Genomic DNA, 72,089 nt, shown 5'->3' with positions numbered 1-72,089 from the left:
CCACCAATGGATGAGGAAGCATCAGAGAGAATAACATAATTGTCTGTAGAATTGCATGCCATATTAGGAATAACAGCATTGCCAGAAGGCAAGCTAGCATTGGTTGAAACCCGAGAAAAAGGTGACATCCATATTAAGAACATGAGCGTTATCCAAAGGCGGCAAAACACCTTCATCCGTTACCATCATCTTTCTACCCGAACCTCATCAGAAAAACTGAGCCGATCTCAAAGGAAAGTTCAGCAGAAGAGATCTGCTTACCTTTCCTATTGTAAGCTTGCATCTTGAAATCCATAGGAACACTATTTTTCAACTTTTCTGCCTTAGGATCCCATTCTAGAACTTTCCTGGACTGAACACCAAGACCAAATTTAAAAGACGCAGCTCTAATCCTATTTGAATAAGGAAGAACAGAGGCAGTCGGGGGCTTATGAATACCCTCTTTAACAAACAACGGATGATGAATAAAAGCCTTGCACTCCTTATAATCATGCCCTATTAACCCACAGTAATAACAAAACACAGGAAGCTTCTCATATTTGAAATAGATCTGAATAGAATTTTTTTCATGAAGATTAACCACAACATTACTAACCATCCTTCTCCTAATAGGATACATGACTTGAACACGAGAAAAGGAATTCCCAGCATTAGAACCTCTTACTGAATCAATAGCCACAACTAACCCAAAAGCAGAGCCAATTTTATGGATATTTTCCCAAGTTAACCTTTCGAGAGGGAGACCAAAAACCTGAATCCACAATCTAAACTCTTGAAATATATAATCATTAGTAGGATTATTAGGTATCCATTACTTAAGAGACATAATATACCCATGAACTGACCATGGACCATTTTCAAGAACAAACCTCAGTACATGTTCATCTTCAAAACTGAATTTGAATAAACCCTTAGATAAGAAAGTAATATTAATTTTTGAGTTAGTATTCCAAGATTTAACTAAAGCATTTAGGATATTAATTTCATCAAATTTCCTTGAAGTGAAAAGCTTACCAATCAGAGATTTCTCCCAAAGCTTTTCTCTCTTTATCATTAATGGTATCGGATGAATCTAGATGCGGAAATCTATTTATTTTCCATATAGACTCCATCTGGAGATGGAGACGGTGAAGCCCATCCTCTTCACTCTCATCAAGAATGAATTCGAGATCCGGATTACTCATATTTGAAAAAACATGGATGAGGAAAAATAGATCTGAAAAAACTAGAAAGGAGTAAAAAGGAGAGAGATATAAGAACTCAAAAGGAAAAAAAAAGGAGATAGATGGAGGAGAAAAGAGAAATAATGTGGTGCTCTCATGAGAACTTCAAGGCGATGGTTAAGGAGAACTGGCAGGTTCCTATTGAAGGGAATCCTTTCTTTATTCTCATACAAAAGCTCAAGCGACTGAAGAAAGCTCTTAAGACATGGAACAAAGAAACCTTTGGTCACCTTCCGACCAACATCAAGGTGGAAACGTAATTGCTAGAAAATATCCAGAGACAGCTGGACACTGATTGTGAAAATGAGGGGTTGGCACAACAAGTCGAACAACAAGAGACTAAGCTGGACAACTTGCTCGATCAAGAGGCTACAATGTGGAAAGAAAAGTCAGGGAACAAATGGTACAAACATGGGGACAGATGTACTAGCTTCTTTTTCACTATGGCCTGAATAAAGAGAAGCAAAGCTTTGATCAGAGAATTGCAAGATGAGAATGGAAACTTGATGATGAGACCGGAAAAGGAAATATCGAGAATACCTTGTGAAGCACTACAGGGAAAATTCAAGAGGGATGAGCTTTACATGGGCGAGGAGTTAATCCGAATGTACGAGATGATGATCGAGGAAGAGAATGAATAAATCACGGTATGCCAACCAAGGAGGAAATAAGAAATGTGATTTTCAATCTAGACCCCACTAGTTCTCTGGCCCGATAGATTCAATGGATTCTTTTACCACTTTTTTTGGGATATCATCGAAAGGGAGGTAACAAATGCAACAGACGTTTCTTGGATAAGTCGAATGCCAAATTGCATTTTTTAATTCTAACTTCTTGGTCCTTATCCCCAAAGACAAGAATGCAAATAAAGTGAATATATTTAGGCCCATTTGTATGTCTAACTTCTGCTATAAGATTGTTACTAAAGTCCTTGGAGAGAGGTTGAGTAGCATAGCTATGAGGGTCATCTCAGACGAGCAAAGTGGTTCATCCAGCACAGAAATTCTCACCAAAATATAGGACTGTCCTCTGAAATGATAAATGAGCTTAAGACCAAACGACATGGAGGAAGCATCGGCATAAAGCTTGACATCTCTCAGGCTTTTGACACACTCCACTGGGAATTCTTGTGGAGAGTTCTGCAGCAGTTTGGGTTCAATGACAAGTGGATTGGCTGGATCAAAGGGGCAATCACTCATAACTCTCTCTTAATTATGTTCAATGGAGGCCCAGTCGGTCTATTTCAAGCTCAGAGGGGTCTTAGGCAAGGTGATCCTCTATCACCCTTGCTGTTTGCCTTTGCGGAGGAGTGCCTAAGCAGGAGCATCCACAAGCTGGAAAGGGAAAATAAAATGAAGAGGATGGTACATAATGCAACACACAAGAGCTCTACACATTTAATGTATAACGGATGACATCTTCTTTGTTCGTAAAAGGTCGATAGGAGGACTTTTAACAATCTGGTTGGACTTCCTAGGCGGATACCCAAGAGACATCGAGGGCAGAAAATCAAGAAGGAAAAGTGCACAATATTCCTAAGCAAGATGCACCGATAGAGAAAGACATAGATAGAGGAACCATGGAAATCAAGGAAGGTGAACTGCGGGAAAAGTATCCGGCGCACCTCTATTCCAAGGAAGAGTCAAGAAAGCTATGCTTACTCTAATCGTTGGATAAGATAAGAACTAGAATCTCTAGTTGGATTGGCAAGAGTTTATCTTTTCAAGGAAGAGTTATCTTTGGTGAAGCATGTGTTGAAACAAGATCGGTAGCATAACATGGCCATTTATAGATGGCCATTGGCGTAAGAAAAATAGAGTGAAACAGGATGATCGTAAACTTCCTCCGAATTTGGAAAAGCTATCGATTTAAAGATGATTATGGTGGCATGGGACAATGTATGCAAACCTAAGTGTGAGCTAGGGCTAGGGCTTAAGAGATTCAAAGACATCAACAGGTCCATGTTGATGAAATTGGCTTGGGGCATCCTCATCGAAGATGGCATCTGGGCAAAATACATGAGAGGGAAATACTTTAACAGGGTTGGAGAAATCATGAAGAAATCCTCTACGCTCTGGAGGGGTCTGAAAGAAGCTCTAAAACTCATTGAGGATCACTCCCATGGGTCGTGGGCCAATAGAAAGGGCATACATCTATGGAAGGATAGGTGGGCTGGTGAGAAGAGTGTGCGTGAGCTGCTAATGTCAAACATTAACCCCTTTTGGAAGCCATTTACAAACACTTTGAGTGCGTACATCAAACCAACTAGGTGAAACTTCTCGCCCACTATGACTTACATTCTCAGTCAAGTCGGTATTGAGGTTTCACAGCTGCAAGACCCATTGGCACAGCAGGAGGATAAGAGAGTATGGAAACACACTCCCAATTGCCAATTCACGGTTAGATCTGCATGCGAAGCCATCGAGACAAACGGCCCTCACCACCATGGCACAAATTCCTCTCGATGCCCAAATACACCCAAGAACAGCCCGATCTTGGGGTGGAAGATTCTACATAAAGGCATCTACTATGATGGAAGCCTAATAGATCGAGGGTTCAAACCGCATCCGGTGTTGTATGTGTAAAACAGTGCTAAAATTTCAATCATCTATTCTTCACTTGCCCACTCTCTAGCAGGTTGTGGGAAATGATTACCACCGGTTTTGCGAAAGGAAAAGCATTGAGCAAGTGTCCGATATGATGAGAACATTTCAGAGAGAAGCCCATTAATCAAAGATATATGGAAAGCATGCGTGAGTCACCGCGATGGTCAGCATCCGGAAGTTCCACAACATAATGGTGTATGATGAAGTCAAAAGTGGGAGGTCTCATAGCATGGTGCCTTGTATCTCAAAGGCAAATGAAAATATGCATAGGAACAAAGTCAAAGGGAATATGGATAACACAACCAAGGACCTCACTATCGTGCACAACTTCCAGCTACAAACAAGAGCAAGGAGTGCCCCTCGAATGTTGGAGTGCTACTGGTATCTTCCTCCCTCAAGGGTACATAAAAGTGAACACTAAAGGTGCGTCAAAGGGGAATCCGTGAAACACCGGATGGGCAGCGATTGTATCGAGATCATAATGGTACCGTCATTGGTACATGTGTTGGAGGATTAGGAGTGGCAATGAATTATGAGGTTGAATCTATTGCTATAGTGGAGGGTATAATGAAAGCTATCGAGCAAGGTTGGCTACACATTTAGGTGGACACGGATTCTGCGGCAGCAGCTAAGGCCTTCCAAACTGACAATGTTTTGTGGAAAGTACATGCAATATGGGATAAAATTAAACTCGCGAACATTGAGTTGAGGATAACAAGCTCTTGGCGTGGAGTTAACTTTGCCACTGATCACTGCGCAAACAAAGGCCTAGGCCTTAACAGAGGATGTAAACAGTGGTGGAATGGCAAACCACCATTTCTGACCCAGCTCGAGAACCCTGAGTTAACCTACTACAGGTTTCTCAATTAGTTAGGAATTGAGGGCTGTCCTAAACAACCCAAGAGACAATGTAAATCTTTTTCTTTTTGCTACTTTTGTATCTTTTTTTCATATTAATACAAAATCACCCTTTAGCAAAAAAAAGAAAAGAAAAGAGAAACAATGGTGGGATATGAAATCAGGAAGGGATCGGAAATGAGAAGAAGGGGGAAAGGAAGTTGATATGCTTATTTTTCCTCTCTCAGCGTAAAGAGTTTAAAAAGAAAAAAAAAACCATTTGTTATATTATTGGGCCTCCTTAAAATTCTTTGTATGTTTTATTATTACGGGCCTAAACTATTATATTATTTGGTCTTGCTTTTTTATTAAATTGGGTCTATAATGGAAATGGCCCATTTATCATGGATACAAAAGTTGGGCATTTGTCTTGCATGCATAAGTAATGTTTGTGAGAACGAGACACCACTTGCTTAGACCAGCTGTAGGTGGCTAAATGGGGATTTTGATTGACTTTTATTTCTTTCTGTAAAGAAAAAGAGGGGGTACGCTTTATCATAGGAGCTGGGTTTTGACACTTATAGGAGAAATCTAGCATATTGCCACCACCTCCCTCATCATTTTGATTCGATATGGAAAAATAGAAGGGGAGGCTAGAAGAAAAGAAGGGGAATCTCACCTGATATCTATCATCCCTTGTTTCGAATTTTTACTGTACTTATCTTATGGGTAATTTCTCAATTAGACCATGATAATGTCAATTCCTTCTCAATTAGACCACAAATTGCTACTCGGCACATTTTGGACAAAGAAGTGGGGTAATGTCGGCTTTTTTGAGTGAAGTTTCGACAATGTTCGAATTGGGAACACATATATTGACATTATCATGGTCGAATCAGGAATTTACCCTTATCTTATTGAGCTATTGAATAGTTTGAATAGTATAGTTGCTTAAATCTATACATGTGGGTTGATAATTAGTAATAGATAAAATAAGAAAGATATGAACATAGTAAAGAAGTTTCATGTTGGACTTGCTTAAGAGGACCATTAGGAGCTAGGTAATTAAATTTGGCTAACTAATGGTGCAAGCGTTATCATTTGATTGATATGCATTATTAATTTATGCGTAACAGTCATGTACTTGTGCTTGGGGGTTTTGGGTAACTGTTTTTTTTTCCGGATGTTCATATGAATTGGTAAAGTGCCAAGTATTCCCAGGACATTCAATAACACTGAAATTACTTGTTAGTTTGTTAAGCAAATTTTATTGCATTAATGTTTGGTTTTTAAAAAGCTAAGCTTGATATAAGATGGACTGTTCAAACATAATTTTGCTTGTTTTACTTATTTGAATTATGATCTATATCACGTAAAAGTAAATGTGGTGTTCATTCTAGTCCGTGCATTTATCTTCTTGTTATATCTCGTTGTTAACATTTCTAGGCGTTTAAGAATATTCCATTTTCGAAATCTTATGTGAGTAGACTAAGAGAGAGATAAACAGTTAAGGTGAGGTCGGTTTGAGAATAATTATTGTAGTACTGTAAATAGTTGAAGTAGATTTTTTTTTTTTTTTTTTTTTTTTTTTTTTTTTTTTTTTTGAAATGACTAGGGGTTTAGGACTCCCCAACCTTTTATTTATGAAACTATGATATTCTCAGATACATCTTTCCTTCTTTATCCGCCAAGATCAAATCATTAAGTTTTTTATCCAACGGTGGAATAAAGTACACAATTTCATTACAAGTTTGCCTACTTAGCTTGGATAGATAATCTGCTACTTGGTTACCCTCCCGAAATACATGCTTGAAAGTTACTAGCTCAAACTTCAAAATATCGACTTGAATATGAGCAACTATGTTCCTATAGTGCCATGGCGTCTCTTCCTGCTTTGTCAAAATCTGCATCGCTTGTAGAGAATCCGATTGCACTTGAATTCTTCTAATCTTCATATTTTACGTGAATAGTTAAGGTGGAACAGTGAATAGTTGTTAACAGAGAAATATAGATAGACCAAGGGTAGAGAAAACCATTGCCGCCTTCCTTATCGGAGTGGCTTAATTCATTCCTATAAAAACACCCTACTAAACAGGAGAACTACAATTGGCTTGATCCCTTAAAAAGGGTACGTAGGCAGCCACCCGGCTCAGCCGCTTCCATAAGAAAACCCCTACCCCTTTAAGAAAGGGAACCAAATGTTTTAATATTATTTTGTTACTGTTTAATTTTGGTTAATTATATTTTCGTACGTGTTAAACATGATCTAAATCTTTTGATAATATTGATTAATATTGCATGCTAACATGTTTCATGAAATTCCGTTAATTGATACAATCATAAGTATTTAACAAGAAAATGGTAAGATTCGTGGTGCAGCTAAATGGTAAGTAAATCTTGTCTTTTGTATTCCATTTGATTCCAAGTTGATTATTATATATATATATATATATATATATATATATATATATTGACTATGTATCTAATGTTGAGTGCTGGAGTATCTTAATAGGGATGAACAGGTGTTTCGATCGCAAGACAAGAAAAAGGTGTGCATGCTTGTTAAGAAAAATTTAACGTGTAGCGCACTCTAATTGATACAATGGTTCTTTTAGCTATTTATTTTAAGGGGTATTTAGGTTTTGGTCCTATTTATAGTAACGATATTAGGCTTTGATATATTTATAGTTGGAAATTAGATTTAAGTCCAACTTTTGGTAGTTAGACTCGTTGACTGTCTTGTATTTTGGTTAATACCTAGAATACACTTACACGTGTGTCTCACACATTTAATTAATTTTAGGACCAAAGCCTAATATTGCTACTATAAATAGGACCAAATCCTAAATACTCCTAATTTTAGACAGACAAAAGGGATTAATTCGATAAGTACAACAAAGTTGAAACTCATATAAATACTTTAGCTCCTCATCTATCTGACTCAAAAATCCAGAGTGACCAAAGAGGAATAGATCTCCTCATCTATACGGGGTAGCGATATTAGGCTTTGATATATTTATAGTTGGAAATTAGATTTTAGTCCAACTTTTGGTAGTCAAACTCATTGTTGTCTTGTATTTTGGTTAATACCTAGAATACACTTACATGTGTGTCTCACACATTTGATTAATTTTAGGACCAAAGCCTAATATCGCTACTATAAATAGGACCAAATCCTAAATACTCCTAATTTTAGACAGGACAAAAGGGATTAATTCTGATAAGTACAACAAAGTTGAAACTCATATAAATACTTTTAGCTCATCTATCGACTCAAAATCCAGAGTGACCAAAGAGGAATAGATCTATAACACCCTATTTTTATGCTTTTTTAATTAAATATATATTAAGTTAAATAATAATAATAATAGACAAAAATAAAAAATAAAATGATAAAGATTATAAAGAGATAGGGTAAAGTGGATAAACTCCACTCCCTATTTTTTGGGGTGGTTTTAAAACAAAAAGAAGTTCACACGTAGAGTTGATTGGACACACAGAGAAGAAAATAAAAAGGGAGTTTTTCACATAAAGGAGAAGAGAGAATTCTTCTTTGGAAATCTCTCGATAGATAGTGCTAGCTAGAGGAGCATATCACGGGTGAGTAGATATTTTATTATCATTCGTTGAACTATTAGATTTTTATTGGCTTATAACCTATTTAAACTTCATTGAAAATATAGGTTTTCCGTTTTGTTCTACTTATCCTCGAACTATTATGCGTATTGTTGAAACCAAGCTATATTGATAAACAAATTTGACTACTAATCGTTGTTTTTAATTAGCTATACACTGTTGATATAAATTGTTATTATTAGAGTTGTTGATTTGGGAGTTTAAATGTTTGAATGAGTTGATTTTTATTTGATTGATTGTATTGGATTGTGTTGTTTGAACTGTCGAGTGAATATATGGGTTGTTTATTTATGTCAGTTGGTTATTGGTTGTTGATTGAGTTAGGTGTTTTGAATTTTGGTATGATTGAACCGTTGAAGCTCTGTAAAGGTGTTTAATGGAGTCCAACTAGATTTTGGGTAAGTGATGGGAATCAAGTTTTGATTATATTATAGTATGGGGTTTTATTAGTAACCCAAATAGGTTTAGACCAATCAAGTGGTTGAATTATAGGAGATGTAGTCAGGGCGGATTTTAAAGTCTCAAAGGCTTGTTTGCAATTGAAAGTGAGTCAAATACAACATCTTTAAGCATGAGATTTGTTAAAGGTCGAGCAACCTTTGAGAAATCTTGAATAAATCTCCTATAGAATCCTGTGTGTCCTAAAAATGCACGTATGTCACAAATTGATTTTGGTATAGGAAGGGAAGTAATTTTTTCAATCTTAGCTTTATCGACTTCCATTCCATCCTTTGAAACGATATGACCTAGAACTATTCCTTTTGTAACCATAAAATTACATTTTTCCTAATTAAGAATGAGATTTTTTTCTTCACAACGTACTAAAACCTTTTTAAGATTTAATAGACAGCTATCGAAAGAATTGCCATATATTGAGAAATTGTCCATGAACACTTCCATAAAGCATTCAACCATATCACTGAAAATATGAAGCATACAGCATTGGAATGTACCACGTGCATTGCAAAGGCCAAAAGGCATTCATTTATATGCAAATTGATAAGAGCCCAAAACTGTAGTTTTAACCCTGTAACAGTCATACTTTTAGACCAATTATGTGAGTAATAATTAAGAGTTAATATCGACACGTGTTTTATGCATTCAGGGCTTCAAAGTCCATTATGTGCAGAAATGTGCCAGTTTAGTGAGATAAAAGAGCAAAGGTCGGTTGCTAAGGAGTTATGTGATTAAAGGCCAAGATTCAAGAAGACAAAGCCTTTCTAAAGCCCGGTCAAAAGCTGAAAAGTCAACGTTGGCAGAAACAGCACACAAAGTCAGCAGAACTTCCGAAGGCCGTATCTTTGGACTCAGACCTCGAAATTGGGCCTACCTTATGTCAAAACGACCAACTCAGAAAGAGCTTTCCAATGGTCTAAGCATTAACCCAATCAGAGGAGCAAAAGTGGACGAAAAGTCTATTGAAGCCAACTGCAACTGAAGAGGCCTTTTTGGACTGAAAGAATTGGGCCAAAACATGGCTCCAAGCCCATGCACGATTTTTGGATCTGAAAGTATAAAAACAAGAGCTTGACTCTTTGTTAATGGTAGCTAATTAGACCTAAAAAATATAGATAATTCTAGATCTAGATTTAATTGTTTTTAATTTAGTTTAGTTTCAATTCAATTCTTGTTTTAGATTAAACTCTTAGAATCATTGTTCTTAATTAGTTTGATAAATAAAATAGCTATTGTCAATTTCGATTCTTGTCATTTACAATTGTTTAGATCTAAATTCCCCTATTACGTAAATAGTTAGACCTAGATTAGTTAGATTATTAATTTAGTATTTGAATCATTGTTTTATTATTCATTAGATTAATAAAATAGTGTTCTCCATAATCTAGTTTCATTTCCATTTATTTATTAGCGTAAATTCTTAGATTCAATTATTTATCATTATTAGTTTAATTCAATTATTGCATGAGTAGTTTGGAATTGAGTTTAAACAAGTAAAGTTCAAATCTTTATATCATGTCTTGTTTGAATTCCATTGGGAATGATTGCGTAATGATTCTCGGCTAAACCTCCATTAGAGGGGGTTGAGAAGCCTTGATGAAAGCTTGATTCCGATTATCGTAGAGTCGTCGTAATTTCCTTTCCACTCTAGAAATGATTAGTTCACCATGAGAATGGGTATAATCATTCACATGTTAGTTATGAATTGGTAGAAATGCCATGTGTAATTAGGGATTAGGAGTAACCAGATTGTTCTGCGAAGCAGTTCAATTCGGATTACGATGATTCGTCGTTAGTAGGATTAAGTCGAGTTAAGGTGGAATCAATCCCCCTCTAACTCTTTATCATAGAATCGACGTAGCATTCCCATAGTTGTTCTAATAGTCGACTAGTTGCATCTTGTGGGTAGTTGCATCTTGTGGGTAGTTGCATCGTAGTCTAGTTGCCATTTCGTAAATCTCTCATTAGACTTAGAGTAAAGTAATTAGACTAGAAAACACAGCATACGGAAGGACTAGGAGTGGAACGAATCATCTACTCCACTATATCTCATAGACTTGAGAGTAGAATTTTTGATAAATCTTAGGCACATAAAATAGTTTTAGTTTACTTAGGTTTTGAGTTTTATCGTTCATTTCGTAGGTAAACTATCATTTTTATGTTTTATCAAATGGCGCCGATGCCATCTTAGTTTCACTTTCGCATTGTTTTCATAGTATAACTCCTTTTCTTAAAGTCCCATTTCACCCACCCACCCTTGTTCGATTCTAACTGTGGTTGTCTTTTTCAGCATTAAACTTCCTCGGAAAAATTTTTTTTTGCCGCGACTCGCGACTTCACCAAAAGGAGCACTTGCACTCAAGTTCTTGGAAGCGACCGACCTTCACTTCCAAAGTGAGCGCCTACCGAGCTGAATTTTGCGGATTTCCACAGGTTTGATTCGAACTTTGATTTTTCAAGTTTTCAGTGTTCTAACTAGTTATATACACTAAACATCGTAAACAAGACGCCTTTGTTCATAAGCGAAGTAAGGGACTAATCGTATTCCTTTCTTCCACACCTCGCAACTCCTGTTAGAGGTTTATACTAGTATATCAGGATTGTTTGGAGTGTTGACGTGTTTAGCTAAGTTTGGTCTTAACCTTGTATGAGATTAAGGTCTGGTCGAACAAAAACACCAAACGTAATTACACAACAACGTCAACAAACAATTCTATCTAGTATACCACCCACTACACCTTTAGCTACTATTCAACACACACCACCTGACACAATGCCCGACGAAGGAGAGACTCCTCTCGACTTCTACAAAGCCTTGGCGATAGCCCCAAATCTTGCATCGTTCTTAGCGGACCCGGTGGGGATTTCGAATCCCCAAATATTTTAATTTGTTACCCGTTTTTCACGATTTAGACCATGAAAAACCTTATCCGCACATGCGTAGGATTGAACAAGTCATAACAACATTCCACCATCCTACGGTTGGTGCGGAACAAATTAAATTGAGGGTATTCCCTTTCACCTTAGCCGATAAAGGCGTCTTGGTTAACTGCCCAAGCGCCCTAATTACGTGGACTCGTGGGCTAAACTTGTTCAATTTGTTTATGGAACATTTTTACCCACCCCTAAAAGACGGATGAGATGCTTTCCAAGATTCATTTCTTTTCGACAAAATCCTCATGAATCATTTTCGAGGAGGCTTGGAATCGTTCACCGATCTCCTTATAGAGTGTCCACATCATAACTTAGCGAAAGACACGTTAGTTCGTGCCTTTTTCAAAGGACTTCTACACCACCATAAAGAAGTCCTTGACATAATGAATGGGGGTAGTTTCTTAAGTAAAGGAGCCTCGGAGGCTTATAAATTTATAGAGGATCAAACTAAGTGAAATAACAACTGGGGGGGTAGTGACGATATCCACCGCTCCGCTAGTTCTTCTAATACCGTTAAGGCCGCCGGTATGTTTGAAATTAAACACGATCCCGAGCTTAAAACTCCAATCGAATCACTCACTAAAAGGTAGAGGCCATTTCGCGTTTTCAACAAAAGTCTATCCCCATCATGAATGTAAATTCAAATCCATGTAGTTTCATTTGGAGCCCCGAGCATCGACTTCCATCGTCCCTATAGCCTATGAACGGGCTTGTTCCATTAATAGTGAACCTAAGCCCTTGGAGACAAAATCCCAAACCGGTTGGAGAAATACCCAACACGCCACACCTCCAGTACAATACAATAATCAATATGTTAGGCCAACGCACGGTTTATCCAAGCTCCACCACGACAAGGGGCGAGTCGGGGTAATTATAATAATTATAACAACCAAGTGCAACCTCGACAAGGTCAAGCACAAGGTCAAGGTAGTTATAATAATTATAATGCTAATAGAGGTATCGTCGTTAGGTAAATAATAACTATCAAAATCCGCCCATAAATAATTCACGCGAGATAGTTCAGTCACACCACCCGTGACTACTACACCCACAATAACCTGGATCGTCTTGACACCTTCATACAAGTGAGCCAAAACTTTTCCAAACCATGGCTCAATCTAACCAACGGCTTCTACAATCCCTTAATAATTTAAGCCAACCGGTTGGCCTAAGATAAAGCCCAACCCAAAGGTGTGTTTCCAGGTCACGCAATACCTAATCCTAAAACAACAAACACGACCTTTGAGGTAACCGATAATACTAGTAATGAATATGAAAATGTAGGTGAGCTAAATGTCATCACCACTCTCCGGATTCGTTGGCAGAGTTGGTTGATAACAAAGTAACTATGCCTATAGTTACCCCACCAATAGCCCTACACACGCTATTTTACTAGATACCGAAATAGAAACCGAAGAGCCTACCACCTGTAGAGGTACCGGTTACAACACAACCTAAGAAACGAAAGCCACGGTTAAACATCCGGGTGATACCATTGCTAAATATAGAGCGAAACCACCGTTCCACAAAAATTAGCCATGTTAACTAGGGATACAAATTATGAGGAGATTAGGGATGTTTTCAAGAATCTAACTATAAACCTTCCCTTCCTCGAAGTTATTAAAAAGCTACCACACCATGCTAAGTTTCTTAAGGAGTTGTGTACTACTAGGCGTAAGACCAATACACCAAAAGGCGCTTTTTAGCGAACAATTCCCAACTCTATCGAACATAATGGAATTGTTAAGTACAAGGACCCGGCGTCCCCATTGCACAATGCACCTTAGGAGATTCCTATCACGACGACCGGCGTTATTAGACACACGGGGCTAGTGTTAACTTACTCCCCGTTTTATTTGTATAGACAAATAGGTCTAGGCGAGATGCAACCTACTAAAATGGCGTTGCAATTAGCTGATCGATCTATTAAGTATCCTAAGGGTGTGGTCGAAAAATGTCTTTGGTAAAATTCAGATTTCCACTATCCGGCTGATTTTGTCATCCTCGATACAGAAGTCGCTAACGACTCTGTCCCGATCATCTTAGGGTGTCCTTTCCTGGCAACTGCCAATGCGCTCATTAATTACCGCGATGGTTCATTGTCCATGTCTTTTGGCCATCTTGCAGTTGAAGTAAATGTTTTTAAAACAAAAACACTTGTACCCGATTCGTCTATGGATGGAGAGGTTAGCATGATCGAGAGCTTCGCTCGAGATTATTTCAACAACACGTTCCCTGATAATCATATGCCCAAATTTCTTTCTTTTGGAAGTTCAGACTCCAATATTTTCATCCCTACACTAGTCGATACACATATTATGGATGAGGATGAGATAGATGACTTTCTCAAAGATATAGAGGACTACCATAGTAATGTGGATATGACCAATCTAGATGAGGAATTCGATGAGTTTCTTAGAGCAAGTGATGATTCACCCTATCAAGAACTACTTTGCACAACATCCACCTCGACTCCCCTCCTTCCACCCTTTCAAAGGAATCTTGAGTTTGCACTCGATCTTTTTGTTTCTCCTGTGCTTCATAATTTTTTAAATCCACCTAGTAAACAAATATTTCAGAAGGACAAACCATTTGACACATTCATTTTCAGACTTGAGACAGTCCCTACCTACACCATGAATGAGTTTTGTGCTAAACCCACATCCTCATTGTTTACATGCTTTCCTTCTACAACTTATCCATATCCACCATATCTTCCACAACCATTCACTTTTCCACACTTATTCACTATGACACCCTCTCGTTCAAAGATGAAAAAGAAGGTGCATGTTAGGTTACGTTATAGGTCTATCCGACTTGGCGTTCAGTTCACTAGGTTGCGTCATAGGAAATCTTGATGATTGATTGTGTTTGGATATGTTTTCTGTGATATTTATTTATGGAATGATCCTCAACTATTTCGGTTGTTGATATATGATAAAATGCATGTTCATACATATGTTTAGATAAAGTCTTGAGTATCTGACTATAAACGACTCAACTTTTGTGTTTGGTGCATTTTCTTTCATTTCCATATATTGGTGAGTGCACCATTAAGATAACCGGGCCCTCCCTATGGAGTGTGTGGCTGTAAGTACCGGAACCTAAGTCCACGTTTAACATAATTCACTTTTTAAACTCATGTATGTTTTCTCGATTTTTGAGTCATGTTTCACTACTGGGGTGAATTATGTCCTTATTGCTTATTGTTTTTAAATATATTAATCAATATTTATAAAAATAAAAAATAAAAAAATATATATACATATTAAATAATAAACATAGTAATCTAGGAAGTCTCGGGAATCTTACTTTAAAAGACCCACTTAAAAAACAAATTTTCTAAACTCTGTTGTAAAAATTTGTTTGGGGGTGGGGTGTTCGTGTTTCCGTCCTAGAATGTTTATGTCCCATTAGAGTTGCTTAGGTCATTTAATTGTATTCCGATTCGGGTTGACATATTCTATGAATTTAGAGTTCATTCGTTAAGATAACATTATGTCATGCACGCATTCAGGCATTTTCCACTATCTTATATGTCATCCACGGTCGGAATAGAGTGTTTTATGGATCATTGGATTGGAAATTCTCTCTTGATCATTTCCATTCCTCATTCAAAAATCGGACCCGTAACGAAGCGGCAATAGTAGTTTGAAGTGGTATGAAAAAATCGAAAAATTAGAAAATTTCGAATTGGGCTTGGGCCCCAACTCACAAGACTGCGAACGCACAGCCAGCCTTTGCTCCACACCAATGATCGTCCTTCATCTTCTCAAATCGCCATTATCAAACAATAACCATAAATTCAAAACCTAAAACCAAAAATTAAAAAAGAAACCTAATTAAACCCACGCCCACATTCAAATCAAGTTCAAATCTTCTCTAAAACCAAACCACCACCAAATCCACCAACTTACATCACCAAAAACCACCAAAAATTACAAAAATTCAAGCTGTCGCCCCACCACCGCGCCACCACCACTGTTTGTTTCATTCGGTTGACTTAAATTCCAACCCCACATCCCATTTAAACCCCCACTACATTCCAAACACTCCAATGGCTAAACAACGTCGAATTTTGCGAGCAAGCATTTACTGGTGACCACTTCGCGCTGTTTTACGGTGACGAAATGATTAGTAGAGACTGGAATAGCTTGTGGTACTCGACCGAAGCCTTTTACCACGAAGACTTAGTCCGACGGTTTTACAACACGAGGGAGTTGGAGGGTAGTAAAATTTTTGTTATGGTGGCGAAGAAGAGGAAGGAAGTAACTGCTGGGTTGTTGCCTGAGATTCCAGGCATTCCGCCTAGAATCCATCTAGATGTCACGTTACAGGAGTCCCAATATAATGGGGTAGAGCCGTTGATGAACGTGAAAGTTACCGAAGGGAACTACAATGCGAGCTTCGATTGTGTCGCCAGCATCCTCGAATCCAACCACCGGTGGCTGCGGCTTCGATGGATTGGTCGGAACGTCCTAGGGAAGGAGAAGGTCAGCGACATCGGTCTGAACTGCCTCCACATTTTATGGATACTCCAGGAGCAGAAGTACGAGTTTTGTATCTTGGAGTTTTTACTTAACATGATTAGGGGAGTAGGGAAGTCTATTGCACCTCTCCCTGTTTTGATAACCAAGATCATGCTGAAATTGAGAGCAGCTCTGGCGTCTGATAGGATTTACCTCACCCTACATCAAAATCCTCGTATCTATAAGGATTGTGTCCAACGAGTTTGGAGGTTGGCTGAGGATAGGGTAGAGGAGGAGGAGGATGGTGGAAATGAGAATGACTCGGAGGATGAGGAGGATTTGACTTGTTTCGATGCTGATGCCTTGGAGAGGTGTTGGTCAGATGCAGAACGCATGGCTGTGATTCATCGTGGCATGCGTTCACTCAACACTATTTACGAAGACCTAAGGACTCGATAGGCTACTATCCACCATAACTTTGAGATCCGTACCCAGTGGGAGGATGGCGGTGGAACAGATGAGGGGCCGAGCTAGAAGCTCGGCCGCCCGATTCGGGCGATATGCTTGCACGATTTCCACCTCTCCGCGGGGATTCTCCTTCCGAGGACACACCATCGAGGCACGAGCGTCATTGCCGAAAGACGAATGGTGTTGGCCCCATCGAGAGAGAGCCATCTCGGCGTGTGCCCTCCGCTACCAGCACCGATGTGGTTAGGGATAGTATAGCTTGATGTTTTTGTAGTTTTATTATTGTTAGTTGTTTTAATGTAAGTTTTAATTCCGTAATTTGGATTTTGTAGTAAAAGGGCATTTAATGCCAATATTAATATAATGTCGTTATTTTCATTGTGCGTGGTTGTTTAATGTTGATCCCACCTTCCCAAATTGTTTGGGGGTGGTGTTATCTATTCTAGCATGATTTTTATATGACCCTTGTTTTATAAGTTATTGCGGAGTCAGGGTGAGAATATGGCCGATTAGGCATATCTATGAATAATTATCATGGTAGGATGAAATCTCGATAAAATAGGTAGATTATATCCTAAATTCAACCTAAAAGATACTAGGTTTGTTTTAGAATCAAGAAAATGAGTTGTTTTCGTTTTCGGGTTTGGAAATTTTAGTATTTCGAAACCTGCCCGAAAAACTTTTGGCAATTTCGATCCGTTTTAGCAACTTAAAACCTATATAAACTTCATTCATTCTACACTCACAACCCACACTACACCTAACTTCCATCACTCACCTTTCACTCCCACGTTTCGTCTCATTTTTCGATCTTCAAGACACCTCGAGCACACCTGCGGCTCTGAGGAGCCTTTTCGCCCTACACATTTGTCGAATTTTGTGCACGAGCGCTTTTCCAAGCTTCAAGGTGAGCGACTTCGGCGCTCCAAACACTGGAATTTCAAAATCATCGAGGCTTTTCAGCTTCAAGTGGGAGCGCACTGCTTACGACTTTCGTGGACAAGAAAAATTCCAGTTTTCTGCGGGTTGTTGCCGGGTTATTCGCAGCTATTCCAGAGCATAATTTTGAGATGACATCTCCCACATTGATACCGGAAATGTCTTTTGAAGATTTGTTCCAAAGCACTACTTATGGTGCTTGGTTTCGCGAGGCGATCACATACGTAGGCTGGGAACCGCTTATGGTAAGACCTGATGCACTTTATTCTCCAACACTAGCATCTTATTTTTACGATAACTGCATTTTCTTTGAGAAACCAGATGGAGAACAAGTGTTCTCCATCAACATTGATGATGAACCAATGGAAATTACCAGGTTCTTGCTAGCATTTGTTCTTGGACTTGCTATGCCAGCTGAAATACAAGACCCATGGTGCTATTGGGTAGATAATATGTATGTCTACACTTATGAGTTTTGCATGAGTCGTATGGGGGGCGGACATTTTCGATATCGAGGACCAAGGGGACTATAACGTCGCCTTTGGTAGCCTGGTCCATGAACATAGGAACTGTTATGTTTTGGATCATGCTAAACATTTTAGGGAATGGCATTTTTCTTACGTGAATGATGCCACTTGCAGCGTCTTCCTTGCTTTAGCCATGGGGACGTATGTGCCATGACCTTCCCGAGAACCTTGATGTCTAGTTTAGCGAGCCATAGCATGAGGCATAAGTACCTTCTTATGCCTGTTTCTAATTTCCGTATTATGTTATGTTTCTTTCCTGTTTTTTGTACACGTTTCCGGATTGGATTACGATTCGATTAATCGTGCGACCCACCAATAGTATTATTCGATATTTCCGTGCAATGACTTGGCAAGGGTGGAGGATACAACCTCATCAGGTTGCACCCTACACCTCGTCAGACCAAGTGGCGCTTAATAGGTTAGCAATAATAGATGATAAATGGCGGGAAGCCTGGCAAATTATCATGGCATGGCAGGACGCGAAGGGACCTCACTTCTTTATAGAAGAAGAGGATGAGGAGGATGATGAATAAAGCGGGAGATAAGGTAAGTTTTAATTCTAGTTAGTGTCTGCTTATGTCCCAAGCAATTTGATTCTTGTTAACCCCATAATGGGTGGAACTCTTATAGAGTTGCGTCAATTTTTTATTTCCTATATTAGTACGTTCTAACCTTGTTTTGCAGATGTTCTTGAATTTCACGCGCTTCAATGGTATTTTTCCTACCCTATTTATTTAAATGCTTTGAGGATAAAGCATGATTCTTGTTTGGGGGGGGGGCATAGAAACACGTGTAATTAAGGCATCTGTTAGGATATAGATAGGTATAATATGCATTTGTTTTCTAGTTAAAATTTCAAAAATTCAAAAATATAAATAAATAAGTTCATGCTATACACTTAGGAATATTGGTATTGTTTTCCTTCTCTATGCTCTTAATAATCTAGAAGTCTCACGTAGCTTTTGCATTAGAATAATTTTTAGAAACTTAGGTTAATATGTAGGTAATAATCTTTGCATCTATCTATAAATATATTACATGAGTATCTATGATTGTTAGCAGTAAGTTCTTGAAATCTAGGCTAGAGTACTTATTCTACAAATCCTGTGAGAATATAGCCTAAAGCCTTATATGAGCGAAACATTTGAGAAATGACACAAGGGAGAAGTAAAATCCGGATAGAGAAATCACACGTCCACTTACTTGATCACTATGCCATATCCTAAGCGAGAATTTAGGCCCTCTTTGGATCGATATAGCCAGAAATTCAAACCTATGAATTATTTTCCGCTAGTCGGCCCTCTGAGCCTTTCTTTAGCCTTCCATAAACCACAAATCCTTTACCCTATTACAAAACAAAACAAAATAAAAAATTCAACCTACCCAATTTAGATAAGTTTGAGAATAGAATGAGGAAGAAAGAAGAAAAGAAAAACCTGTGTAAACAAAAGTTAGTTAATTGTTTCAGAAAATAAAGAAAATAAGTTTCCATCCAAAGAAAAGAAAAATAGAAATAGAAATAAAATAAAAACTCCAAAAAAAATAGCATAAAAGGAATCAAAAGCCAAAGAAAAGAAAAATATATATATATATATATATATATATATATATATATATATATATATATATATATATATATGGCTAAGGATGGAAACAAAGTGTAGAAGCAAAAGTAAATAACAAGGTTTTCTCTAGTTACATAATATGAAGACTCTATTATCTCAGACTTGTCCTTTTTGATTATCCATTTCCTTCCTTCTTAAACCATCTCCTAATCCCCGCAACACCTAATAAAGACCTCTAGCTCAATTAGGAATAGGTTAGTGTGATAGTAAGTGGCAGATGTGTTTGATCGACTCCGGCTTCCTTGTTGTCATTGAGATTGTAAGGTAAAGTGTGCCCACTGCACACTGGAGTAGCAAAACTTGAGTGGAAAAATCAGAGTGTTGTATCTTGTCTATTATTGTGAGAACCTACTTAAGGACGCTATCCTAAGTTTTAGAAACGAACCTGCTAGGCATTTCATAGTATTACTCATTGTATATATGTTTATTGTAGATGATTGATTATTATGCATATATTAGCTTAGGTTTCGACTTGATTACTCTATATGCATCGCTAGTGAGAGGTATAGTTAATTTAGAGCATGAATAAGGAAACAATAGTTTTATTTCTTAGTCGTTGTAGTATAGATGAAGTTTGTGAGTACCTTCACTGGAAAACTCTCACGCGAGGCTATAACTTCGTCCACTAGGGAATTCCTAATGGTTTAAGGCCTTGTTGCATATATGGTCAATACAATCGCGACTCAGAAGCGAGTAGATAGAACTTCATTTTTGGTCACTTATTCTAATTTCTCATCTTTGCTTGAGGACAAGCAAAATGCTGTTTGGGGTGGTTTGATAAAAGCCCAAAATTGTAGTTTTAACCCAGAATACCATCATACTTTTAGACCAATTATGTGAGTAATAATTAAGAGTTAATACCGACACGTGTTTTTATGCATTTCAGGCTTCAAAGTCCATTATGTGCAGAAATGTGCCAGTTTAGTGAGATAAAGGAGCAAAGGTTGGTTGCTAAGGAGTTCTGTGATTAAAGGCCAAGATTCAAGAAGACAAAGCCTTTCTAAAGCCCAGTCAAAAGCTGAAAAGTCGACGTGGGCAGAAACATCACACAAAGTCAGCAGAACTTCCGAAGGCCGTATCTTTGGACTTAAACCTCGGAATTGGGCCTACCTTATGTCAAAACGACCGGCTCGGAAAGAGCTTTCTAATGGTCTAAGCCTTAACCCAATCAGAGGAGGAAAAGTGGACGAAAAGTCTATTGAAGCCAACTGCAGCTGAAGAGGCCTTTTTGGACTGAAAGAATTTGGTTTTGGGCCTGATTCTCTGGCCCAAAATATGGCTCCAAGCCCATGCACGATTTTTGGATCTGAAAGTATAAAAACAAGAGCTTGACTCTTTGTTAATGGTAGCTAATTAGACCTAAAAAATATAGATAATTCTAGATCTAGATTTAATTGTTTTTAATTTAGTTTAGTTTCAATTCAATTCTTGTTTTAGATTAAACTCTTAGAATCATTGTTCTTAATTAGTTTGATAAATAAAATAGCTATTGTCAATTTCGATTCTTGTCATTTACAATTGTTTAGATCTAAATTCCCCTATTACGTAGATAGTTAGACCTAGATTAGTTAGATTATTAATTTAGTATTTGAATCATTGTTTTATTATTCATTAGATTAATAAAATAGTGTTCTCCATAATCTAGTTTCATTTCCATTTATTTATTAGCGTAAATTCTTAGATTCAATTATTTGTCATTATTAGTTTAATTCAATTATTGCATGAGTAGTATGGAATTGAGTTTAAACAAGTAAGTTCAAATCTTTATATCATGTCTTGTTTGAATTCCATTGGGAATGATTGCGTAATGATTCTTGGCTAAACCTCCATTAGAGGGGGTTGAGAAGCCTTAATGAAAGCTTGATTCCGATTATCGTAGAGTAAAATTAAGTAATTTCCTTTCCACTCTAGAAATGATTAGTTCACCATGAGAATGGGTGTAATCGTTCACATGCTAGTTATGAATTGGTAGAAATGCCATGTGTAATTAGGGATTAGGAGTAACCAGATTGTTAGGCGATTCAATTCGGATTCTGACGATTAAATGGATAGTAGGATTAAGTCGAGTTAAGGTGGAATCAATCCCCCTTTAACTCCTTATTATAGAATCGACGTAGCATTCCCATAGTTGTTCTAATAGTCGACTAGTTGCATCTTGTGGGTAGTTGCATCGTAGTCTAGTTGCCATTTCGTAAATCTCTCATTAGACTTAGAGTAGAGTAATTAGACTAGAAAACACAGCATGCGGAAGGACTAGGAGTGGAACGAATCATCTACTCCACTATATCTCATAGGCTTGAGAGTAGAATCTTTGATAAATCTTAGGCACATAAAATAGTTTTAGTTTACTTACGTTTTGAGTTTTATCGTTCATTTCGTAGGTAAACTATCATTTTTATGTTTTATCACAAATGTACCAAAAGGACAGGTGAACGTCATTTTTTCTTGATCAGCAAGATCTATGATTATTTAAAAATATCCTAAATAACCATCAAGAAAATAGTAAACGGCATGACTCGCTAACCGTTCAAGCATTTGATCAATGAAGGGAAGGGGGAAATGATCTTTACGAGTGACCGCATTAAGTTTGCGATAGTCAATACATATTCACCACCTCACTGGAATATGAGCAGAGATGCATTCATCTTTATCATTTCGCACAACTGTAATGCCAGAATTCTTGGGAACAACGTGCACTAGACTCACCCAAACACTATCCGAGATAGGGTAAATAATACCGGTATTGAGTAACCTTAAAATTTCTTCCCGTACCACCTCCTTCATGGTGGGGTTAAGACGACGTTGCGGCTCACGTGACGTCTTGGCATTTTCTTCAAGATGTATGTGATGGGTGCACACGTTAGGGTCAATGCCTTTAATGGCATCGAGAGACCATCCAATAGCAGAACAGTGTCTTTGAATGACATTAATTAAACGTGATTCCTGATCGGCAATCAATTGTAATGATATGATAATTGGGTGACTACCATCTGATTCAAGATGTACGTATTTTAATTCCGAAGGAATAGGCTTTAAGTCAGGGGTGGGAGGAGTGGGTATTAAAGATTCTTGAGGAAAATCGTCTTCCATAGAGAAAATAGACTGATGCTCATCCAAGTCGCTTGAAAGGGTGGTCGTAGGGTCAAATAGTGGTATTGACTCTAATAACTCGTTTACGTCCTGCAAATAAGCATCAACATCAAATTTAGAATCACCAAATGAAAGAAATTGGTGTACTTCATCGTCAGGAAAAGAGTTTGTGAAACATTCTTGTACAAGGGTGTCAACCAAGTTAACTTCACCATCATTTTCATTCTCTGGAATTTGTTTCATCAACTTGAACACGTTAACCTCGACCGAAAGATTTCCGAAGGACATGGTCATAGAACCATCCCTACAGTTTATGAGAGCATTAGCAGTTGTTAGGAAGGGACGCCCTAAAATTATGGGAATGGAGTCACAGGCAACTTCGTATCCAAAATAACAAAATCGACGGGATAGAAAAAATCTTGGACTTTTACAAGGACGTTTTCCACAATGCCTTGTGGATACTTAATGGAACAATCCGCTAACTATAGAGTCATCGTGGTAGGTTTAAGCTCATGAAGACCTAGTTGTTTGAATAAGTAATAAGGAAGTAAGTTCATACTAGCTCATAGGTCTAGTAGTGCAGTGGTCGCATATTTGCCACCTAATGTGCATGGAACTGTTAGTCTACCAGGGTCCTTGTATTTGACTATACCATTATATTCGGTGATTGACGAAAACTGTTCAGTAAGGAATGCTTGTTGAGGAACATTTGTTCTCCTTTTTGTGGTGCACATATCTTTTAGAAATTTAGCATGTTTTGGCAATTGTTTTAGGGCATCGAGAAAAGGTAAGTTTATTGTCAAATTCTTAAAAGTTTCTCGAATTTCATCAAAATTTCCGTCAGGTTTATTCTTTGCCAAACAGGCAGGAAATGGTGCCTTAGGGCGAAATTTGGAATAAGGATCCGTTCGCTCATTTCCCAATTTATGAATTGGTGACTTTAATGAACTCTGTGTTCCCACTATATGTTCATTATCGGGAGCTGATTCGCTGGAACCTTTGGTTACGTTTGTTTGATCATCTGGCATACGGATTTGATTGTCAACAGTTTTGCTAGAATGAAGAGTAGTTATGGCATTCACCTCACCTTGGTTTGGAGCATTTGTATTAGGTGCATTGGTAACTTCACATGCAGTGTTCGCTGGTTTAGGGTTCGAAACTGCTTGGCCAGGAAATATGCCTTTCTGACTCTTTTCTTGCGCTAATTGTTGAAGTGATTGTTGGATAGATGTTAGGATTTGGGATTGTTGGTTCATGTAAGCGAACAAAGTCTCGTTTGTCCTATCAGTAGCGAGAGGCATAGGTTGTGCAACAAGGACTAGTTCACGATTATTGCTAAGAAGTTGTTGATTATAGCTAGAATTTGGATTGGCTGGAACAAGGCTGCGGTTGTTTTGATAGTTATCATTAGAATTACTTTGAAACTGATTTTGACTTTGTTGGTATTGCTGATTATTTCCTTGGCGGTATGGAATAAAGTTGTTGGGTTGTCGAACAGGTGGATTTGCGAAACCTAGAGGTGCCCCCATCTGTTGGTTATTTTGGCGCCAAGCGAAATTCGGATGCTATCTCCAAGGTGCATTAGGAATGTTGAATGCACATGCCTCCTCCGATGGTTGAGTAGGGGAAGCAGATAACAAAGGACAATATGCATCAGGATGGTCAGGACTAAGACAAAGAACACATGGGGAGGTGTTAACGTTCATGACCTGTTATGGGAGTTGATCGTTTACTTGAACTGCAAGAGCATCTATTTTTTTAGTGAGGGATTCTATCAGATTTTTTAATTTGGGATCGTTTTTTACCTCAAAAATAGATGTAGCTTTTGGAACAGTATCCTTAGATGACCTAGAAGAATCAGCGTTACCCCCAATGTGTACCTCTTTTTGCTTGTTTTTCAAGAAAAGTATATACTTTAGTAGCTCCTTTGTCCATGAAGCAACCACTGTTCATTATGTCAAGAGTTTCTTTTTGATGATCGGATAATCCATTAAAGAATGAACGAACAAGGACAGCGGTGTCAAGCTGATGATGAGGACATTCTAAAAAAAGATCTGAAAATCGACTCCATGCTTTTGTAAAGGATTCATGAGGCTTTTGACGAAAGAATTGGATTTTCTGAAGCATTTCAGTAGTTTTCTTTTGAGTGTAAAATTGTAGCATAAAATCTTGGACAAGTTTATTCCACGTTTCTATGGATTGTGGTTGTTGTCCTGCTAGCCAAAGTGACACTTTATTCGCTAAAGTGAAAGGAAATAAACGAAGCAAGAGTTGTTCCTTAGAGACTGCTGGATGGTGAAATATTGTGGCCACTTACTTTGAAGCCACGGAGGTGATTTATGCGTTTTTCATGATCCAAACCATGATAAACAGGTAACAAACTAAAAACGTTGGGCGGAATTTGAAAATCACCGACAATATCCTTGAGTTTGATGCAGGAAGAAGGTTCTTCATGTAATGTTGTATAGAAGTCCGAAAGGGGCTTCTCAGCATATATATATATATATATATATATATATAATCTTTGTATATAGAAGTCGAAAGGGCTTTCTCATATATATATATATATATATATATATATATATATATAGATAGATAGATAGATAGATATAGATAACCATGCAAAACAATACCATAGACATGTACATATACATTTAGATGCAATTCATAGTCACTTAATCGTCTATAGATATTCACAGGCGTATTCACACGATTCATGCATATTTCTAACCTAATACACAAATAATAGTCCATGCTACGACATAACTGCATACATGTGAATCATACAATAGTCTATTAAAATTTTGAAACCTGTTAGCATCCCGCAAGTCCGCCAAAGAAAAGAAACGTGCACAGCAAGTCAAATTTTCTAATAGTAAGCTTTGTGTTTGTTGTAGCCTAGTTTCCAGGTCCTAGCATTTGAAACATGTAAGTGCAACCAAAAGCAGCATGCGGATCAGTAGCAAAACGCGGGAGATTTCAAAATAAAATAAAATAAAATAAAAAAATAAAACGAAGAAAACACAAGAAAATAAAATAAATGAAAGGATGAGAGTGGGGGTTTCCCCTTGGAGCAATTCCAGTTTGCAAGCACAGGTCCTTGGGTCTTTAGAATAGCAGCGACGCCATTTGATATCTATAACTTTTCGGTATAAAGATACGAAATCTTTATTTCATTCGGAGTAGACTTAAGTCCTTACTCACGTCTTCTTGCATTTAGTTGAGTAGAGATTCGAACCAACCTAAATTCTAGGACAACATACAATTTTCTAATGCTCTAAAAAGGGAAACGAGTGAGTAAGTTTAATATTGAATTACTAGCTAAGCTTGGTTTTGTGGTTTAAGTCCTAACGAGTGCAAAAAAATGTGAAAACACGAAACAGTAGAAAAAAACTAAGAATTTTACAAGATATTTAAGAAGAAAGAAGTAGTGGAAGATTATAATACTCATGCAAGAACTTATTATCTTATCTTAGTATAGGATTCCTACCGTCTCTAAGCTGTTTTGAGTATATTATCAAACCCGAACCGGCTTGAGCATCGATCCCTAGCGAGATTAACTCATCTCTAAGTCTATTTCCCTAGCATATGAAGTTGAACTGAACTTTCATCTCTGAAACTCCATCTCAACTTCTGGACTCATAAAACATAATCCTGTCAAATCTAGAAACAAGGAGTTAATTAAGACTCACGCGCGCGGCTATCCCAGGCATGGAAAGGGAGGCGCACACGAGTCTTTCTTCACTTCCAAGCCTCAAGTTTGGCCGGACACTACCATTTTGGGGTAGTGTGTTATATGCGTCTTTAGGTCTAGGCAGAGAATCCTACTACAAAGAAATCTATACAAACCCTCACATGAGCATCATTAACCCTCCACCTTGGAGGATTTTAGCTCATGATCCTTGGGTTTATTTTTGTAAGATACAAACTAATAAGTAATAAAAAGAAGAAAGGAATGTAAAAATAGATTACCTAAGAAAGAAAGAAATTTTATTAGAAACTAGAAAGTGTTTCCACCATTAACATCTTACAAGCTTTCTTTCTAAACAAAACAAAAACTCCTCTCCAAAAGATAAAGACTCGGAATTTAAATGGAACAAGAGTCAAGGCCATCAATGTAGTGCATCCTGTAACGCCCGTAATTAAAATACGTATTTATTTATTAATTAATTAATTTAATTAGTTATTTAAAATTCGCTGGATTGGATTTAGGATATGTGGGCCTGATTTCTGGGCCCGAGTCTGTGTTGGGCTTAGGTTTCAAACCCAAGTATATAGTCATATTTTTCTAGAGAATAGGTTTTTTGAGATAAAAATAAAATAAAAATAGAGGCGGAGATAAAAAGCTTGATTGCTAGAGCGTTGGAGCGCGACGATTCGAACGATGAGGGATTCGTCGAGTTTTAAGACAGGTGAGTAGTTATGTTTTTCTTTTTCATCAAAACTAGAGTTTTAGAATAAAAACATTTACTGCCGAGTTTTTCTGCTCAGTTTCTTTGTGCTGCCCTTGCTCTTCCTTTGATATTTTTCGTATTGCATCGAAGTGTTAAACTTGCCAAATTGTAAAATTGATTACTGTTATATATGGTTTGTTGCTCTTAATTATTAAAATTATTGAACTGTCGAAGCTTCGAGAAGCTGTTAATGGCGTCTCGAGCCAAGCTAAAGAAAACTACTACGCTGTTGTGTTTGACCTGTGGTTTTGATTTGGTTGTTTGATGCCGGGGGTTATATGTTTGATGGTTGGGTGGGTGCTGTCGGAAGACTCGAAGAAGTCGTTAATGGAGGCGTGAACCTCCTCCTCTGTTCAGTAAATGTTTGAATTGAAATATTGTGATACTGTAGAGGGTGTCAATACATTTTGTTGAAGCTGTTATTGTGTATTGTGGGTTGGTTGTTGTATGATTGGGTTGTGTAGTGCGGTGTGGGCTGTTGAAGCTCCGGAGGGGACGTTAATGGCGGCTCGCCCAAAACATCCCCTTGTAAAATAGTTCGATCTGTTATTCGGTGGATTTTTTTGGTTGATTGATGATTGTTTGAAGTGGGTAGCGTAGTGTGTGTGAGGGCTGTCGAAAGGGGTAAGATTGAAGCTTGAAGAAGCTTTAATGGCGGCGCAAATTCAAGATCTAGTTTTGATGAAGTATATAAATTGAATGATTTGAGGTTTTTGGTTTTGTTAAAGTTGTAGGGGTTTTTATGGGGATTAAAATCGGTTGGTTGAAATGGGTAGACGTTTGGAATTTACGGTGGCCGGAAAATTTGAGCTGGTGGTGGTTGATGGAGAAGATGACACTGTTGGTCGGTTTGGGCTTGGGCTTTGGGCCAAAGCCTTTTGGTTTTGTTATTTGGGCCGAAATCTAATTTTCTATTTTGGGCCGAAAATAATCTTTTGGTTTGGGTCGGTTTCAATTTTTGGGTTTAGATTTTAGTTCTTGGGTCGGACTAAGTTAGTTAGTGGTTTGGGCCATTTTCTATTAGCTTTCTTTGGGCCGAAGCACTTAATTGTTTGGGGCCAGTTTCTAATATTTATTTGGGGTAGTCCATAGGACTTAATAGAGATCCAAATGGGTCTTTCAACATTTAGACTTTTGGGCTTGGCTAGTTGGGTCCGAACCATTATCTTAGTCATGAGCCCAAGAGCCATGCACCTTGACCTTAGCCATGGACCATGGCTATGACCCTGAACCTGTTGAACATGGAAACGACAGTTTGACTTTGACATTGACCGTTGACCATTGACCGTTGACCGTTGACTGTGGAATGTTGACTTTTTCCAGATTTTCACATATTTAAGAATATGGACAAATGTAGTAATAAAATATTGTCGAAAAGGGTATAATTTTGTTTTTCATTATCTAATTAAGATTTGACGTGAGTAGTGTGTAAAGAATATAAATATTGACACGTAACAAGAGGGGAATTCTTATAAGACTTAGATATATACGTTTTTATGAGAATTAAACTACACATAGACTTAGATTCATGGACTTTAGTATTGGGCTTTGATGGTGACTTGAGTGCACATAAATATATTGAGCGCATACATTACATTATTGATTTCTATTATAAGTTGCTATTTAAATGAATTGTAATATTTATGAAGGCTTGAGATATTCCATATGGTGTAGTGCAATATATGATTGGCACGTGAAATAATAAGTTTTGAGATTTGATATAGAGATACTTGGATATCGTGCAATGAATAGTATTGACACGTGATAATGTGGATTGTATTATAACGAGAAACGTTGACCTTCAGTACAATTAAGTATACTGGCATGGGATAGAATAAGAATTATTCTGAGATATAAAGGTATGACACTTGAATAAATTACGTAACGAAAATCCTAGAACCTAACTACCACAACTTATGTGATTTGGCCCTAGTAATGGGCGTATGTGATATGATTAGCCCCCTTACGGCATTTCATTAATGTATATCTGAATGGCCGCCCGGGCGTAAGTAATGTGATTGGCCCTTCCGGCGTTTTTAGTGAATCTGAATGGCCCTTCGGGCGTAGCCAAATAGTGGCTTGATTATTCCGTTAATAAAAATTAGAGCGAGATCTTGTGATATTTTTATGCCGAATAGTGGCAATACTTGCATAATGGCTTTCGTGTGAGGGTTACCTGGTGTGCGGCATCCCACTCAGGGTAGCTATGCACGGAGTGGTTCATTATGTGAGGGGAGGCATGTGGATGTACATGTTCGGCGTTGGGAAGCGATTGTGGTAGCCAGGGAAACTAGGTAAGACATAGATATGACGTGATTTTAAGGACATGTAAAGAAAGCCTTAATTAGTATAATTATGGTAATATGTTGGTTAATGATATATCTTAAGATAGATGATTGTATATGGTTTTGTAGAAAGGTGGGTCAAACTAATTACTTGTGCAGAGACGACCCACTCTGTAATTGAGCATGAAATGCGGTAAGTATAGAATATGTTTGGCTGGTTATTAGTTTAGTTAGAACCTAAGGCGTCTCGTGGAGGAACTAAATGCCTTTTTATTATGCGTATGGTTTGTTGTGTGGTTAGTGGGAAGTTAAGGCGCCTCAGTAGAGGAACTAACTGCCTTACATGTGGTATGTACATATCGATATGATTGTTTTTATTATTGGAAGCTAAGGCACCTCAGTGGAGGAACTACCTGCCTTAATTATGATACTTAAGGATGTTGTATTAGTGGATTTGGAAGTTAAAAAGCCTCGATTGGAGGAACTAACTGCCTTATTTATTGGGTATATATATGTATTAGTATGATTTGTATTGTAGGGCTACTCACACCAGCATTGTTTATAATGCTGACCTGATTTGCATATTTGCTTATCGGGTGTATTCATTAAATGAACATAGTTGATAAGTCTTGACAGGTTTAGTGTTGAAGAAGGTTGGCTGCTGCTTGTGGTTTGCGTTAGCATCGCATTTCAAGATAGGTTTTGTTTTCCCTTGAGGTGATATAGATTTTCAATTGAGACAATGTTATTTGTATTTTCATTTGTAATTTTAAATAAAGAGTATTGAAAACAGATTTGTAACCTAATCTTATTTGTGAATTTTTAAAATGAAGAGGACTTTTATTTAATTTGAAATTTTTATTGGTTTTAATTATCCGCGTATTTAAACTGATTATGGGTTTTTGGAAGTTGAGAGTGCGTCACACCTCGAAAATCGAAGAGTTGGGAACAAATATTGTTTTTCCGAATTTGCGAAATTCGGGGTGTGACACATCCCCCCTTGTTTTGTTTTCTTCTCCCTTTGAGAGAAATCTCATTTCCTCCCGCGTGAAACACCAAACCACATTTACTTCCTTCTTACCCACACAATCCACAACAAAGTGACACCTATCTTTTTTTCACTATTAACACCTAATCTCATCTAACTTTATTAACTACATGCAAGGTGTCACTTTTGCACCAATTATTTGCACTTTTGTCTTGACTTGTATGATGACTCATCAAATCTTGTGGGCCCACATAGTAGGTCCACGTGCAGTCCAGTAGCGATCTGGTCTTTTGGCAATTTTACAACTTTCCGCCTATGCGTAGAGTTCATCTCACTGATCGTCTGAGCAGCTCACTTGTTGCATTCGGAGTCCTGGTTCAAGAGGTAGGAGCTTTGGAAGTTTGATGCTTCTGTGCGGATTTGTTGGGCTTCACATGGGCTTAATTGGAAAGCTTATGTACACTCCCTATTCCGTGTTTAAATGCTGGCTTTATCATTATTTGTACGTTAGTTGCTCCAACCTGCAAAAACACGAAAATGTGATTATTTCATGATTATTAAACACAAAATTAACCGAAATATTATGTCTCTATGGGGTTTTATAGTACAGTTTTGGGTGCTTATCAATGATCATCAATAAACGTAACATAATATCGATGCCTTGACCAAGAGTTCACTGGAGACGGTCCCCACACATCAGAATGGATAAGATCAAATGCACATGGTGAGCGATGCATATGAGAAATATAAGTAGAACGAGTATGCTTAGATAGCGAACATGTATGACAGTGAAACTTCTGAGATTTGCAAGCTTTCATCAAATCAAGAAGCAGTAAACAATGATATTGAAAGTTAACATGTCGAAAATGAGCATGCCACAAACTCAGAGTCTGTGAAGAGAAATCATGGGAACCATGTTCCGGCAATACAAACGCTTGCAAGACAGTAACATGTGTAGGTGGGGTAGGTGGTGAATCTCCAAAATAATACAACCATCGCGCTCAAACCCCATGCCAAGAATCATTCCCATACCTCGGTCTTGTATAAAACAATGATCAGAAAGAAAGATCACGGCACAATTCAAGCTTTTTGCTAATCTACTAACCGATAACAAATTCATAGCAAGATTAGGCACATGTAATACATACTACAATGTAATAGATGATGAAAGGGGGATCTCCCCTTTACTAAGAATAGGTGTGGATGACCCATCAGCAAGACATACATAACGATGATCAGTAGTTGATACAATCGATGCAAATAGATTTGACTCACCCGTCATATGATCAGTGGCACTTGAATCAAGGACCCAAGTAGGTGTAGCATGATCCAACCGAGCATGAAAGGCAGTGGCAGTCATAGTTGTTGGTGCACTAGAACTTTGCACCAAAGACAGAAGTTGCTCAAGCCGAGAACACAACTGACTAATGTCTGTAGAACTAAGTGGACTGGTAATCTTGTATTGATCCAAAAAAAAAACTATTACTCCAAGAAATGCAACAACCAAATAACCAAAAAGCTTATTACACAGCCCCAAAAAATTGTAGTCTTTAAGAGAGACACAAAGAATGGCGAAACAAAATTCAGGCACCAATAATGCTATCGAAACAGTAGCTAAAACTCCAACAAAATAGGTTAAATACTCTTCAAAAGTTTAAATACATCAAAGTAGACACCCAATCTAACAACCCATAAACATCAATTAACTAATTGCAATCAACAAGCTTTGCTGCTACCACAACTAATTGCAATCAATAGAAGAGTACTCCAATAGAAATTCAAAAAGAAATAGAGTAGCACAACACTTACTTCTCCATTAATAGAAATGGAACGGTAATTGGTGTTGTCAAAAAGAGAACCAACATGAGAATAATTGCTTCCACACAAAAAAGGAGATGGAAGCCAACGGAGCAGCTACTGTGCAATCATAAACTTGTCCTAGCAAATAAATTGTTGCACCACCACAACTTCACAAGACATTAGAAAGGTGAGATCTTGCCGCAAGCCCACACAACCAATATCAAATATCTTGCGATGATCTCCACTGTTTCGCTATATCTCGCACATCTCCAAACAATTCAAGGTAATATCTTGCTACATACAATGAAGATCGACAAACTAGCGATGGTGGTGGTTGATGGCGGCGGCAGAAGAACAGTGGTGATGGTGGTCAATAACGGCGGCGGCAGTATGAAAAAAAATGATAACCGATGGTTATCAAGGTTGATGGCGGCAGAAGTAACTGTGATGATGTGTGGTTGTGGAGGATGGTGGTGGCGGTGAGTGGGGTAGGATGGAGGTGGAAGATGGTGGCTCTGATACCAAGAAGAATTGTATAAAGGCCTATCTATTCAATAGACAGGGGCCATATTTGTTGAGTAGTCAAGATTACAATATGGAAATATACTCAAGGATAATCAAGGATAGAATATCCTTGTTCCAAACAGTAATGGAAATAAAGATATATGGAGATATACTCCAACAGATTCATTTATTTGATTGCGCGCAGTTGAAATACACTTCAAATGACATGATATGTAAACGCATTTCATATGATACATTTCATGTCAAGTAAACATAGAGTTAGTGGAAGCATCATTGAAATACCATTTTTTCGCACATAAAAGTTCAAGTTTGATTCTTGGTTAGGGTTAGAAAAGAGATTTTGAATGTTCTTTCTTCCCATTCTCACAATTTCATGAGTTCGTTAAGATATTAGAGGGAACCAAAGATAATCATCAATCAAATTTATCTATTGACATTTCTAATTCACAATTGAAGACAAATGCCTAACATATGTTCACTAAACGAACAACAACATGAAAAGCAAGTGTTATTTGATTTTTTTGAGCTTTACGCATGGTGTTTCTTTAGAATTGTATATCATGATTCTTTTTGTCTTTGCATTTCTAGTTATATCATTATATGCACTAGTACTTGAGAGTGTATATTTTTTTGTATGGAGAGATGGTTTCTTGGTATACTTAAGCTTTCAAATAGTGAAATTGTGGTTCAAAAATTGTGGTTCAGTGGTTGTTTTACTTTTAGTACTTCTCTCCAAAATAAAAGTATGAAAAAACATACAGAATTCTATACTTTCTACCATTTTAACGAAGATGGTATCGTCATGGTATTCTTAAATGTGGAGTCCTACCCATGTCATGGTATTCTTAAATGTGGAGTCCTACCCACGCCATGGTATTCTTAAATGTGGAGTCCTATCCACCGTCTTATAATTTACCATGTACTAGCAAGATGCACGTGCTCTACATGCGATGTCAAACAAAACTTACTGGAAACTGTAATCATAATTTGTCTGACGTAATATGCTTACAAAGAAAGAAGCTCGAGATATGCTAGGCAAAGAAAGTACATATTGTCTGACTTGATGAGAAGATCTTCGGCAAAATTTAAGTGAATACTTCAGCATTTCAATATATAATAAAAGCATTTCAATAACTATAAGTACATCCCATACAAGATTTTCATCTTCAAAGTTATTCGCCCCAGTACTGGATGACTACATAGTACACAAAAAATAATAAACTGGGTAACATTAATACAGTACAACAAATCACAAACAAAGAAAATGTTCCTTAGAAACAGAAAACAATTCAGAGATCTCTTGTTGCCTCTCGGATACAAGTAGCTGACGACTCATTCCCAATGATGGGCCTAATCAGCAACCGTGAAATGGTAATCAATTGCATCATTTTCTTGCTAACTGTAGGAGAACATGGCATCCTTGCAGGTGAGAACACCACTATTAGGCGTGCATGGTCAGATGAAGAACAATCTCCATGCCAAGCTGGGTACATAATCTTGAAGCAAGTTAGCAGCTTCCTTGAATCGCCGTAGATAGAGAAGCAATCATGCTTTGAGCTCGAGAGCATCTTCAAATTGGGGAGAGAGCGCGAGGATTGCATGATAAACGTAAAAAGAATAATTTTACTAATGAATAAAGCGATGAAACTCTAAACGTAAGTAAAACTAAATGATAGTTTACGTGCCTAATTTATCAAAGATTCTACTCTCAATCCTATGAGATATAGTGGAGTAGGAAGTTCGTTCCACTCCTAGTCCTTCCGCATGCTGTGTTCTCTACGTATAAGTAATCTACTCTAAGTCTAATGAGAGATTTACGAAGTGGCAACTAGACTACGATGCAACTACCCACAAGATGCAACTAGTCGGTTATCACAATAACTATGGTTATGCTACGTTGATTTGATGATAAAGAGTTAGAGGGGGATTGATTCCACCTTAACTCAATTTAATCCTATTAACGACGAAATTAAAGAATCAGAATTGAAGCGCTTCGCGAGAACAATTTGGTTCTTCCTAATCCCTAATTACACATGGCATTCCTACCAATTCATAACTAGCATGTGAACGATTAAACCCATTCTCATGGTGAACTAATCGTTTCTAGAGTGGAAAGGAAATTACGACGACTCTACGATAATCGGAATCAAGCTTTCATCAAGGCTTCTCAACCCCTCTAATGGAGGTTTAGCGAGAATCATTCTTAATCATTTCGATTAAATTTAAACTAAACATGATATAAAGAATTGAAATTTACTAATCTAAATTAAACAATAATTAAAATCTACTTAATAACTAAGAATTGAATAACAAGTAATAAATGAAATCAGATCTAACACAAATGTAAATGACAAGAATCGAAATTAACAAACTAACTATTTTATTAATCAATCTAATTAAGAATAATAATTCTAGAGTTTAATCTAAAACAAGAATTGGATTTGAACTAAACTTAACATAAAAAATTAAATCTAGATCTAGAAGCTATTCTAATGGCTACTTTCTATTCTAAGCTACTTTTATTTTCTAACCTAACTCTCTACTAAAAAAATTTACCATTAACAAAGAGCTAAGCTTTGGTTTTTATACTTTCAGATCCAAAAATCGTGCATGGGCTTGGAGCCATGTTTTGGGCCAGAGAATCAGGCCCAAAACCCAATTCTTTCAGTCCAAAAAGGCCTTTTCAGCTGCAGTTGGCTTCAACAGACTTTTCGTCTACTTCTGCTCCTCTGATTGGATCAAGGCTTAGACCACTAGAAAGCTCTTTCCGAGCCGGTCGTTTTGACATAAGGTAGGCCCCATTCTGAGGTCTGAGTCCAAAGATATGGCCTTAGGAAGTTCTGCTGACTTTGTGTGATGTTTCTGCCCACGTCAACTTTTCAACTTTTGACCGGGCTTTAGAAAGGCTTTGTCTTCTTGAATCTTGGCCTTTAATCACGGAACTCCTTAGTAACCGACCTTTGCTCCTTTATTTCACTAAAGTGGCACATTTCTGCACATAATATACTTTGAAACCTGAAATGCATAAAAACACGTAATCAGTGTTAACTCTTAATTATTACTCACATAGTGGTCTAATAGTATGGCATTACGGGGTTAAAACTACAGTTTTGGGCTCTTATCAAACCACCCCCAAATAGCATTTTGCTTCTCCTCAAGCAAAGATGAGAAATTAGAATAAGTGACCAAAAATGGAGTTCTATCTACTCTCGTTTCGCTAAGTGTGATTGCATTGACCATATGCAACAAGGCCTTAAACCACTAGGAATTCCCTAGTGGGCCGAAGTTATAACTCGTGAGAGAGTTTTCGATGAAGGTACTCACATACTTCATCTATACTACAACGACTAAGAAATGAAACTATTGTCTCCGTATTGATGCTCTAAATTAACTATACCTCTCACTAGCAATACATATAGAGTAATCAAGTCGAAACCTAAGCTAATATATGCATAATAATCAATCATCTACAATAAACATATATACAATGAGTAATACTATGAAATGCCTAGCAGGTTCGTTTTCTGAAACTTCGAATAAGCGTCCTTAAGTAGGTTCTCACAATAATAGTCAAGATACAACACTCTGATTTTTCCACTCAAGTTCCGCTACTCCAAATGTATGTGGGCACACTTTACCTTACAATCTCATAATGACAACAAAGGAAGCCGGGTCGATCAAACACATCGCCACTTACTATCACACTAACATATTCCTAATTGAGCTAGAGGTCTTTATTAGGTGTTCATGGGATTAGGAGATGGTTTAAGAAGGAAGGAAATGGATATTCAAAAGGACAAGTCACGAGATAATAGAGTCTTGATTATGTAACTAGAAAACCTTGTTATTTACTTTTTGCTTCTACACTTTGTTTCCATCCTTAGCCATTTTTTTTTCTTTGTCTTTTCTTTGGCTTTTGACTCCCTTTTATTCTATTTTGGAGTTTTATTTTAATTATTTTTATTTTTCTTTCTTTGGATGGAAACTTCTTTTCTTTATTTTACGGAAGCAATTAACTAACTTTTGTTTACCACAGGGTTTTCTCTTCTTCTTTCTTCCTCATTCTATTCTCGGACTTATTCTATATTGGGTAGGTTGAATTTTTTTATTTTGTTTTGTTTTTAGCAGGGGTAAAGGATTTGTGGTTTATGAAAGGCTAAAGAAAGGCTCGGAGAGGCGACTAGTGGAAAATAATTCATAGGTTTGAATTTACGGCTATATCGATCCAAAGAGGGCCTAAATTCTCGCTTTAGGATATGGTTTAGTGATCAAGCAAGTAGGCGTGTGATTTCTCTATCCGGATTTTACTTCTCCCTTTGTGTCATTTCTCAAATGTTTCACTCATATAAGGCTTTAGGCTATATTCTCACAGGATTTTTGTAGAATAAGTACTCTAGCCTAGATTTGAGAAACTTCTTGCTAACAATCATAGATATTCATGTAATATATTTATAGATAGATGCAAAGATTATTACCTACATATTAACCTAAGTTCCTAACAATTATTCCGATGCAAAAGCTCATTGAGACTTTTAGATTGTTAAGAGCATAGAGAGAAGGAAAAACAATACCAATATTCCTAAGAGTATATCATGAACTTATTTATTTATATTTTTGAATTTTTGAAATTTTAACTAGAAAACAAATGCATATTATACCTATCTATATCCTAGCAGATGCCTTAATTACACGTGTTTCTATGCCCCCCCCCAAACAAGAAACATGCTTTGTCCTCAAAGTATTGTAAATAAAGAGGGTAGGAAAAATACCATTGAAACGTGTGAAATTCAGGAACATCTTATCTCTCGCATTACTCATTATCTTCCTCATCCTCTTCTTCCATAAAGAAGTGAGGTTCTTTTGCGTCCTGCCATGCCATGATAATTTGCGGGGCTTCCGCCATTTATCATCTATTATTGCTAACCTATTAAGGGCCCACTTTGCGGACGGGGTGTAGGGTGCAAACGATGAGGTTGTATCCTCCACTTTGCCAAGTCATTGCGCGGAAGGATCGAATAATACTATTGGTGGGTAAATGCGATTGTCGGCCGTAATCCAATCCGTGAAACGTGTACAAAAAAACAGGAAAGAAACATAGCATAATACGGGGAACTAGAAACGGGCATAAGAAGGAACTTATGCCTCATGCTATGGGATCGAGCTAAACTAGACATCAAGGTTCGGGAAGGTCATGACACATACGTCCGTGGCTAAAGCAAGGAAAAACGGCGCAAGTGGCAACATTCACAGAAGAAAAACGCCATTCCCTAAAATGTTTAGCATGATCCAAAACATAACAGTTCATATGTTCATGGGACGGGCTACCAAAAGCGACGTTATAGTCCCCTTGGTCCTCGATCACGGAAAATGCCCGCCATAATCGACTCATGCAAAACTCATAAGTGTAGACATACATATTATCTACCCAATAACACCATGGGTCTTGTATTTCAGCCGGGCATAGCAAGTCCAAGAACAAATGCTAGCAAGAACACGGTAATTTCCATTGGTTCATTATCAATGTTGATGGAGAACACTTGTTCTCCATCTAGTCTTTCAAAGAAAATGCAGCTATCGTAAAAATAAGATGCTAGTGTTGGAGAATAAAGTGCATTAGGTCTTACCATAAGTGGCTCCCAACCAATGTATGTGATAAACCCGTGAAACCAAGCACCATAAGTAGTGCTTTGGAACAAATCTTCGAAAGACAATTCCGGTATCAATGTTGGAGATGTCATCTCAAAATTACGCTCACGAGATAGGTCGAATGATCCGGAAACTACCGAAGAAAAACTGGAATTTTTCAGTCCACGGAAGTCGGTGAAGTGCGCTCTCTTAATCTTGTGAGTCGCTCTGAAGAATTAGAAATCCAGTGTTTGGCGGGTGGCGCTCACCTTGAAAAAAAGGCCTCGACAAAAAACTAGAAAAAAATTGCGAGGCGAGTGCGCGCCTCTGGCAGGGCGTGGAGCGCTTCGGAGTTCTTTGAAACTTCGAAAAAATGAATCTAAGCGTGGGATTAGGTGGGAGTGAAGCGGTGAGTGATGGAGGTTAGGTGTATTGTGAGTTGTGAGTGTAGAATGTATGAAGTTTATATAGGTTTTAAGTTGCTAAACCGGATCAGAAAGTTGCCAAAAGGTTTTACGGCGGTTTTAGAAAATACCAAAATTTCCAAACCGAAAACGGAAACAACTCATTTTCTTGATTCTAAAACAAACCTAGTATCTTTTAGGTTGAATTTATGAAAGAATCTACCTATTTAATCGATATTTCATCCTACCATGATACTTATTCATAGATATGCCTAAACGGCCATATTTTCACCTTTACTCCGCAATAAATTCTAAGACGAGGGTCATATAAAAATAATGCTGGAATAGATCAAATCACCCCCAAACAATTTGGGAAGGTGGGATCAATATTAAACAACCACGCATAATGAAAATAACCACATTATATTAAAATTTTCATTCAAAGTACATTTCACTACAAAATTCAAATTACGGAAATAAAACTTACATGAAAATAAATGACAATAATGAAACTACAAATAAAAATAGAACATCAAACGATACTATCTCTAATCACTCTGTCAGGTGGCGGAGGGCTGCATTTCGAGGAGATGGCTCCTGAGCTCGATGGGCCGGCACCATTAGATCTTTTCGGGCGATGGCGGCGTCGTGCCTCGATGGTGCGTCCTCATAAGGATAGTCCCTTGAGGTGGGAATCGCGGCGAGCATGTCGGTCCGAATCGGGCTGAGCTTCTAGCTCGGCCCTCATCTGTTCCCACCTCTCATCCTCTCTCTCGGGTACCGGATCTCGAAGTTATGATGGATAGTTGCCTGTCGAGTCCGGAGGTCTTCGCCAGATGGTGTTGGCCGTTTAACGATATGCCCGCGATGAATTACGCCATGCGTTCGCGTCGACCAAAGACACCTCCGGGGCATCCGCATCAAAACAAGTCAAATCCTCCTCATCCTCCGAGGCATTCTCGTTTCCCCATCCTCCTCCTCTTCTTCTTCTATCCTCGCCCAACCTCCAAACTCGTTGGACATACTCTCTTATAGATGCGAGGGTTTCGGTGTAGGGTGATGTATGTCCTATCGACGCTTTGGAACGCTCTCAACTTCAAAGCATGATCTTGGTTATCAACACGAGGGGAGAGGTGCAACAGACTTCCCTACTCCCCTAATCATGCTAAGCAAAAACTCCAAGATGCAGAACTTCGTGCCGTCTCACGAGTATCCATAAGATGTGGAGGCAGTTCGGGCCGATGTCGCCTGACCTTCTCCTTCGCCCGGGGCGTTCCGACCAATCCATCGAAGCTGCAGCCACCTGGTTGGTCCTAAGGGATGCTGGCGAACCAAACGCGATCTCGCATTGTAGTTCTTTTTCAGAATCGTCCACGTTCATCAATGGCTCTACCCCATTATATTGGGACTCGTAACGTGACATCGGATGGATTCTAGGCGGAATGCCTAGAATCTCAGCCAACAACCCGATAGTCACTTCCTTCCTCCTCTTAGCCACCACAACAAAAATCCTAGTCCCTTCCAACTCTCTCGTATTGTAGAACCATCGACTAAGTCTTCGTGGTAATAGAAGCGGTTGAGTACCACAAGCTATTCGATCTCGGATCGATCATTTCGATCACCGTAAAAGCGGGCTTGAAGTGGTCACCAGAAAAGCTTGCTCTCGGTAAAATTCCGGCGTTGTTGAGCCATTGGAAGTTTGAATACGGTTTGAGGTTTGTAGAAGGTAAGGGGAAGCAATGAGGGACACCTCACTAAAAGGAACGATGGTGGTGGTGGTGTGGTGGTGGCAGCACCAAAATTTTTTATTTTATTTTGATTTCCGGTGGTTTTTGTTGATGTAATTTGGTGGAGGTTGTGGGGCGGTGCGGTTGGAGTCGATTTGGGTTGGGTCTTGATTGTGGGCGTGGGTTAATTAGGTTTTCTTTTTCTTTATTTATTTATTTTTTTAGGTTTTGTTTGAAGTTTTGTTAATGGCGGTTTGTAAAAAAAACGATGAACTGATGGTGAAGGTAAGGGCGCGGGTGCGCTGTCGATGGGTGCGGGTGGCGCGGGATGGGCCCAAGCCCAAATCGAAATTTTTGAATTTTTCGATTTTTTTTGCGAAACTTCAAATCAAAATTGCCGCTTCGTTACCGGTCCGATTTTTGCGAATGAGATATGGAAATGATCAGGAGAGAATTTCCAATCCAATGATCCATAAAACACTCTATTCCGACCGTGGATGACATATAAGATAGTGAAAAATGCCTCGGAGTGCGTGCATGACGTACGTTATGCGAACGACTGAACTCTAAATTCATAGACTATGTCAACCCGAATCAGACTACAATTAAACGGCCTAAGCAATTCTAATGAGACATAAAACATTTTAGGATGGAAACACGAACACTCCACCCCCAAACAAATTTTTTTACAACGAAGCTTGGAAAATTTGTTTTTAGCGATGGGTCGATTCGAGACTTCCTAGATTACTATGTTTATTATTTAATATATATATATATATATATATATATATATATATATATATATATATATATATATATATATATACTTTAAAAAAAACACAATAAACAAGAAAGACATAATTCACCCCATAGAGAAACATTACTCAAAATCCGAGAAAAACATGCAAGAGTGGAAAACGTGAATTATGTTAAGCGTGGACTTAGGATCGGTACTTAGCCACACACTCCATAGGGAGGGCCGGTTACCTTAATGGTGCACTCACCAATATATGGAAATGAAAGGAAATGCACCAAACACAAAAGTTGAGTCGTTTATAGTCGGATACTTTCGAGGCTGTATCTAATCACATGTATGAACATGCAGTTTATCATATATCAACAACTAAAATAGTTGTGGATCATTCCATAAATAAATATCACAGAAAACATATCCAAACACAATCAAGCACCAAGATTTCCTATGACGCAACCTAGTGAAATGAAAGCGAAGTGGGATCACCCTATTACGTAACCTATCATGCACCTTCTTTTTCATTTTTGAACGAGTGGGTGTTCTAGTAAATAAGTGTGGAAAAGTGAATGGTTGTTGAGAATATGGTGGATATGGATAAGTTGTAGAAGGATAGCATGTAAAAAATAAGGATGTGGGTTTAGCACAAAACTCATTCATGGTGTAGGTAGGGACTGTCTCAAGTCTGAAAATGAAGGTGTCAAACGCTTTTGTCTTATGAAGTATTTGTTTACTAGGTGGATTTAAAAACTTATGAAGCACAGAAGAAACAAAAGGATCGATTGTAAACTCGAGATTCCTTTGAAAGGGTAGAAGGAGGGAAGTCGAGGTGGATGTTGTGGAAAGTAGTTCTTGATAGGGTGAATTATCACCTGCTCTAAGAAACTCATCGAATTGCTCATCTAGATTAGTCATATCCTCGTTACTATGATAGTCCTCTACATCTTTGAGAAAGTCATCTATCTCATCCTCATCCGTAATATGTGTATCGGCTAGTGTAGGGATGGAAATGTTGGAGTCTGAACTTCCAAAGGAAAGAAATTTGGACATATGATTATCGGGAAGCGTGTTGTTGAAATAATCTCGAGCAAAGCTCGATCATGCTAACCTCTCCATCCATAGGCGAATCGGATAAGCGTGTCTTTGTTTTAAAAACATTGACTTCACAAAGACAAGATGGCCAAAATACATGGACATTGAACCATGTGGCAATTAATGAGCGCATTGGCGGTTGCCGGAAAGGGCGCCCTAAGATGATCGGGACAGAGTGGTTTGCGACTTACGCGGTCGAGGATGACAAAATCAGTAGGATAGTAAAAATCCTGAACTTTTACGAGAACATTTTTCGACGACTCCTTAGGATACTTAATAGACCGATCAGCTAATTACAACGTCATTTTAGTGGGTTGCATCTCGTCTAGACCTATTTGTCTATACAAATAAAAACGGGAGTAAGTTAACACTAGCCCCCAAGTCTAATAATAACGGTCGTCGTATAAGAATCTCTAAGGTGCATTATCTGATGGGACAACCGGTCCTTGTACTTAACAATTCCATTATGTTCGGATAGAGTTGGGAATTGTTACGTTAAAAAGCGTCGTTTGGTATATTGGTCTTACGCCTAGTAGTACATAATTCCTTAAGAAACTTAGCATGGTGTGGTAGCTTTTTAATAGCCGAGGAAAGGAAGGTTTATAGTTAGATTCTTGAAAACGTCCCCTAATCTCCTCATAATTAGTATCCCTAGTTAACACAGACTAATTTTTGTGGAAGCGGTGGTTTTTTGTTTATATTTAGCAATGGTATCACCGGATGTTTAACCGTGGCTTTCGTTTCTTAGGTTGTGTTATGGCTGGTACCCTCTATAGTGGTAGGCTCTTGGTTTCTAATTATCTAGTAAAATAGCAGGTGTAGGGGACTCTTGGTGGGGTAACTATAGGCATAGTTACTTTGTTATCAACCACTCTGCCGAGCGAGAGAGTGGTGATGGCCTTTAGCTCACCTACATTTTCATATTCATTACTAGTATTATCGGTTACCTCAAAGGCTGTATTTGTTGTTTTAGGATTAGGTATTTCGTGACTTGGAAACACACCTTTGGGTTGGGCTTTATCTTGAGCCAACTGTTGGGTTAAATTATTAACGGTTGTAGAAGTTGTTGGTTAGATTGAGCCATGGTTTGGAAAAGTTTTGGCTCACTTGTATGAAGGTGTCAAAAGACGATCCGGTTGTGTGGGTGTAGTAGTCACGGGTGGTGTATTTGGAACTATTTCAAGCGTGAATTATTTATGGGTGGATTTTGGTAGTTATTATTTGCGGAACAATACCTCTATTAGCATTATAATTATTATAAATACCTTGACTTTGTGCTTGACCTTGTCGAGGTTGCATTTGGTTGTTATAATTATTAAAATTACCCTGACCCTGTCCTTGTCATGGTGGAGCTTGGTTAAAACTTTGTGTTGGCCCAACATATTGATTATTGTACCCTGGAGGTGTGACGTGTTGGTTATTTCTCCAACCGAAGTTGGGATTTTGTCTCCAAGGGGCGTTAGGTTCACTATTAATGGAACAAGCCTGTTCATAGGCAATAGGACAGTGGGAGTCGGGATGCTCAGGGCTCCAATAGAAACTACATGGATTTGAAGTTACGTTCATGACGGGGATAGGCTTTTGTTGAACAGAAATGGCCTCTACCTTTTTAGTGGGTGATTCGATTAGAGTTTTAAGCTCGGGTCGTGTTTAATTTCAAACATACCGGCCTTAGCGTATTAGAAGAACTAGCGGAGCGGTGGATATCATCACTACCCCCGGTTATTATTTTCGCTTAGTTTGATCCTCTAAAATTTATAAGCCTCCGAGGCTCCTTTGCTTAAGAAACTACCCCCATTCATTATGTCTAGGACTTCTTTATGGTGGTGTAGAAGTCCTTTGAAAAAACACGAACTAACGTGTCTTTCGCTAAGTTATGATCACGGACACTCTATAAGGAGATCGGTGAAGCGATTCCAAGCCTCTGAAAATGTTTCATGAGGATTTTGTCGAAAAGAAATGAATCTTGGAAAGCATCTCATCCGTCTTTAGGGGTGGGTAAAAATGTTCCATAAACAGCTGAACAAGTTTAGCCCACGAGTCCATAGAATTAGGCGTTTGGGCAGTTAACCAAGATGCCACCTTATCGGCTAAGGTGAAAGGGAATACCCTGAGTTTAATTTGTTCCGCACCAACCGTAGGATGGTGGAATGTTGTTAGGACTTGTTCAATCCCACGCGATGTAGCCGATAAGGTTTTTCATGGTCTAATCCATGAAAAACGGGTAACAAATTAAAAATATTTGGGGGGATTCGGAAATCCCCCATTGGGTCTGCTAGAACGATGCAAGATTTGGGGCTATCGCTCAAGGCTTTGTAGAAGTCAGAGAGAGGAGTCTCTTCTTCGCCGGCATCAGGTCGTGATGTGTGTGAATTAGTAGCTAGAGGTGTAGTGGGTGGTATACTAGATAGACTTGTTTCTTGACGTTGTTGTGTAATTACGTTCGGTGTTTTTGTTCGGCCAGACCTTAATCTCATACAAGGCTAAAACCAAACTTAGCTAAACACATCAACACTCCAAACAATTCTGATATACTACTATAAACCTCTAATAGGATATGTGAGGTGTGGAAGAAAGGAATACCTGATTGCGTCCTTGCTTCGCTTATGAATAGCGTCTTGTTTACGCGTGTTCAGTGTATGTAACAAGTTAGAACACATGAAAAACTTGAAAAATCAAAGTTCGAGTCAAAACTGTTGAATTCCGTAAAAATTAGCAAAGGGCTGCGCTCCTCATAGAGCTGTGATGCGTGTTCGGCTATAGGCGCAGTGCGCTCCTTATAAGCGGTGGTCAGTGTATTTTGTCCGGAACTTTTCAACGATGAATCGGAAAACCACGCGGTATGAATCAAACCAGGGGTGGGTGGGTGAAAATGGGACTTTTAAGAAAAGTACTTACAAAAACAAAACAATGCGAAAGTGAAACTAAGATGGCAGCGGTGGCCATTTGATAAGCGAAAAAAGAATAATTTTACTAATGAATAAAGCGATGAAACTCTAAGCGTAAGTAAAACTAAGCGATAGTTTACGTGCCTAATTTATCAAAGATTCTACTCTCAATCCTATGAGATATAGTGGAGTAGGAAGTTCGTTCCACTCCTAGTCCTTCCGCATCTTTGTGTTCTACGCATTATAAGTAATCTACTCTAAGTCTAATGAGAGATTTACGAAGTGGCAACTAGACTACGATGCAACTACCCACAAGATGCAACTAGTCGGTTATCACAATAACTATGGTTATGCTACGTTGATTTGATGATAAAAGAGTTAGAGGGGATTGATTCCACCTTAACTCAATTTAATCCTATTAACGATTTAATCGTTATGTAATTGAATTGAGCTGCCCGCGAGAACAATTGGTTCTTCCTAATCCCTAATTACACATGGCATTCCTACCAATTCATAACTAGCATGTGAAGCGATTAAACCCATTCTCATGGTGAACTAATCGTTTCTAGAGTGGAAAGGAAATTACGACGACTTCTACGATAATCGAATCAAGCTTTCATCAAGGCTTCTCAACCCCTCTAATGGAGGTTTAGCCGAGAATCATTACGCTAATCATTTCGATTAAATTTAAACTAAACATGATATAAAGAATTGAAATTTACTAATCTAAATTAAACAATAATTAAAATCTACTTAATAACTAAGAATTGAATAACAAGTAATAAATGAAATCAGATCTAACACAAATGTAAATGACAAGAATCGAAATTAACAAACTAACTATTTTATTAATCAATCTAATTAAGAATAATGATTCTAGAGTTTAATCTAAAACAAGAATTAGATTTGAACTAAACTTAACATAAAAAATTAAATCTAGATCTAGAAGCTATTCTAATGGCTACTTTCTATTCTAAGCTACTTTTATTTTCTAACCTAACTCTCTACTAAAAAAATCTACCATTAACAAAGAGCTAAGCTTTGGTTTTTATACTTTCAGATCCAAAAATCGTGCATGGGCTTGGAGCCATGTTTTGGGCCAGAGAATCAGGCCCAAAACCCAATTCTTTCAGTCCAAAAGGCCTTTTCAGCTGCAGTTGGCTTCAACAGACTTTTCGTCCACTTCTGCTCCTCTGATTGGATCAAGTCTTAGAGCATTAGAAAACTCTTTCCGAGCCGGTCATTTTGACAAAGTAGGCCCCATTCCGAGGTCTGAGTCCAAAGATATGGCCTTAGGAAGTTCTGCTGACTTTGTGTGTTGTTTCTGCCCGCGTCGACTTTTCAGCTTTTGACCGGGCTTTAGAAAGGCTTTGTCTTCTTGAATCTTAGCCTTTAATCACGGAACTCCTTAGTAACCGACCTTTGCTCCTTTATTTCGCTAAAGTGGCACATTTCTGCACATAATGGACTTTGAAACCTGAAATGCATAAAAACACGTAATCAGTGTTAACTCTTAATTATTACTCACATAATTGGTCTAATAGTATGACTGTTACAGGGTTAAAACTATAGTTTTTGGCTCTTATCACTGCATCAAGAAGATCGAGAGCAGAAATGATCTCTCTCTGGTCATAGGTTGCAATGAGAACTCGAGCTTCTTTCATATATTTGCTAACAATCTGTAGAAACAAATTGAACAAAACCACCATTTTAAAAAATCGATGTTCACAAAAAAGAACAGGTTTTTGTAGTTTGCACAGCTAAAAAACAACTACAAATAAACAAAAGGAGCTTCAAAGAACAACCAAAAGTGTTGCATAGGAGCTTCCCTGAAGCTCAAAAAACCAAGAAAACATAACACCACATTCATCAAAGTACTTATAAACAACCCTTGACAAAACAACAAAGATTCCCCATTTCTATGAAATTTCCTTATAATCAAAATAGCATGAACAAAGATTCCCCACTTTATGCAATGAAAGCCAAAGTTATCGGGAACACAATCAGAGGAACCACAGTTAGAGGAAAAAGTAGTTGGGAGTGACAAAAAGTTCATGTCACTCCGAACTGCTTTTTCCTCAAAATGAACAACTACATCTTCAACTTCCATATCTCTTAGATGTTCCTCCACTACCTTCCATATGATCTGACGAAAATGACATAAAATTGCAAGGTTACATGCTTAAACAAAGGAGGTGACATATCATATATAAGAAATAAAACAAAAATACTAAGGACCTAAGGTAGTACAACCCAAAGCCTACAGTATCTAAAGACAACTGCAAAATAGAAGACCAACACATCTTTGTTTTTCGCTTTCTAAAAATGATATTGTTTCATGCAACTGTATATGCCTCGTGAATTGGGCACGCCTGTGGGAGCAATTTTAATTTTATGCATAACCTATCATAAACACTGTCAGTTGTTGCAATTGGCATTTAGTCACAAAGACAATTACAGTACGTATCTCATAAATATCCAATTTCAAACGTGTGCAAATGAAATTAACAACTCCTAGAACAACAACATGAGGTCCATGGTCTGTAACAAATTTCATGAGACATTTCTTTGGTCATTCTTTTTGCGTTGCTCGTCATTAACATTTTGTGATCGACTACTAATGTAGTTAGCTTCTAATAAATCGACCACCTCTCCAGATGAATCCAACATCACAAAAGTGGTTGCAGGGTTTCCACGTCCCCAACAGCAAGCCATGACTTTTGATGCATCTTCATCATCGGGGCTAACGTCATTAGTCCCCTTCCGCTTATATGGAGCTACAAAAACCTTCGACCATAATTGTTTCCCATATTCCATGATCAGAATTTTTTTGGATCTAGCAGTCAACACATAACGCACTTCCTTTTCCATCGAAGGAATAAAAAAATTTGAGAATGCATCCTTCAAAATCAAGCTGGGGTAGAGAAACGATGTGGCCTTACATGTTTATGTCATTTGTAACTCCTGCAAGTGTGTACTGCAAACATACATTTTTCTATAGAAAGTTAAAAGCATTGCTCAAGGGTTGCAACAGTGCTAACCCATACATTCCTGACTGCATATGAGCAGGTCAATCATTTATTCCACCAAGTCACCAACACATTAAGAATCAAATGACTTTCTCATTATCTTCCTTATCTCCTTACTGACAAATTGTATCCATTATTTCTTATTGCTTATGCACTTGGATTGGCAAAAATAGGCAACACATCAGACTTTATACTAGGTTGTGCCGATCTATCTTTTCAATAACCTCTTTATTAGCAGCCGCATAGCTCAGGATACAAAAGTTACATTCTTGAAAAAAATTCTGGATATTGCACCTTTAAGCTTAAAGATGCGACTAATTCTGTTTAAGCTTAAGTTGTCCGTACTTCCTACAGATGCATCGTCCCTTTTAAATTTCCGTGTCATTGTAGACGAAGTAGTTTAGGAACAAAGGAAAGAAAGTGATTGCACCCATGAAACTAAAGTGGGTTTTGTAATATCATCGGACTCGGCAACCAAGGTATGAATCTCATCAAGCACCATGTTTTGACCATCTTTTGGCAATTGAAGAGTGAATTGGGCTAACAGCTTCATCAAGTTTGGTAGTACCTACACGAAGGAGTGCAAAAGCATTTTGTTATGCAATGCAAGTCTTTTGTTATTTCAAACTTCACTCTAGCTTATACTGTTTAGGACATATCTTTCCAATTTCGTATTCTAATTCAATATTATACACAGTGACTTGACATTCTACAACACATGTAGCAAATAGTAGAAGAACATTGCATAAATAGGGATAATGAAATCACTGTGTACCTGTATATCCACAAGTGAAAGCAGCCGCAAAAGCAACTCAACCAATTTTTTACAGGGCTCAGAGTCTCCTTGCCAATTTTTCCACATATCAGCATCCTCTTCCATTGATCTACTACAAAGAATGTTAGCTTTTTCTACAATACTGTTGATACAATACAAAGTGGCTGGCCTTCCTGTAGGAATATGCCGAACCAAGGATGCCACTCCTGACGCCATACCTTCAAAAGGGGTAATTCCTGGATATCCCTACAGTCACAACCAAGACTTCACAGTCACAACCAAGACTTCACAACCAAAAGGGGTAATTCTTGGATATCCCTACATAACAAATCATCCATGCTCAATTTCCGCAAGAGAAGTTTCAGTATTTTTAGACACCTCCAAAGCTCTTTGCATGTAGTAATAAACTAATTGTTCCTTTAGCAACACTCTGTCATCCATATTAGAATCTTTTCCAGAGACTACAAAAGCCACAAATACCAAATGAGAGGCTCGTGCAACTTTCCCATTTGGATGTCCCATATATCTGAACGAATATGAATTAAAGAATGACAAACATAACCAGGATTTGAAGAGGGGACTGAACATTGATCTATAAGGAAGCCTCTCTCTTTCTCTAATGCTCTGAGCCTGTTGTTGTTGTTGGCACACACTATTATCACTAACAGAAAGCAAATTTGGATGGCCTCCAGTCCCAGCCATTTCCAAACGCTGGCAATTTGCCTCTGGACCACGTCATTTCTTAAATCACAGTCAATTCGGTACTATTATAGTAAACCGCAAACACATCAATTTGCAATATATCTATCTAAAAAAAGCATGAAAACCAAACAAACAAACAGACGCCCAGCCAGAGTACATTAACATTGGTTATATGAATTATGAAACCCAACAGCCTACCTGCATTACTACTCATAAGAGATGAACTGAACATTCACACATCACTCTACTAATGAGTTCCAAGAGAAGACAAATAATAATAATAATAACTGTTCTTGAAGAGAATAGGAGAACTAACGAACCTGTTCCATCAATCAGAAGTTTTCCTTTGACTCTGGTCGGTATCTTTTTCCTGATTAAAAGCTAAAATAAAAGAAAAAATAAAAGAAGAAGCTTTAACTGAACCTTTTTGTGAGGAAACTGGTACAAAAGAAAAGATGGCAGTGGAAGCAAGAACCTTGAGTAAACAAAAATTGGAGAGTTGAGATGTGAAGGAATACGCATATCATCACAAACGAATCAAAAAGAAAAGGTGTATGTAAGAACTTCACATACAGGTTCTAAACCTAGTCTAGAAATAGTGGAACAGTACATATTTACTCAGCAGAAATATGTTGGCTAGAAGATAAAGAAGCTGCCAAAGAAAATCTAAGAAATACCTTTTTCCAACCTCCTTACTAACTCCTAATATGTTTCTCCTAATGAAGAAGTTTGTCGATCTTGAGTCGTCTGAGCTTCAGGGTACCCTGCCAGAACCTAAATGCAGAAAATTTGGAAACAAATCAACAATAAAACACACACACACACACATATAGGGCTATCAGCAACTGCCATATACCACATATGGCATATCATTATTCACTGTGTCCCTCACTTAGTAGCTTAAGATTAACTTGTAAGCATACCTCACCATACCTGCTTCAGTCGAAAGGATAGCAACCTCTTTAGTGTGTCCCAATCATTCCTGAACACAAAGAAAACCATCAGCAAAGCAATCGGCTTGCTAGAGACATCGATTCCACATAATTATAGGATGAGAAGGAGATAAAGAGAGGGGTCTTCCTCTGTGGCACTTTCTTCTCCGAGCTCTTCTCTAATGGTTTTTTGGTTACTTTTTTTTTTGTTACACTCAGATTACACTCAAATTTTTGGTTATTTTTTATTTTCTTTTGTCTTACAGGGAAAAACCCAAAATTAAAAGAATGAGAGTAGTAGTTTCATTGTGAGAAAAAAAAATTATGAGAAACAGAAGAGATGGAATAGAAGGGAAAATAATCGGTTCGTATTCTCTGATTAGACTTTTCCTTTTCTTAACCTCTTATTAAATAACCCAATTATTGCTAATTAAATGGCATTTATAGTAAGGCGTACAATTGAGAATGGCGTGGATTTGGTTTTCTAATATACTGCCACATGAAAAGACTGATTGCTCCTATTTAAAACTGTTAAACAATATTTTTATTTAAAAACAATATCGGTACTGAAAATTTATAAAGGCATAAAAAGACAAAGTAGTCCTCATTAATAAATATCTAGGCATCTGATTTTATTATTCATCAAAGGTATTATGCGTCAGAAAAAGACCCGCATGAATTTAAGAGGCCACGATCATTATAGGCTATACTACTAGTAGAGATTTTGGAAAAATAAAATAAAAACAACAGTTTTTTAAATGTGTAATTAACAACGATTTCTCTAGTCTTTATAAAAGTACTCGTGTGGTGGTCCAACTCCATGTGAACCCAGTGGCTAAATAGATTTTTAGGCCGTTTGGCGTCATGGCTTCGGTACAATGGTGAATGGTATACCCCTTTCCGTTAAAGATATATAACTAAAAAAGACTCACAAAGACACAAACCCATTCCTTATAAGGTGGGTTTGGGTTTTGGCGATGGAGGTTGGCATATGGGTTGGAATTTTGAGGAAATGACTCCGAGGTTTCCAAATATTGGGTGGTGTATTGTTGGCATGGGTATTGCCAACATTGTGAACTTCTCTAGAATTTGTCATTTTTACTTTGAATTTTTACGGCTGCGTTGGCACTGAAGTTCTTACTTTGTAGGCTTCTTGTGATACTTCGAATTGGGTGGGCTGGGGAGGTCCAAAATAGTTAAACCAAGTTTAACTTCCAATTTAAAACGGGGATGCAGCCCGGACTAATTTAATATATCTAGTTTCAAACGAACAGTTCCGCTCCCCTCGAGAGTCGAGATGACCAGCTAAACTTCACCTGCCAACTCCCAGATCACTCATTACCAGGAGAACTGGAAATGTCACAAACACACTAACATACATTGGCAGTTTGTACACAGTTCGTAATAAAAAAACTTAGGCAATTTCCATATTTTGATCTTACGTTAAATATCCAACTAGGATTTGTTTTTTAGGAGAAGATTTGTGTTTTACAAGAAAAGATGAAAACCCCTGCTGCTTGGGAACAAATATGTTTACCTCTACATCGTGTTAAAATAAGAATAAGGAACTAAATTTTTTACATATGAGCTACTATTAGCCACCAGTTTCCATGTCTGGTAGCTAATTGGTCTTTGCTAATGCTTCTGAAATGCTATGTTACAACAATTATTGACACTATGCCTTACTTAATTACACCTCATCCGCGCTCCAGTGATGGATCTTGCCAATCATTTACGCGCAGAGCAACAGAAAGGAAAACTTGTATTTCATGGAAGACCAGTAATGACTCTATGTTACTGAAGCAGTCGACTTGTGGGAGATTTTGATTTATACTTCATACGAGTCTTGCAAACTTAATCATGCAATCCTTAACCATCCTCATGAATTTAAAAGATGGAAACGTATGGTACATTAGTAGTCCAGTAAGTTCGATCAAAATTGAATATCTTCAGCTGGGAACTGAGAATTAGTTGGTTAATTAACAAGAAACTGGGGATACTAGATTCAACCAAATAGAATTAACGGTAAACAGACAAGCATCCAGTCAGAATATTCCTCTGACCTCTAATTCGCAAGATGACATATTAATATCTAAAACTCAAAAATTGAGTAGTATTATATTCGGATTATACTCCGTTAGAAGTTTCTGAACATAATAGGGTACACAGAGGGTTAAAAAATTTACCCAATCAACAATGCATCCACTACACAACTTCAATTGTGTTTAAAACTGCTGCAGTAGTTCCACCAATAGACTTTTTGCAAAGAAAGATTTTGTGGCATTTCCCGAGCCGTCCCTCTTAGTAAATTTGGCCCGCTCTTGGTAGGACACAAACAATTATTGCACAAAATTATTTTGCAAAAATTTCCTGCCATCAGAAAACAATTTTGTAATCCAAAATAGATTTGCAGAAGTAGCTAGAAAAGAGGATATTGTAAATTACTACGAAATTCCCATTGCCTATATAAAATTGTTGAGAGACATAAGTTTCTAATATATTCAGCAAGCAAGCATACACTGCACAAAGTGCCTAGTGAAGTCACTTAGCTCTGCGTAAGAATGGTTAGCTTTCATCAACTACACTATCAAGGAATAATTTTGAATACTTTCTCTGAAGCTACTGGTCTAAAACCTAGCAACACAAAGTCGACCATCATGAGAGGCAGTGTGTTGCCAGAAGAAAGCAAGTTTTCAGGTAGGTATTACCATCACGTCATCACAACCATGGCTAAAGATGTAACATATTATTATCAGGACATAAACATTGTTATCATATTCCCAAGAGAGAAAAAAAAATGTTACCTGTTAGCAAATTAAGTGTTTCTACTCTCACTGCACGTTCTATCCAATTTCCAATAAAATCTAGGAGCTTGTAAAACTTGGTTATATGACCAAAGTCACAACAGTTTCTATAAGCAACTTTCTTTATCAATTATGACACAAATTGTTGGTGAGCGATGCAAATTGGAGCAAAATGCTTCAATATGAGCTTCAGCTTGGTTGAGACTTGGAGATTAAGTACCAAACTATCTTCAAGAGTTGTTGATGTGTGGCTTAGATTCATTTTCTTCAAATTTATGGTTCCTAAAGACATGTTTCTAGCTGTTGGGGGGGTGTTCAGTTATCAAGATAAAAGCAAACTCTATGAGATATAGGCCATCTGTGATGTGAATTAAGAGCAAACAGTAGCTGACTTCAAAATCCCTAAGGACATGATAAGGAAATTGAAACCCTGGGTTTCAAACCCTAAAACACAAGTTTAGTCACAACATTCTCAAAACTAAAGACCAGATTACAACCAGATTACAATAAGAAATTCCTGTGGGGGTGAGAGTTTTATAAGTCCACTTAAAATATGCAAGGTAAGCTGTTAGCTTATAAGAGCTTATCATCTTAGCATATAGAATAAAGGTTTTACCACAAGTCCAGAACAAAGAGTTGGACACCAGTCTTTAGTGGGCTGCTGGTAAATTACACACCGCGTGTCACTACACCCCCATGCCGTTTATAATGGGCTGTCCAAACTTACTCCAAGAACCCAAATTACATCCAAGGTCAATCAATTTCAAATCTAAATTTTCCAGTAAGTACCCTCCAGTCATTATCAATTAGCTAAGTGTTTGACCAACACTTTGACATTGTTACTTGTGTCAATTCAAATGCAAATTGCAATCGTTCTTATTGGGTTTGTTTAGATTACCATGTTCTGGCTCTTCTGTAGTTCTTTCTTCTCTTTGAATGTTTTACAAATATACTTAATTATTTATCGATTACCCAAAAAAGAAAGAACAATAAAACCTTTCAGGCCTCCAATAACATAAATGAAATGCAAAACTAAGGTACACCAAACACAAGTGTGATCAAACGATTTTCTAAAATAAACCTTTGTTTCTTTGTCAATGGTAATGAAAACAAAAATACGACAAAACTTTGTTTAGTCAAGTGCTATTTACTGTTTTGTGTGTGCTAACCCTGAACCAAATTCCTTGCCCCGCCACACAGAGAAATTCCTTTGTGACTCTAGGAAATGAACCTAAATCGCATGCAACATGCAAGTGTATAAGATTTTCGCCAAGATAATGTCAATGGAGAATAAATAGACAATTAACAGAACGACACAAAGGAGCCTATCAAGAGGGACTAAAAAATTGCACGAAGATCTTGTAGCAAAATTTGATTTGTTTATGTAGATGGGAGTCCAGTCTTTTCTTAGTCCTTAAAGGGGAACGAGGAATAAATATTCTCAAAAGATGTAGCAAATAATGGAAAGTAAAATGTAACTCAGGCAATAAATTTCGATATACCTCAGAAACAAGAACCGACTATGCTTTATTAGCCTTCCCATGTTCTGCGTAGATTCCCCCTTGCAACTGTTAACATGAAGCTGGGCCATGTATAAGTCTTAGTCTTGTTGACTTAGAAGCGACTAAATCAACAACCCTGTAGCAGCTAACTATGAAAGTCCATTGTTCTAGTGAGAGTGATGCCCTGAACTGATAGCATATTGTGTGAAACAAGCAATGAAGTCCTCTGAAATCCATTACTCTCAATGGTATGCTTGGCACTGAACCGTATACATACTAAACTATTTAGGCATGCAAACTGTCCGCTTCACTGTTCATGCTTAATTTAAATCTTATCTAACCATTCAACACTATCATAAGCCATATCTTCAGTGTTCAAGGTCACGCAAGTGAAGGCGCTTAAGTTCTTTGTTTTCTTTCACAGTAGGTGATCAGAGATACGCAATGACAACAAATCTAATATTGCATGTATCTCAAGTCGAAGGGGGTGTACTACATCTCCTGCAACAAACTCATTTACTTTTCCATTCACCTCAATCACACTGCACCCAGGCGTCTTCTTGATCCCTTTATCATCCATCATCATCCGAATCCTTCCTGCATCACTACACCTCTGTGCATTTAAGTAAATATTAGACAGCTGAACATACGCACCATCTTCTTGGGCTCCACTATCATGCTCGATCTGCAGAAGCCTTTCAACGGCAAGCTCCGCAAGCTCAACATTTCCGTGGGTCTTACAAGCACTTAGCAACGAACCCCAAACAGAAGCAAGAGGCCTCATTGGCATTGTCTGTATAAGCTCAAGTGCTTCATTCAACCGACCAGCCCTACATAGCAAGTCCACAGTGCAACTATAATGCTCGTGTTTGGGCACTATACCATATAGAGCCTTCATATTGCGCAATAAAAGCCGGCCCTCTTCTTCACACCCTGCATGAGTACAAGCTGTTAAAACTGCAAGAAGAACAACCCCATCCGGCCTAAGCCCGTCTTCCATAATCATCCTATCCAAACAATGAATAGCCTCTTTAGCAAAACCATGTAATGCAAACCCACCAATCATAGCAGCCCACGAAAACTCATTCCTCTTACGCATTCTCCTAAATACTTCAACAGCCTTATCAATGCACCCACACTTAGCATACATATCAACAAGTGCAGTCCCAACAAACACATCTTCAGAAAACTCATCTCTCTTCTTAACATACTCATGTATCCACATTCCTTGGCGAAGTGCACCGGAATGAGCACAAGCAGTAAGACCCGTAGCAACACAATACTCATCAAGCTCCACACCAGAAGACAACATATCACGAAACGCACTCAAAGCTTCAACATCCATTCCATATCTCAAACACCCATTCATAAAAACATTCCACTGAAAAACATCCCTTTCATGAATTTCATCAAACACTTTTCTAAACTCAACTAAACTACCACATTCCAAATAAAACCTCAAAAGGGCAGTTTGTATATGCTTATCTGAAAAACCCCATCCATTTTTCAACACCCAACAATGAATCCCCTCACCCAAACTAACACAACACGCATTCGCGCAAGCGATGAGAACAAACGGTAACGTATGGTAATCAGGAACAATACAATCATCTTTAAGCATGAGACAAAAGTAATGAAGTGAAACTTGAGGTTGGGTACTACGAGAATAAGCTCTAATGAGTGTGTTATAAATGAAAGAATTTGGATTTGGAATTTGATCAAAGAGCTGAGAGGCGTAAATGAGGTTACCATTGTTAGAAAGTGCAGTGAATGAAATGAGTTTGCTCATTGCGTAGTTGTTGTCGTGATGACCATTTGTTATGAAGATTGCATGTATGGTTTTGAGCTGTTGCATGTTTTTGCAACGTTCGATTAGGTTCATGCAACGCTTCCATGCTTGCATTACGTTCACTTGTAAAACAAGCTCGTGTAAAACAAACTATGGCGAAATATGTTGATATGTCACGGAATGTATGGAAATTTGAAGAATCGGGGTTGATATTTTACTAGTATACTGCCCATTGCAGTGGGGCGTGAGCGGTTGCGCATGGTTCAATTGAATGTCCCTCTCATAATTTAAAATTTCTCAATCTCAATCTCAATCAATCTCAATCTCACCCAACAAAAAAATGACAAACGCAGTCTCAAATGCAAATGACAAATGTAATCATATTACCAATCTCAATCCGACTCCCGATCAAACGTGGTTTGACAAATGCAACCAATGATCTCAACGTAAATAGTATATTTAATCACCGTGTATTTAATCACTAAAGGGTGAGAAAATGAATCTCAGTTAACATCATAACAAGATAACAAGTACAAAAACCAGACATGTCACAACCCAAATTTTTAAACAATCACCAAGTGAATATTTGAAATATAAATATCTCAAACATCACTATGTTCAATTGTCTAAAAACTCAGGCTATGACGGGGTGGATACAACACATGTCAAAACCGAAAACCCACATCATAAAAGAATCAACTTAACAACAAAATATCTCCAAAAATTCTCAACCATCACTTTATTAAAAGACTATCTTCCGTCCAAAAATCATCAATATAAAACTCTAAGAATAATAGGTCTTCAACATCGTATTCTCATGTCATATGAATATGAAACTATGTTATTACATACTTCCAAAAAGATCAGACCTAATAAAATAAACTCCCAGACTGCTCCAAAAACAAATCCAAATCAAACATCGTGGTTCCACTACCTTCCACCTATGTTCCCAAGAACACACCTACGTTGCCAAAAGCAAATATAGGTCAGCAAAATAGAATTTGCTGGTATGAGTAGACTAACAACATAAAAATAATTTCATACTTTAATTATCCAAACCACACTTTATATGTACCCATAACTTAATCATTCACAGCTTAAAAGACAGGTAGTTCCGTCATTTCAATTGGCATAGTTTCTTCCCAAGCAAGACTTCCATTCTATTAACTCATCTTAATAACTTAGTAAAAATTGAATTAAATATTACCGATATCCACTTCGGTATAATGGTAGGACAACGTCTCTGCAAAAAATATTATTAAGTTCTATCCTCCTGTAAACAGAAGTTAGAAATTCTAAACAACATATGTAGATATTCTATAAGTATTTAAATGCAAGTCCAAGCACACTCGCACCATCAAATCAATTTCTCTTATTAATTAATTAATTACTTTTCTTATACACCCACCCTTTAGTACCTATGTACCTTAGGTCATTCCCGCCACATTCAATGAATACGCGGGTCATTCATGGCACCATCAATGAATACCCATGCAGTTATAACGATAACGGGCCATTTATGACATATTCAATAAATGCCCACCTATCATATGACATCTTCAATCATAAAATCTCATTTCCAAAACTTGAGACGTGGACAGATTCAAAAAGGGTGTGGTAAATTTGTTGAGAACACTATTGAACTTTATTGCGTATATTATTTCAGAGAACGGAGGAGTATCTTGTTTCCCGTATTATTGTTTACGTGTTATTAATTAGATTGATGTCTAAGTGTCATAGCACCATATATCATAAAAGACTGAAACATCACATAGTAGTTAATACACGTACACACGTATATATAGAAAGGTCTTAGCCTAAAGACAAGAATGCTAATAGCCCTAGACCTATCCTAATAGACCAAATCATCATCTGAGATAAAAATCAAACTTGGTCAACTAGTCAAATTCAACTCTGGTCAACAGTCAAAGTCAACCAGTCCTAAAGTCATCCAACCAAAAACCCAAAGACTAAGGCCCAAAGGGTTTAGTCTTTCCCAGACCCAATCTAAAATAACTTAAGCCCACAATTGAAATAGAAAAAAAACCACTCAAGCCCACCTAAACTAATCTCGGCCCAAGCCCAACAGAAAAATAATCTCGCTGGTCATCTTCTTCCTCACCTCACCAGTGCCTCCACCGTCACAGCAGCCCCCACAACCACCACTCGCCACCACTATTTAACCCCTCAGTTTTCCTCCCTACCAAAAATCCAATCTAACTATACCACAAAATCACGATTCCCTCACTCTTCAAAATCGCGATATTGACGGCCATTAATGCTTCTTCAAGCTTCAATCGCCCCCTCTCCAGCACCCATTCAAACATCAACTACCAACCTCACATCAACACATTTAAAAACCTAACAACAAGAGTTCAAACCAACCCAAACAAGGCAGGCGATGCCATTAACATCTTCTTCAAAGTTTCAATAGCCCACCTCTCACGACACCAACAATCACGGTCAATTCAAACCAATAAAAACGCATATATAATTACCTAGTTTGACCAAGTAACCATAATCAATTTATGTACTCGTTTTGTTTCAATGGATCGAGGCAGGTTTTCCAGATACAATTTCGAACCAGTGAAAAACAGTAGTTAAACCATAAAATTTTAAATCTAAACTCAACCATATGAACACAATAGGTATTCTCCAATTCTTCCACATACATACAGAGTTAGCAAAAACAGAAACTTAAAATGAGCAGTAAAGCCGAAACTGATATCATTATAACTTTGTCAGTAAACCCAAAAACAGGCCATAAGAGTAATAAAAGTAAGAAATTTCATGTTCAGTGAAGTGATGTATTCGCTACTCACCCGTAGTATGATCCGACTATCAGCTAGCTATCCGTAGATTTCCAGAAAAACTTCATTTTCCTTTCTCAGTAAAACTCTCCCTTTTTCTGTGTAAAACTCTTTGTGTTTTTTTTTCCAAACTCTCCGTGCAAACTTCTTTTTGTTTTAAAACCCCACGAAAAACAAGGAAGGAAGGTTTACCTCTTAACCTACGAGATTTCCTATCCTTAACAAATGTTTATCCTATTTTGTTTTACATACTATTATTATTATTATTATTATTATTATTATTATTATTATTATTATACTAGAAAAAGTAAAAGAAAAACATGGGGTGTTATAAGACATTTGTGTCTCCCCATAAATAATTGGATCGTGAAATGCTGATAACTTAAGTCACAATTACCGATAAACTAATCAAACTATCAAACCAAAACCATTTCCAAACTAATCAATAACAGCGAGTTAACATAACAGGAATATGAATCACACTAAGAACTCATATAAAAATTCCAACATTAAAACAACATAAAAAAAGAAAGAAAAACCCAACCAAGCATACCCATATCTTAAAAACCAATTTCATTCCATGTACAAGTAACAATATCTTGAAAGGATGAAAACTTAAGTTACCCAACATAATAGAATCAATAAAAAAAAAAACATTCACGTGAGATTTTCTTCAATAAAGGTGCAGACAACTTCTCTAAGAATCCATTAATTGATAACTAACTTGGTTCACCAAACAGAGAAGCAACCAATTTAACCCTCAACAAACTTTTCAAGCATCTATACAAAAAGTTAAACAATTCAATGCAAAGGAGAGAGAGAGAGAGAGAGAGAGAGAGAGAGAGAGAGAGAGAGAGAGAGAGAGAGAGAGAGAGAGAGAGAGAGAGAGAGAGAGAGAGAGAGAGAGTTTGTTTTTTAGAAGAAAAGAGTTCTGAGTTTGGCGGAGAGAAGGGAGAGAATGCGGACAGATAGAAACCAACCAAATGACATTTTGGGTCAAATGACTATGTACTAGTATGTAGCAATAGTTTTGGTGTCTGGGTTATCGGAAAAAAAAAAAAAAAAAAAAACAATAGTTTTGGAATTCTTTACTAGTTTTGAGTTTTGACAGTCTTATTAGAAGTCTTCACTCTTCAGTGGAAAAAATATATCCTCATACGTCATACCTTATGTAGTTTTGCGTGTTTACACGGTGACTGGGTTATATCTCAAAAAAGTAGGATGGCAGACACCAGGGGTGGACCCAGCATTTCAATTCTCTCCATGCTAAACAATGATAGCCATAGTCTTAAACAAAAAATAATAATAGACACATTCCAAATAAACAACTGAAACAGCAGAATTTACAAGTAGCCAAATATATATACTAATTCATCAAAATATCTAATCAAGTTCGACTACAAATCTATTTAAAAAGCAAAACTACTTAAACGGTATTTTACGGGCCTTGTGGGCATCAAAATCATCTATTACCAAATCCAAATCAATATCATTAACAAAATCTCCTTCAATGTAGATGGTCATTGAATTTGCAAGAAACTCATCCTCCATATTGTTTCGAAGCTTTGTTTTGATAAATTTCATGGTTGAGAACACCCTTTTTGTGGTTGTCAATCTATCAATCAAGTGGTAGGACTTCAACTTTCCAATTTCAACTAATCTTCTACACAGCTCAGACATCGTGGACATATTTTAGAAAACCGAATTACGACAAACACCAATCTTATAAAGCTATAGTTGAGTTCTCAATATAAGTAACTCTTGATCACTGAAATCTCGAAAGTAAAATCTCTCAACAAGACTGCAAATATCATCAATTCTAAATGATTTGAAAACATCTTTAGGGGTCAAAACAAAACTAAGAGTAAAAAGCTCTATTGTTTCCTCGGTGAATCTACTTTTCAACTCCATTAACTGAAAATCTATAATACTGTTATATATATCAACGCGATACCAATGTTCAAATGTTATGTAATCATGTTGCTGACAAGAACGACCCGTGCCCATCGTATAACGTGCATCCATATCAGGCATGTTAATGTTATTCTTCTTGCAAAACAAGTCAACTTCACAAAAAAAAATGCTCCAACCATCATCTCTCAGGTTTTGAAGGAGTACTTTTGTGGTAGAGACTAGATGCATAGCATTAATAATGTCTTGAAATTGATCTTGTAAAGTTTTGCAAAGTATGTCAGTAATTCCCATAGTCTTACGTAGCAAATGTAACATGAAATCAAACTCAAACGATCTAAGTGCAATAAGATCACCCTTAGCTTCCCCCCCCGGTTGGAATTAGTTGATTCGTTTTTTGTGTTGTTCTCAAGAACACGAGAAAGTGCACTAAATTAAACTATCAAACTCTTTACAGATTGAAAATGGGAGCTCCAACGAGTAGACCCAGCTCTCTGCAATGTCGTAATCTGATTCTCCCCCCTTCCTGTCTCCAGTTCACCACAATCAATCCATTTTTGAAATTCTTCAACTTGAACAACTAGTAACTCAGTTTGGCGCTTAGGAGAAGCCTTAAAATAATTGCCAATTGTGGCCAACTTCGAAAAAACACAACCAAATATCTGAGATATCTTTAGCAGCTGCAACCAATGCTAATTGTAAACGATGAGCGAAACAATGCACGTAATACGCATTAGAGCACTCCCTAAGAAATAAAGCTTGCAATCCATTCTAAGCACCCCGCATGTTACTAGCACCATCATACCCTTGACCCCTCATATCATCAACAAAGAGATTGTTCCGAACAAAAATATCACATATTTCATTCTTGAGGGTTTGTGAACAAGTGTCATCAACGCAGACAACATCTAAAAACCGTTCACGTACAAAACCATCATAATCGACAAATCTTAATACAAGAGCCATTTGTTCTTTATTTGAAACATCTTGTGATTCATCAACAAGAATACAAAACTTAGCATCTCCATCTTCCTTGCGAATCTTACCCCTCACATGATCACTAATAATACTCAAAAGCTCTTTTTGAATATTTGGAGAAATACATGTGGCTTTTTCGGAAGCATTATCTAAAACACAATCAATATCAGGATCTAATTCAGCTAAGAACTCAAAATAAATTCAAGAAAATTTCCACGATTACTTGACTTGATTGATTCATCATGTCCTCTAAGTGTACAACCTTGTAATACAATCCATCGGAGAGTCAGTAAAATAGTTTTCAACATAAGCCTATTCTTCACTACCTCCTGTTTGTATTGGGCATTTAAAAGATTACCAATATGCCGAGATGAATTCACTAGATCCTCACAAGCAGCTACAACAGACATATGAGCGGAACAAGCGCCTCCAACATGTTGCAAAAATGCACATTTAACTCCACAATGAACTCTCTTCCAACTTCGAAATCCATTAACAATAAAACTAGAACGTCTAGAACTAAAGACAAGGCAAGGAAAATAGAAAACACTGTCTTTTTCTTTAGAATATTCTAGCCAATGAAAATCGTCAAACCAATGACTATTAAAATACCGGTTTTGTTTTCCATCAATGGTGGGGGGATATTCGTAGAGTCTAGAATGAAGTGGCCCAATATGACATAAGCTCATCGGATCTCATCACGCTGATTAATATGATATTCACTTATTTGACTGCGTAACCCCGGGTCACGTACCAAAGAACTAGTAACACCGGTTTGATTAGATTCAATTGCTTGAGAGTTGGGACAAACTTGTTCAATAGGTTCAATCCCTTGAGAGTTAGGACAAACTTGTTCAATGGGTCCAAGTCTTTGGAACTTTGAACGGCCTTGATCATCTTTTTCAATAGTACTAGCAACATTTGATGTGTCGGCCGTTTCTTATATATTACAATTTTAATAAGGTCTATTGCGACCCTGTTTTTATTCGCCAATTAATTAACATTCCATTTATACAAAAAAAAAGTGGGCATCTAGGCTATTAACTCTAACCTCTGACAACTACAAAAGTAGAACAGGTCACAGTTATAACCTATAACCTCTAATGGCTATAACCACCATCTAGAATGAAAAAAGTACCGTGGTAAATTTTAACAAAAATGGAAATCATCATTCTAGTTATAATCCAAAACCCTCAACACGACCACCTTATCGAATTATATAATTAAGTTTTGTGATTAGTCTAAGATTGCGACGCCTTAAAAAGGTACAAAGGGAGGCGTAAGCATTTACTATCCCTCCCCATGCCACTCCCATTAGAACCACTCCCGAGCCACTTCATCGACTTACAAATTGAATTAAGACCCTTTTTTTTTTGTAGATATGATCTTCTCACAATGGATAGTATGCCCACAAAATTTCATCCTATTTGGATATGTCCAACCTTGCGAAAACTAGTGTTCAATTTTGAACATTTATCTAACGGTCAAGAATTTTTTGATTTCATAATAACATTTGATTAGGTTACACATATTTAAATGAGCCGAAATTTGGTGGGCACATTATTCATGGTGGGGAGAACATATCTACAAAATATCATCCCTTAATTCAATTGGTAGGATGAGATATAAACTTGTAAGTTTTGGGAGTGGCTCGGGAGTGGTTATAATGGGAGTGGCTCTATCCTTCCCCATAAATCATATATTTAAAGGTGTTTGTTACTGCCGGACCCTATATTGTGTTGGGCAGACCCCAAAAACTAAAATATTTATTACAAATGTGCCATTGGTCCCAAAAGTTGTTTTGTGTTGGGCAGACCCCAAACCAAAGTGAATTTGACTTGTTGCAACATTTTCAGCCCTTCTCTTCTATTCTCTTCTCTTCCACCATCAAAAACCATAAACCTTTAAACCCTAACACTAAACACTAATGGAAGAGCCCAACCCCATTTTAGAACATGAAGATGACGAAGAAAATGTAATGCATCATGACCCCATTCAAGAAGAAAATATAGAACAAGTTCCAAGTGACCCCATTCAAGAAGAAAATGTAGAACAAGTTCAAAGTAAAGAAAATAGAGGAATGGATGATGATGCATTTAATAAGAATAAGGTAAATCTAAATTAAATGTAATTATGCATGTAGTAATTATGCATGTAATAATTATGCATGTAGGAATTATTGATGTATACAGTGATTATACATGTAATAATTATGCATGTAGTAATTAAACGACGCGGCTAGGTTGTTTGTATTTCACACCAAACGGTCTGGTCACACCGTCTGGACTGTGTCCAAAACGATGTGGCCATGTCGTTTGGCATTTGAATTTGGAAAAAACAATTTGTCTGTTTTTTTGCAACTTGAACGGTGTGGCCACACCGTTTGAAGTTAGTCTGAAACGACATGGCCACACCATTTGTACTAGGTCCCAGACGGTGTGGCCATGTCGTTTGTGGCATTTGGTACTTAAGCCAAACATCAATTAACAACTGTTCTTTATTTAGGATCCTTCGGTGCGTTTCGAGAACTCTGGAAACTCGAATGACGTGGATGATGTTCAACCGCTTTCAATGGATACAACAGAAATATTTACTACGAAAGAGGTACATAGTAGGCATTGTTTTCACTTGTTTTTATTTTCTAAATGAAATTATATTAGTTTATTAATTGTTGTTTTCTTTCATATCTTTAGGTATTTCATACACGTAGTGACGTAATTGGTTGGGCAACTGCTTGGGGAAAACAATGTAATGTGGTTGTGGTTATTGGGAAGTCGCAGAATGCTAACAGGAACCGAGTACCAAGGCTGGATTTAGATTGCGAGAGTTCGGGCGTGTATCGTTCACACAAAAAAGCAGAGAAAGCTAATAAGAGAAATACGGGAACCAAGAAACGTGGATGTCCATTTAAGTTAAGATGTATTTTCCAACGCGGCACTGTCAATAGTTGGAAAATTGTCGTTCTTACTGGTGTTCACAACCATCCATTGGCGAAAACCCTTGAAGGACATGCATTTGCTACTCGACTGACTGTTCCACAATTCGAGTTCTTGTCAGAGATGACTCAAAATGGAGTTAAGCCTAAAGAAGTTTTGAAGTCCATCAGACATAGGTTTCCTGATAACCTATCTAGCATATATCAAGTCTACAATGCCAGGCACAAGGTGAGGACATTGGGTATGAACGGTCGCTCACAAATGCAGAGATTGCGTGAGTTGTTAGCAGAAAACCATTATTTCGAGGAGGTGAGAGAGGATATGAATACGGATGAGATAACGGGATTGTTATGGGCCCATCCAGACGGTGTTAAAATGGCTCGGACTTTTCCAAAAGTTTTCATCATAGACGCCGACCTACAAAACCAATAAGTATCGGTGGCCTTTTTGCGGTTTGTGGGGTGACTTTAACCGGAAGTCTTTCACGTCCGTCAAGTGTTGCTCCAATCGAAACAGCGATAGACTATGAGTGGGCTTTGGCGTCGCTTTTAACTGTTTCTTTGGGTGAAGAAAGGCCATCTGTGATCGTGTCTGACAGGGACTTGGCCTTGATAAGTGCCGCTGATATTGTGTTTCTTGACGCGCACAAGCATCTCTGTAGATGACATATCTCTATGTGCGTTCTTCAGAAATGCAATGATTTTTTTCCCACCACAGAACTTGTAGATAAAGGCCAGTTCTCATGGAACACTGTAGTGAAATCGAGGACTGAGGATATCATTAACCATAGAATTGCTGCTTTGGAAAAACACTATAGGGTTGAGTACTCCAATTTTGTTAGTTATCTGTGAGAGACTTGGTTGCCTTACAAGGATCGATTCGTATGTTGTTGGACAAATCAACACATTCACTTTGGGAGTACAAAGACCAATAGAGTCAAAGGGTCTCATGCTCAGGTGAAACGTGTTCTAGGAAACACAAACAGACATGATTTTCTAAGTATGTTTTACTTGATCCACCCGATTTTAGAGATCCAGCTGTCTGAGATTAGAGGTACGTTCGAGAAGAGTCTGATTGTAACCCAACACCACCACCGGATTCCTTTATTTCGTGAACTCAGAAACCTGGTCTCAAGAAAATGTTTGGACTTGCTTTATGAAGAACTAGATACCCGTGTAAGCCGTGCTGCTAAAGGACTCTGAGTTCATTTGTGGGTGTTATTTGCGCACCAGTCATGGATTGTCATGTGCTCACGAAATCATTGAACTTCAAAAGCAAGAACATTCCATATCTTTGAGTGCTATCAATCCCTTTTGGAAAACTCTGTCTGTTTTTCCAAGTGTGTCGGTGGGTGTTGGTCCCGATTATAGACCTTCGATGGATATGTTTATGAAAAGGTATGAAATGGCTTCTGAAGAAGAGCAGAGGGTTATGGTTAGAAAACTTATGGAGATTGCTGTGCCAGAAAGTACATGGCTAGAACCACCTCATGAGGAGGCGAAAACCAAAGGTTGGCCTAAGGGTAGTTGCAAGAGAAAGCTTCCAACTGAGGATGAGAACTCTTCAAAGCGAGATTCATCTGGTTTTGAACATTCCCAACGTGAGCATGAAGAGTGGGTCTTGTCGCAACAATCGGAATGTACGCCAAATTCCAAGCGTTCTCATAAAACACCCACACCATCGAAATACGCTACTCCAAACCCACCTGCAGAGAAGTCTTCTCCAAAACCACCTTTGCCACAAAAAAAACCACACCACGGAATAACTCTTCTCAAAAATCACCTTTACCACCTAAAACAACCACACCACAGAATAACTCTTCTCAAAAATCACCTCAAAAGTTAGACATTGGCATCCTGAGGGGGCCGAGACATTACGGTTTGGACATTCCAAAAGAACTGCACAAATATATTGTTAAAGTGGATGACCCTGTGGGTGATGGCAATTGCGGGTATAGAGCAATGTGCATTGCACTAGGAAGAAGTCAGGAAGAGTGGCTGTGGATGAGAAATGAGTTGTTACAAGAACTTAATGACAACCTCCCCCTATACTGTACATTGTACACTCACACGGTGAGATTAGGCATTAAAACCTACAATTTCCCATGAATGCGGTTGGGCACCCCCTCGTAAGTGGATGAGCATGCCCTTTGCTGGATATCTATTTGCTTCGAGATTTAATGTCGTCCTCGTACATTTAGGAAGTATGTACTGCCATCTTATTTTACCACTGAGAACCCAAGCAAATCCTGAGAGAGTAAAGAAAGTGTTGGGTACCGCTTACGTACAGGGATGTCATTTTGTCTATGTTGAACTTGTTGATGATTGTTCGATTCCAAAACCGATGCGAAGATGGCGTAGAGCTCGACACTTAATTGCAAATAGTTGGGATACTGCATTACAAGCAAGACAAGTGCAATTTACGGCATTGAACATTCCCAATTTAGTATTGGAAGATGAGCACACTAATGATGGGTCCGAAATACCAATAATAGATGTTGACTAGGAATAAGTCTATGTAATTAATGTTCATGTGGTTGGAATTGTAATTTGGTTTTTGATACAATTTTCTTAAATTTGATGGTATTTTTTTGTCGAATTAATTGTATGGATGTATGTATGCTTGTTTGATTTTGGAAAAAATGACTTTTGGGATTTGAACTTAGAAAAAACGACTTGTCTGTTTTTTTGCCACTTGAACGGTGTGGCCACACCGTTTGGAGTTAGTCTGAAACGACATGGCCACACCGTTTGGACTAGGTCCCAAACGGTGTGGCCATGTCGTTTGGGATTTGAACTTGGAAAAAACGACTTGTCTGTTTTTTTGCCACTTGAACGGTGTGGCCACACCGTTTGTAGTTAGTCTGGAACGACATGGCCACACCGTTTGGACTAGGTCCCAAACGGTGTGGCCATGTCGTTTGAGATTTGAACTTGGAAAAAAGATTTCTCTGTTTTTTTGCCACTTGAACGGTGTGGCCACACCGTTTGGACTTAGTCTCAAACGGTGTGGCCATGTCGTTTGAGACTAAAACTTGGGAAAAAAAATAGATGTTGCGTGTTGTTTCGTGTTTTGGCAAAAAAATAGATGTTTCGTGTTTTGGCAATTTATCAATGTTTTATACATGGCATAAGAGAAATGAGAGTGGAGAAAGTGAAGAAGATATTCCAAAAGTTTGACAAGAACAAAAATGGAGGACTCAACACAAAAGAAATGTCATCTCTGGTAATCTCTGTAAATGGGTTCAATTCAGTGATGAACAAATCACTATGAGGAAACTCTATGAGGAAACTAAACATAAGATTAAGAACTGACAAACAAACCATTCACATAAATAACCAGTAAATAATTAGAACTTAGTTTAACATAACCAGCAAGAGTAAGTTACATCATTCTCTTCCAACACAAGAGTAAGTTATCTTCCAACACAAGATAAAAAGAGGTAAGCTACAGAATATAAAGGATTAGCTCTATAACACATTTCCAACAAGACTTCCAACAAGACTGCCAATGCTCAACACACTAAACCCTAAACTAACCACACTCAACATTGCTAAATCCAATGCTCCTTAACGATATCGTCCGCCAATGAACTTGCACCGGGTCAAATTGTATGCCTCCATGAACTCGTTCCGTGCATCGTCTGGAATCACAGTCCCACCCAATTGCAGGCCTTGATTGAGCAAACGAGAAATTTCATCAACGATGGGGTTCTGTCAAAATTAAAACGAAAAACTACATTAGTATATACATTTACATTTATAAAATACCAAAACAAAACAAAAAAAAAAAAAAAAAAAAAAAAACATTGTAAAGTATCAACTCACCAGATTATGATATGGAAGACTCTGTAGGGAGTAGTGATTAAGATGATCAGGGTTTATCATTCGAATATGACTATTGTTTTTGTACCAACTCATGTATCTACTAACACACTCCCATGGATAAGATGGAATGGGTCCTCGATGTTCAAGTTGTATCAAGTGATTCTGCCATTTACTCCAATAGGAAGACACAATATTAAATTTCACATCGTACCCGCGTCCGGAAGTAGTTCGCGTCGAGGTCTTTGGTCTTGGGGGATCTGAAGGTACAAATTGCATATGACCCAACTGACACACAACCCTCGAAACATTGTACTGCTCAACATTATCAAGAAAGCATATAAATCCCTCGAAAAATGTTATTTCATCCACCGGCTGTATAGCTCGGACTTCAGTATAGGGATACCATTCAACCTGTCAAATAGCATATGATCGAGGAAATTAATCATTAACCACATACTAATAATATCAATTAATAAATAAAACTATTTACATACAAAAATGCTTACATCGGTACAAGTCATATTATCAATCATCGCCGGGTATGCTTCAATGCAATTTGTTGTTGCTAGCATAAAAGATCGAAAGTAATCGAAAGTACTTATGAGTACGCGACATGCTCAACTGATAGTCATCGTTTGGGAATGGCCTGAACACCGGGAAGTACTCATAAATCCATGCCTAGATTAATATAGACACCCAGTTAATATTGTAATAAATAGATAAAATTGACATTGAAAAGAAAAACAAAAAAACTAATACCTGTAGGAGAGTGAAATAGCCTGAAACACCCTTTACCTTGGCACTTGTGGCAGTCCCAAGACCCCTGTACAAGTAAGCCAGTAAGGCTGCACCCCACGCGTAGTCTCTGATCTCGGCAAATTTCATAAGCAGTCTCAAATAACAAACAGGAACTGCAGTTCCAGACGTGTCGGTGAAGGCGATACATCCAAAGAAAAACAACAAATAAGCTCTCACAGCAAACCGCAACTCTTTTTGGGTTGACACCTTCTTCACAACAACCCCATTTTCATCCCGTAAATCTTCATCCGTTACCTTCCCAGCAAACTGCTTCATCAAGAAATCCATCCTAACTTTGGAAGTGAACTTATTGGATTTCATCTCCACATCTATCTTGTCCATGGGTATGCCAAGACCTTGGTGGAGGAGTCTTTTTGTCTGTTCCAGAGTCAAATAAGTGTCCCCAGTCACTGCTTTGCCTCTGATCGGAACTCCTAAAAGTTGGGAAACATCGTCCAACGTGATTGTCATCTCGCCCCATGGCATATGAAACGTGTTGGTCTCTGGATGCCACCTCTCCACAAGCGCAGAGACCAACACAGGATCTTGATGCCTATATACACCTAAGACTAGAGCACATAAGCCGGTCCTTTGAAGCTCCACATGAAAATTAGAACAGTCTGAACACTCTCCGATGATATCCCATTATACCAACTTGTTTAGGTGCCCATGACACTTCAACACCCCTCGCTCTGCCTAAAACAACAAAAACTCAGTATTAATGTATGCACAAGGTTTCATAATACAAAATTTAAATACTAATAGACAATATATGATAATATTACCTGCCCCTCCCAAATATCGCGAGCCACGTGCACCGCATAGTCATACAACAGATGTGACACACGAGGGCCACCTCCATAAACACCTCTCTGGAACTCCAAGTCATTGTTGGACTTTCTCACAATATTCACTGGAGGTACATGTACAGGGACTTCAGGGACTTCCTCGTCATCCTCCTCTTCCTCCTCCTCATCCTCCGCGTCCTCCTCTTCTGCATCATCAACACCCTCTTCGTCATCTTCTTCACTATCATCTTCTTCACCATCACCTACATCTACACTCTTCCCACGATCCATATTTATATCATCTACATCTACATCTTCATCTAAATCTAAATCTAAATCTAAATCTACATCTACATCTACATCTACATCTACATCTACATCTACATCACTCAGAACTGTCTGCTTTCTTCTCTTTTGATTTTCTAACTCTACACCACTTACTACATTACTGGGATCATCCGCTTTCCGATCCCCTCTACGAACTGATGCCGAGGTGGTTGTTGCCCTTTCTCTCTTTTTCTCAGGCTCTTCGCTACCCGAACTACTACTCCCCCCACCTAACAACTTCTTAGCACCCGTGAAAACACTTTTTGCTACATTCTTCACATTCACATTCTTTGTTCGAGGCATTGCTACAAAATAAATAGGAGTTAAAAATAAGACATTCAACTAATTCAAATTGTTTATTAACAAGCAAATGCACAACTTCTAATACTAACAAGCAAATGCATAACTTCTAATACTACATTCAACTTGTAAGTGTTTATTAACTTTGGAGTTCACTAACTAAAGTCTTAAACATGCATATCCATAGCTTCCTCTAATTCTATGGCCAAACATAGTCTACAAATACTGAAGCCTTCTCTTTTAATTTTACTTGTTTGCTTCATCACCAACAATTAACAAAGAAAGTTTACTGTGGTAGACTGGTAGTTCTTTTGAGAAAGTAGTCCAAACTTGCAACTTCTCCACTATATTAACACCCCCTTGGTGCCCCACAAACAACATCTCCTTTTCATTCTAAACACACTCAGCAGAGAAAAGAGAGAGAAAATGGTTGTGATCACAGAAGAAATGAGAGCCAAGGCTGACCTTTGCTTTGGAGATGAGGAAGGAAAAGAAAGAAGCAAGTTCTTGCTCAAGGAGTGGGGGCCCAACC

At 37.9% G+C, this 72,089-nt stretch overlaps 3 protein-coding genes across 4 annotated transcripts; all 3 read right to left on the bottom strand.

The window, feature by feature from the left end:
• Positions 1-48,587: 48,587 nt before the first annotated feature.
• Positions 48,588-51,246, bottom strand: LOC147498289 (uncharacterized). 2 transcript variants are annotated; one of them, XM_086560327.1, is made up of 5 exons: positions 50,779-51,246; positions 50,533-50,629; positions 50,176-50,236; positions 49,154-49,399; positions 48,588-48,946 (listed from the first exon to the last, which is right to left on the bottom strand). In XM_086560327.1, the coding sequence occupies exons 3-5, from the start codon at positions 50,182-50,184 to the stop codon at positions 48,779-48,781; spliced, it is 423 nt and encodes a 140-aa protein (XP_086416453.1). In that variant the 5' UTR covers positions 50,185-50,236; positions 50,533-50,629; positions 50,779-51,246; the 3' UTR covers positions 48,588-48,778. The 2 variants fall into 2 exon arrangements, with proteins under 2 accessions (XP_086416453.1, XP_086416454.1); XM_086560328.1 differs by having other exon boundaries at positions 50,789-51,246.
• Positions 51,247-52,762: 1,516 nt separating this feature from the next.
• LOC147498288 (putative pentatricopeptide repeat-containing protein At3g28640) lies at positions 52,763-57,128 on the bottom strand. The gene is made up of 2 exons (XM_086560326.1): positions 55,094-57,128; positions 52,763-53,157 (listed from the first exon to the last, which is right to left on the bottom strand). The coding sequence occupies exon 1, from the start codon at positions 56,994-56,996 to the stop codon at positions 55,512-55,514; it is 1,485 nt and encodes a 494-aa protein (XP_086416452.1). The 5' UTR covers positions 56,997-57,128; the 3' UTR covers positions 52,763-53,157; positions 55,094-55,511.
• Positions 57,129-62,374: 5,246 nt separating this feature from the next.
• LOC147498287 (uncharacterized) lies at positions 62,375-62,991 on the bottom strand. Its single transcript, XM_086563196.1, has 2 exons — positions 62,805-62,991; positions 62,375-62,730 (listed from the first exon to the last, which is right to left on the bottom strand). The coding sequence occupies exons 1-2, from the start codon at positions 62,989-62,991 to the stop codon at positions 62,375-62,377; spliced, it is 543 nt and encodes a 180-aa protein (XP_086419322.1).
• Positions 62,992-72,089: the final 9,098 nt, after the last annotated feature.

The sequence above is a fragment of the Coptis chinensis genome, chromosome 5 (assembly GCF_015680905.1).
Source record: "Coptis chinensis isolate HL-2020 chromosome 5, ASM1568090v1, whole genome shotgun sequence".
Classification (NCBI taxonomy): domain Eukaryota; kingdom Viridiplantae; phylum Streptophyta; class Magnoliopsida; order Ranunculales; family Ranunculaceae; genus Coptis; species Coptis chinensis.
The sequence above is the reverse complement of the archived record's forward strand: the minus strand, read 5'-3'. Positions and strand labels throughout refer to the sequence as shown.

Excerpts from the sequence above, each read along its gene's own strand:
- LOC147498288 (XM_086560326.1), bottom strand. The coding sequence starts at position 56,996 with ATGCAAGCATGGAAGCGTTGCATGAACCTAATCGAACGTTGCAAAAAC.
- LOC147498287 (XM_086563196.1), bottom strand. The coding sequence starts at position 62,991 with ATGTCTGTTGTAGCTGCTTGTGAGGATCTAGTGAATTCATCTCGGCAT. Across the intron at positions 62,731-62,804 it reads TGATGAATCAATCAAGTCAA|ATAATGCTTCCGAAAAAGCC; the intron begins GTAATCGTGGAA and ends ATTGTGTTTTAG.
- LOC147498289 (XM_086560327.1), bottom strand. Across the intron at positions 48,947-49,153 it reads TTTCACTTGTGGATATACAG|GTACTACCAAACTTGATGAA; the intron begins GTACACAGTGAT and ends TCCTTCGTGTAG.